Source organism: Phyllostomus discolor, chromosome 12, assembly GCF_004126475.2.
Source record: "Phyllostomus discolor isolate MPI-MPIP mPhyDis1 chromosome 12, mPhyDis1.pri.v3, whole genome shotgun sequence".
Lineage (NCBI taxonomy): Eukaryota > Metazoa > Chordata > Mammalia > Chiroptera > Phyllostomidae > Phyllostomus > Phyllostomus discolor.
This window is the reverse complement of record NC_040914.2, coordinates 22697991-22764455: the sequence shown is the minus strand read 5'-3', so window position 1 is coordinate 22764455 and position 66465 is coordinate 22697991. Positions and strand designations below refer to the sequence as shown.

General features: G+C 39.3%; 2 protein-coding genes and 1 non-coding gene across 8 annotated transcripts; 1 reads left to right on the top strand and 2 right to left on the bottom strand.

The window, feature by feature from the left end:
- Positions 1 to 8674: 8674 nt before the first annotated feature.
- On the bottom strand, positions 8675 to 27024 carry ZNF613 (zinc finger protein 613). Of its 3 annotated transcripts, none has more exons than XM_028529771.2 (5): positions 26941 to 27024; positions 20725 to 20925; positions 18427 to 18553; positions 18072 to 18164; positions 8675 to 12342 (listed from the first exon to the last, which is right to left on the bottom strand). In XM_028529771.2, the coding sequence occupies exons 2-5, from the start codon at positions 20737 to 20739 to the stop codon at positions 10610 to 10612; spliced, it is 1968 nt and encodes a 655-aa protein (XP_028385572.1). In that variant the 5' UTR covers positions 20740 to 20925; positions 26941 to 27024; the 3' UTR covers positions 8675 to 10609. The 3 variants fall into 3 exon arrangements, with proteins under 3 accessions (XP_028385572.1, XP_035869123.1, XP_028385573.1); XM_036013230.1 differs by lacking the exon at positions 26941 to 27024 and having other exon boundaries at positions 8675 to 11148; positions 11233 to 12342; positions 20725 to 20932; XM_028529772.2 differs by lacking the exon at positions 26941 to 27024 and having other exon boundaries at positions 20725 to 20932.
- A 5371-nt stretch (positions 27025 to 32395) lies between these two features.
- LOC114511768 lies at positions 32396 to 32497 on the bottom strand. The gene has a single exon (XR_003685737.1). It is a non-coding gene; the product is annotated as a U6 spliceosomal RNA (small nuclear RNA).
- Positions 32498 to 32979: 482 nt separating this feature from the next.
- On the top strand, positions 32980 to 55774 carry LOC114511121 (zinc finger protein 577-like). 4 transcript variants are annotated; one of them, XM_036013237.1, is made up of 6 exons: positions 32980 to 33351; positions 34352 to 34411; positions 37845 to 38030; positions 39684 to 39810; positions 40286 to 40381; positions 45849 to 49094. In XM_036013237.1, exons 2-6 carry the CDS (start codon positions 34352 to 34354, stop codon positions 47198 to 47200), a joined length of 1821 nt encoding a protein of 606 aa, XP_035869130.1. In that variant the 5' UTR covers positions 32980 to 33351; the 3' UTR covers positions 47201 to 49094. The 4 variants fall into 4 exon arrangements, with proteins under 4 accessions (XP_035869130.1, XP_028385591.1, XP_035869131.1 ...); XM_028529790.2 differs by lacking the exon at positions 34352 to 34411; XM_036013238.1 differs by lacking the exons at positions 32980 to 33351; positions 45849 to 49094 and adding an exon at positions 53259 to 55774 and having other exon boundaries at positions 34013 to 34411.
- The last annotated feature ends 10691 nt before the right edge of the window (positions 55775 to 66465 follow it).

The following is a 66465-nucleotide window of genomic DNA, read 5'->3' as shown; positions in this document are numbered from 1 at the left end:
TCTCTGGAGACTTCAGTCACTAGTCTAATTGAGAAGAGATTAAGTGACCGTATACAAACTTAAGCACGCTTGAAAAAGAAAGCGGGCGGGCAATACAAAAATAGTGTTTGCTTCACGGGCGCGGCCATTTTGGGGGAAGCCCGGAGTCTGTACCGAAGAAATGGTCTCTGGGGAGCTCAGCGCACACCCGGCAGGTGGCAGTGCAGGTGGAGCAGCTGCAAGGTTTGGAAAAGTGAGATGGTATGGGGGATGCAGTGATCGGTGAGCGGAAACGATGGATGTTATGAGCTGCTTTACGGACTCATTCTAACAAGCCCAAGCATAAAACATGCTAGGCAGACACTGAACTGCCTTGTCATTATAAACTGGCCTGCATTTTATGAATACACTCTTACTGTATGTACTCTCTACCTGGCTTCTTTCATACCAAGTAATAGTTTTGTAGCATCAGTAAGTTCGTTCCTTTTGTTGCTCAGTATTCCACTGTACGGGTATTCCAAACTGTGTTTAATCATTCATCAGTTGGTGGACCTTTGGGGTGTTTCCAGTTTTCTTTGGATATTGCAAATGAAATGTTTATGAACATTCAAAAAATAAAACGATCTCAAAGATTTGGATTTCCCATAGTCGTGTGCATCTATTATTAGCTCACCAAGAAGTCTTTGCCAGCCACTTGCAGGCCTACTACCCATTTCCAACCCTGCTCCATCTCCCATTCATAGTGGCCCAAGCCCCAAACTGGAACCAGAGATCTTGAGAACGTGGGCTGTGACACAGGCGTCAAGTTCATTTATTTGCTCACATTATGTTCAACCCCATAAGCCTTTATAATTCTCAGAATGTACCTGATAAAATCATGTTGCCACAGGTCAAACCTGTAAATCAGTTTCATCTTCTGACTCCTCCATCAGTATTCTGCTAGCTTAGTCTCGGAAGTGAGATACTAGAACTGTTCCTGCTTACACCCTTGGCCTATAGTACCTCACCTTTACAAGGTGAGCCTTGTAAAATACAAATCAATCATGAAATTTTGCTGTTGTCAATTATCTAATGATTGCATTACAGAATCAAGTAAGTATTCAACTCTGGCCAGGGGTTCAGTTGGAGCGTCACTCTGTACACAGAGGATTGGGGGGGTTCAATCCCTAGTTGTAGTGGTTATGGGAGGCAATGAATTGATGCTTCTCTCACACTGGTGGTTCTCTCCTTCCCCACCTCTCTCTAAAAGCAATAAAAACATATCCTCATTTGAGGATTTAAAACAAATTTTTAAAATAAGTATTGAGATGGCTACATTTAGCTGATAAAAAAATATATTGACCCTGGCTGGTGTGGGTCAGTGGATTGAGTGCCAGCCTGTGAACCAAAGGGTCGCCAGTTTGATTCCCTGTCTAGGGCACATGCCTGGGTTGCAGGACTTAGGTTTTTTGTTTTTAAGCAGGATGTCTTTATTGGATCAAGAGAATGGATAGAAGAAATATGACAAAGACCCCAGTGATAACAGTAAAAAGGTATGAAAAAAATAGGAAAATCACATGTCCAATGAAGCACATCACAGAGAAGATTGGATCTTTGAAATGATGGCAATTTTTAAAAATGATAGGCCTGTAAACAAATACAAATAAGGGTTCTCCAATATATCTCAAGGGGATTTTACTTTTCATTTACTATGCTTTCTCTCATCTTGGACCACAGTGCTCATGCTTTATAATTTACTTATCCTGGGAATCCTATTCCTTTTCTGTTCTTCTATATTCAGGCACTTTTGAGTCTCTCAACACACATACACACAGTGTATGAATGGGAAGAAAACACTAAATCTTCATATACTTGTCCCTGAGTTCATGTCTTCATGAAATGGCAACTGTCAATAATGTTTATGATTATATCTTCCTTGAAATACATTTTTGTTTTACTTCTGGGGAATCAGCCTTTCTTGGGTCTTCCAACCTCATCACCTATTTGTAAACTACCTCACCACTGCTCACTCCTTCTTTCTTTCTCTCTCTTTCTCCCTTCCTTCCTTCCTTTCTTTCTTTTTTTCTTTCAAGTTGGTATTGTAACATTTATTACAATAATGCTATAAGTTAATAGAAATAGCAAAGAACCAAAAAACGTGCAAGCTATGTAAAATCTCAACTAAAAAACAAAAGTATCTAATGTATTCATACATTAGCTAACTAAAAAAGCCCAAGAAAGACAAGACACCCAATATAATAAAGTACTACAAAACAATCGGTAATTTTCAGTTATCAAAATTGTAGATTTTTCATTTTGCACCTTTTTCTTAATTGGGAAAAAAGTTCTTTTTGAATGTTATATATATTATAAACTTACAACAATGCTGTAAATACAATTTCTTACATGTTTCTCATAGGCAATAAGTTGGTTATGGTACATGCATAGCATGAAACTACTAAGATAATAAAGAACAGACAAAAATACATGGTAGCTCTACCACTGCTCTTTCTTAACCTACTTTATTAGAAGTAGGTTAGAAGACCCTACTGTTAGAAGACCCTAAACTTAAAAAAAAAGGAAGGTGGAAGATACTTTCTTGTAGGGAAGATGATTTAAGTTCTTTGAACAAAAAGTCTGAATTCATTCAGGAGCTCCTGTGCAGAAAAAAAAAATATGGCACAAGTATGCAAATCAGAAAATGCTAAGATGTGAATTTAGGAATGTGAGCTTATTATATAGAATGGAAGAAAGATTTAAAGATTATGAGAACAGGGCAAGAAATGGGAAACAGAACCTTTGGACAATATCAGAGAGGGGCAAAGACAATTGTCTTAGTCTGTCTATTATAACCCAAAACAACAAAAATTTATTTCTCATATTTCTGGAGGCTGAGAAGTCCAAGATCAAGGCACCAGCAGATTCAGTTCTAGTGACAGCACTCAAGACCTAATCACCTCTCAATCTAAAATCATCACTTTGGGGGTTAGGATTTCAACATAAGAATTTTCAGGAGACACAAACATTTAGTCTATAGCAAGATGCTAAGAAACCATATAAACACAGAGGTCATGTTAGGGTGTGGGCAAAGGATTCAACGTGGGGTTGAATGTTAGGAAGGGAAATCACTATTTCCCAATGCAGCAAGGAGATGCTGTAGTTAAAGACTATGCTGAATTCTAAGACCTCTGTTTGGAACAAGGCCTGGAGGGTAGAATTTCAAGCAATGGAGGTGGAAGAAATAGAAGCACTGTGGCAATGGACAAAAAAGGAGATGATCTGACAAACCTAGAAAGATGAGAACTTGGCAAACAACCAAAAAATCAAGACATACATAAAACAAACAGGATCAGCTGGAATCAGATCTCAGAAGAGGAAAGAGGTATATTTTCCTCTAAACTCCTACAAAAAGCAAAGTCTCAGATGGGAAGAAGGACACAAGGAGTTGCTGTTTAGATTTCCACAGACACTCTCACACTGTGACACCTTCTCTGACCAGAATATGCCTTCCCTGGTGGCCTACTTTGCTGTTTCTCAACTGAACAGGTTGGACTATGGGTTTTGTCTTCTATTGTCCAGGGTTCTTCCCTCCATTCCTTCATTCACTTGAAGAATGTATCTGGTTTGCTGGCTTGATACCCTGTTCATAGTAAATGACAGAAGACTTTGACACATGAAATTGGGTTAGGACATCATGATGGGAAAATGCTACATTTTAAGGATTCTACAGTTTTCACATCTGCAAAGCAGAGGCTTTTCTCTCAGGAAAGGGAACATTGTATACTCTTGTCTGGAGCCAAAGAGGAAGCTGAGAGTCTGCCACTTGAGAACACTACAGAGACTCTGAAGCATTAAGCGGCTAAAAGGAAAGACCACTTACTGGACACCCTCTGAGTGACACCGGGAAGCTGTCCTCACTCACTGATACTGGGTTGCTGTATTTCTCCAACATCATATCCCTGTAAGGTCCTTCTTGTCTGGGTTCAGGAGCTGCCATTCCTCCCAGGTGAAGTCCATGGCTGCATCCTGCAACGTCACTGATTCCTGTAATAACGTGGTCATCTTTAATAGGAACTGTTTTCCTTTTATTGATATATAATAGGAATGTATAGGAAGCTATTTTGCTTATTCTCATCATACAGGCTGTATCAATAGAACTAGTTTAAAAAAACATTTTGTAATAGAAGGAAAGTACTACTGGAATATTCTGCTGTTATAATCCAGTCTTCAACAAATTAGACATTTGTATAATGCACAGCCACTGAATCCTCTAGCTAACCAAGAATCATATATATGTATATGTGCACCTATTGCCCAACCACTATACATATGTGGGTGATATCAAGATTAATAAAACATAGTACTATACTTCATCAAGGGCCTTCCCAGCTTTGGTGGATAAGAATGGTGGCAGAGAAAACAGATACCACAATTAAGATACGACATGTTGCCCTGACCAGTATGGCTCCAGTATGGCTCAGCTGATTCGGCATCATCCTGCAAAGCAAAAGGTTGCTGGTTTGATTCCCAACCAGGTCACATTCCTAGTTGGGTTTCCGGTCAAGGTGCCTACAAGAGGCAACCAATCAATGTTTCTCTCTGATGTTGACATTTCTCTCCCTTTCTTTCTCCCTCCTTTCCCCTCTCTCAAATAAATAAATAAATGATATGACATGTTTAATAAGTGTGTTTAAAATGTAAGGAATAAAGAATTTTAATATGCCTAAAGAAAAGGGAACTAAAAAAGAAAATTAGGCACACACACATACATATATGTTAAAAGCAAATTAGAGGCATAGAAAGGGATAATCAGTGAACTAGAAATTACCAAATTAGGGTTCATTATGATTAAAAGCTAGAGATTAACATCAGCCTAGAGAAGAGGCACAAAGGGCAGAGTCCAGGAAAGTTCCAAGCACAGAGCTTCTAGTTGTCCTCCCTAAGGGAATCCTGGGCAGTATTCTTTTCTCAGCATAAGCATGTGACAGTATGTGGGGAGTTCTGCCAACCAGGGAAGCCCAGCTGGGCCTGATGTCCAGTCATTACTGGGGCTCCATCATGTCAGCCTAGTAGGACACCATGTGCCTGATCTCAGTCCCCGGCACCCCCAGATTTCCAGTTGACACCATGTGATCCATAGCCCCCATCCTAAATCACATTTTAGGTGTGGCTTTGACCTTAAGCTTTGATTTCAATCTCTTTCCTTTCTGTAACAAATATAACTTGAGGAAAACAAGTGTTCTGAGTTGTGTGAGTCCTCTTAGCAAATTATAAAACCTGAGGGAATCTGCAACACAAAAGGGAACTTCCTTCTTTGGTAATTATATACATAATATATAGATATTAAATATATGCATATATGTTACCGAATGAACCTGTTGTGGGGGCCCAGATACTGTTACTGAAACAAGCACTCTCCCCCAGGGCCTGTCACTGTGGGTTCTTTGCCCACCCCCAGGTGTTAGGAATTGTGGATCTTAATGCCAGAGCTTGGAAAAAATGAAAGGAACTATTTATTCAAAAGTTATACAGGTTTAGAATAATGGCAGAATGCAACCGTTAAAATCCCAAAGTCCCTTAAAATACCAACAAACACACACAGTCCTTCCTTCTCCCATTTGCCCAACCAGGCCAGTTGGGGTACTGTATCCCAGGAGACTCCCAGTTTCTCCCAGTAATCCGTGCTCAACTGGGCAGGTCTCCCACAGTCCCCAGCCATGTCGCTGTGATCTCCAGTTCTTAATACAAAACCATGTGATACCTTCTCATGGCCCACCAGCAAGAATCCTTTCACCCTTTTTCTTCCTGCACGGTTTTGCCTTGTCCTCTCTGTATTGTTTCCCATTGTCTCTCATTGTCTGTGCCTAGTCCTACACCATCTCTCTGCAGTCTTTCAAACTGCTAAGAGAGAGCTCTGCATGGATACTACATCTTGCTTTCCTGCTTCCTAAGCCAGTGGTCAAGGGAACTGCCTCTCCACTACCAAAACCACGTGGTTAAGAAACAGCATGGCTGCTGCACAGCACACGGGTTTAAATCCCAGAGCGAGTCTTCCTCTGCAACCCCATTTCTGACTCCTCCCACAATTGGCTACACCTGTTAGCAATCCTGTATTCTTACCCTTTCTTGGCTGACATAGTCCGGGCAGGTGTGGCCCAGTAACCAGAGGTAGCTGCCTCCTGGTTACATCTTGGGTCAAAGTTATGCATACCTTCTGGCTCCACTCAGGATGGAAGACTAGTCTGCTGTTACTGACATAAAAAATAGCTATTAACTGAAAGGTTGGTGGTGGTATGAAGCTGGCTTGTTATTAGTGATATGCAAAATAACTCTCAATGGCCCTGCTCCATATGTCCCTTCCTCAGCCAGACTTGTGTGGAGGAGAATATCTTATATCCTGGGACACCCCAAAGTCTGGACCCTGTTACAAATCCCCTCTTTGGGGGGGGGCCTGGCTGCACCCCGTTACATATATGTCTTTACTTTTAAAAAATGACCTACTTGACTCATGGATACATTTTAAAGATGAGATTCTGATGATATATACCTATATATCATATATGTTGATGAGATATATATATATATATAATTGGAATCTCATCCATATATCTATATATCATATAAATGAATCATTGATTATTAACTAAATCTCTAGGCCCTCTTCCTTCCCTAGAGTATGGAGACGAAGTTGAAAGTTCTAAAATTCTAATCAGGGCTTAGCCTTTCTGGTAACCAGCCTCTGTCAAGAAGCCCAACTGCAGTCACTTTATTAGAATTAAAAAAGCTCCTATCACCACCATCATTCAGGCAATAAAAGTATACATAATATATAGTATTATATATGTAAATATATATGTATATAAAACTGGCCCTTGAAGAACTTAGACTTACTTGAAAGACTGAAGGTAATGTAATGTTCATCACTTCTGTCCCAGCAGCATAAGGGTCCTGGGTCTCAAAAGCTTCATTCTCTCAACACAGACACACATGGGTCTCCCCAGACACAGGCCACATGACCCTATAGTCAAACCTGGAAAAGATACCACCATTTACTGATGACATGTGAGCTCCATTAGGTGGCCCAATATGCTTAGCTTCCAAACTTGAATGGCATTTGTTGACAAATAATCATTGATAAATATGGGCTAAATTGTTTTCCCCAAAATCCATGTGTTCAAGTCATAACCTCCAGGACCTCAAGATGTGACTGTATTTGGAGATCGGGTCTTTAAAGAGGTAACTAAGCTAAAATAAAATCATTAGGATGGGAACTGATCCAATCTGACTGGTGTCCTCATAAGGTGGCATTAGGGCACAGGTACATATTGAGGGACAACCATGGGAAAACACAGAAAGCAGAGGCCATCTACAAGCCAAGGAGAGAGGCCTTAGAAGAAACCAATCCCAACTGACACCTTGATCCTGGATTTCAGCCTTCAGAACTGTGAGAAACAAGTTTCTGTTGTTTAAGCCCCCCAGTCTGTGGAGCTTTGTTATAACAGCTCTAGCCCACTACTACAGCCACCCCCAGCTCCAGTTCTCTATCACTGAGCCATAAAAGGCAGAGTGACCCACTAAGACTCTAAACCCTGACCTTTGTACTCTCAGCTGTTGGCCACATATGACTGTATACAATACAGTAGATGGTTACATGTACTAAGGAGAAAGGAATGAAGATCACATGTATACAGTAAATCCTCATTGAATGTCATCAATAGGTTGTGCTTTAAGCCAAGCAATATATACTGAAACCAATTTTGCCATAGGAATTGATATTAATAAACAAGAGTTAAGTTCCTATGGCATCTCAACATTATAACAAAAGGATAGTGAACAAAACTTCATGTGAGGGCCTGCTGTACATATGTTTCCCTATAATATATGAAGATGGAAATAAGAGCATTTGGGTACTAAATAACTAAATATGCAGTTAACATTTGGCAAACAGCACACTTAATAAATTATAATTTTTTATAAAAATGGGGTGAAGCAAATGATATAAGTTGCTATGCCCTTCTTAAAAGAGGTCAACCTGAAATTGTCTATCCCATGAACCATTTTTTTAAATCCTCACCTGTGGATATGTTTATTGATTTTAGAGAGGAAAAGAGGGGAGGAGGGAAGGGAGGAGAAAAGCACTGATGTGAGAAACATCGTTTTGTTGCCTCCCATACATACCCCAACTGGGGATCAAACCCACAACCTTTCAGTGTATGGGACAACACTCCAACCAACTAAGCCATACAAGCAGGCCCATGAACATTTTTCATTTACCTGGAATGCCAGCTTCTGAAAGGTGAGTTCAGCATCTGGTTCTCAGGGTTCAGGGCAGTCATGTGAAGCCCATTCCAGGACCCTGACAATTTCAGTGAGAAAAACAGTGACTGCCATGATAGGAAGTGCAGATTTTCAAGACAAGACATGAAGAGGATCCAAAATCTGAGCTGAAGAATCTGCTTCTGATTGTTTACTGAAGAGCACCTGTTCTGAATGCATACTATTAGAGGTCTTTTTTTTTTTTTTTTTTTTGCATCTTTTGTTCACCAGCGTGTCCCATGTCTACAACACTGCCTGGGACAGTGCAGCTCAAAAAGTTTTGTTGCAGCAAATCACTCAAAGACCTGGAGTTTGGAATTCAATCATGAGACAGCCACCTCATGGCAAATTTCTACTTTTTTTTCTCTTATAAGACTGGTTTTTTTGTTGTTGTTGTTTGTTTTTTAAGGTGGATATCTTTATCAGTTCAAGGGAAAGAACCCTGAGTATAGAAGAGATGACAAAGTCCCCATTCCCAGGAGAGGAGTGATAATGATTTGTCTCAATTTATCATGTCGGAGGAGTGGGGAATCTTTTAAATCGTGGCAGCTCTAAAAGGTGATAGACCTGGGGATGAATATGAGGGTTCATCTACAAGACATCCAAAGGGTCTCTTCTTCTGTTCTCAATTTTTAGAGTGATTTTTTTCCATTAATTGGGCTTTTTCTCCAGTCTATTCCTCCTCTGATCTGCCCCTTCTATATTCTGACAGGAGCCTTTTGTTAGGATTTTTAAAAAGTTTCTTAGCATACTGATCCTTATAAAAAATTTAAAAAACAAAAATAATATTTTAAAGGAAAAAAGAGGAAAAAAATATTGATCCTTACAATTTCTTTCCAGTAGCTCTATTCCTTCAGTGATGAAAGTAATTTTGATTGATTAGTGCATTAGCTCATTCATTTGGCTTCATCCATCTTTCAGTTCTACATATAATTCACTTCTCTTTTGCTATGTGCTGGGAAATATACAATTACCTATAAACTATTCAAGGAATTTATAACCTGGGAAGAAGACATGAATCATTTTAAGAAGTATTCATACCCTATTCTATGTATGTAAAATTAAGTGAATCCTTTCCCTCCATTCAAATAACATACCCCTTGAACTGGAAATTATCAGGATATTTTATTTTTACTGTATGTCCCCTTCAACTAACATCTGTATACATCCTCTGATTACATTTGCTGGAGAATAATATTGCTATATGCATAAAATCTACCTTTAAAAAAACTGCTAGCTCAGCTCTGGCTGGTGTAGCTCAGTGGGTTGAGTGTCAACCTGTGAATATGAGAGGCCAGTATCTCACACATCCATGTTTCTCTCCCTCTTTCTCCTTCCCCTCTATCTAAAATTTTTTTAAAAAATTTACTCTTAAAAATTGCTAGCTCAAAGATAGCAAGGACATTTTGTTTTGTTCATCACTGTCATCACCTATAGGTCCTAAACCAGTACCAAGTTAAAGGAAATAGTTGTTAAAGTTTTTTTCTGAGTGGTGTGCATGCAGGATGGGAACTATCATCTTGGGTGAAAGCTTGGCTGACAGGTTATTCATGAGTTTTGAACTCTGTTCCCCAGGTGATATGTATAAAGTTAACATACCCAAACGTGTTGTTACACTATAGAATTAAATATATCCAGTTTCCTTTTGAAGGACTACAGTCACCTAAAATACAATTTGAATACATTTAGAACCAAAGAAATGCAAGAGCTAATCACATAATGTTCCTACATGGGAAAAAAAATTCATGACCCTCAACGGGGGAGTGTGCACTGTGTTGTAACTTTAATCAATGGTGTGCAACACAGACAACCTCCTTTAATGAAGCAGTCTTGACATGTCGACTAGGAGTCTGATTCAATTTAGGAGCAGTATAGTGTCCTAAAATGCTCACTATATCTATTATCTAATGTAGAATTATGTTAAAATTGTGACACAAACCCCTGAAGTCTTCTTCATCCTCACAGGCCTTATTTGCTTTGTGCATTTTCTTATATTTTGCTGAAGATGTTCCATAGTTAAGTGTGTCCAGAGATTTATTTCTAGGGTTTCCTCTGCCAATGGATGAAGCAGAATGTACCACCAACAACCATGCCACAATCAATGCTTTCAATGGGCTAGCAATTTCTCTCCTGTGTGAACTCTCTGCCACCTACTGAAGTCTTATTTCTAGAAAATGATTTTACACAGTCATTATATTTCTATCAACTATGAGCTCACTCATGACATGTAACATGAAACAGCACTAAGAGTCTATCATTCTATGAAAAACTCCCAGTTGCTGTATGCAACCTTGTCTCACTACAAACTTGTTAGCCATATAATGCTAGGTTTTATTCAAGGGTCTCCCATTTTGATTGCATCACAGTGTACTCCTGTGTGCTTTTTGTGATATAAAATATGACATAATTGGTCACCCAAGGTACTACCATATTCACTGCATTCATAAGGTTTCCCTGTGCCAGTTCTGTGTTCTGCTGAGGGTATGTCTCTGGCAGCTGACTGTCCCACAGTGGCCATGTTCCTATTTGCTAGGAACCCATTGATGTGTAAGGACATCTGAGCTGCCACAGGAGGCATGTGCACAGTCACTGTATCAACAGGGGTTTTCTCCTGTATGATTTCACTTGAATGTGATGATCTCTGATTCTTTGAAAAAGGGTCTCCCAACTTGACTGAACCTACGCATTTCTCTCTTGCGTGCAGCATTCCCTTATGATACACAAGACATGACAGGTGGGAGAAGGCTTTCCCACAATCGGAGCACCCATAGGGTCTCTCTCCTGTATGAGTTCTTCGATGTCTATTGAGGCACGACTTATCTCTAAAAGCTTTCCCACAGTCACTGCATGTGTATGGTTTCTCCCCTGTGTGAATTCTCTGATGGTTAATGAGCCCTGACTTGTGTGAACAGGACTTTCCACATTCAGCACACACAAAGGGAGTCTTTCCAGTGTGAAATCTCTGATGGGATATGAGGCAAGTTTTCTGGCTGAAGCCTTTTCCACACTCAGTGCATACATAGGGTTTCTCACCAGTGTGAGTCCGTTGATGTATTAGGAGATTGCCTTTCTGGATGAAGCCTTTGCCACATTCATTGCATATATAGGGTTTCTCCCCAGTGTGAATTCGCCGATGTACAATAAGATTGCCCTTCTGAATGAAGCCTTTTCCACAGTCACTGCATATATATGATTTCTCTCCTGTGTGAGTTTTCTGATGGGCATTGAGCTGTGATTTCCAGCGGAAGGTTTTGTCACATTCTGTGCATTCATAAGGTTTTTCTCCCGTGTGAGTTCTCTGATGTTCAATGAGCCTGGACTTTCTGGAGAAGGCTTTGTCACACAGACTGCATCCATGAGGTTTCTCTCCTGTATGAACTCTCTGATGATTAATGAGCCGAGACTTCTTGATGAAGCCTTTTCCACATTCATCACATACATACGGTTTCTCTCCTGTGTGAGTTTTCTGATGAGCAAGCAGCCGTGACTTCTTGGGGAAGACTTTGTCACATTCAGTGCATTTATAGCGTTTCTCTCCTATATGAGTTTTCTGATGTTCAGTGAGCCTGGACTTCCTAGAGAAGGCTTTCCCACATATACCACACCCATGAGGCTTCTCTCCTGTATGAACTCTCTGGTGATCAATGAGGCGAGACTTCTTGATAAAATCTTTCCCACATTCACTGCATATATGGGGTTTATTGATCTTTTGAGGCCTTTGATGCTTAATGAATTGTGAGTTGGTGTTTATAAAATTTCCATGTTCAGAGAATTTTATTTCGGTATAACATTGCTCATCTTTTGCACAGAGGAAGGATTTTGCATCTCCATTATTCTCAACTGGGTTCTTCACTTCACAGTTTCCATTCTGGTTGGTCAAACTTACATTTGATTTCAATGCCTTCCCATGTAAGTGAAATATATCATGATTTTGCCTTAAAGGAAAATTATTTTTACTCCAATGAACAATGTGTCTGAATGTATTATGTTCACAGCACTGTTCTGTTCTCTTTAGACATCTTTGATTTTGGAAGTGCCCCTGTAAGTGGCCATCATTTTTCTTGATTTCTAGGAAAGAAGAGAAAAATTAATCCTTCCAGGAGCTTAGTATAAAATAAAACTATTTCACCAACAGCTCAGTGTGGTCTAACACTTCATTGATAACACTGTGATCTCAGAGCAAAGAAACTCCAAGTAAATATGCTTGTTATCACTTAGACAAGGGTAAAACACAGTAATATAAACAAAGAAAATAAAAGGTGAAAACAGTCATTTTTTAAAAGATTTTATTTATTTATTTTTAGAAAGGGAAGGGAGGGAGATAGAGAGAGAGAGACAGAGAAACTTCAATGTGCGATTGCTGGGGTTATGGCCTGCAACCCAAGCATGTACCCTGGCTGGGAATCGAACCTGGGTCACTTTGGTTCCCAGCCCGAGCTCAATCCACTGAGCTACGCCAGCCAGGGCTGAAAACAGTCATTGTATAGACAAGGTTAGTTCATTCAAAATGAGTACATACACATTTGGTTGCTTTCGAAATGTGACCTCATAAAGCATGCTGAGATAGTAAAATAAAGTCAAGTTCTTATTAGCACTCAAGCACAGAAGATAGATATTTGTTTCAAAATGATGTGGGATGCAGTCATACATCCATAAATCCTTATTAAATGATGACTATGTACCATGCCTTGTGCTGGACATGAGCATATAGAAACTTTCCTTATTTTCACTGAGCATACATTCTGGTCAGGAAAAACTGAACAAGAAAGCAATGATAAAGAAGGCAGGCACAAATTGTGGAAAGTGGTTTGAAGGAGCAATGGAGAGCAAGGTGGAAGAAAATGGGATATAATCTAGAGACAGGAAAAAAGATGAGGCTCTCTCATGGCTTCAATATGGGGTAGTCAATAAGCATGAGAAATCAGGTATTATTGCTAATTATTTGACTTGGGCCACTGAACAGGTAGGTAGCGTGTTTTCATGAGAAAGGGAATATTATGGAAGTTCTCAATGTGGGGAAATCAAGTGTGCATTTCAAAGCATATTGACCTTCAAGTGGCTTTTAGATATCCAATACAGACATAAGAAACTCAACTGGATTTAGAAATCTTGAGGAAGATTTTAACTGGAAATAGCAATATGGAAACCATTAGTATATAAATATTATGCAAGAGAGAAGACTGGATGAGATCATGTTTGAAAAAATGTGCAGACTGAAAGATGAAAGCATGGGATCAAGTTTACAGTTAGTGTAACATTAAGAGTTTGGGTATTAAAAAGTCCATGGAGGAGCACTAAATACTGTCTATACTGTTAAGGGAAATAAGCATTTCCACACTTGGGAAACTATTAGGGTTTTGTGCCAGGAACCAAATATATATTTCTTTTATCACAATATCACACTAGGTAACTCACCTTTTCTGGTCACACTTTGCAATTCTTCACATGCAATATTTAAACTGTTTCCATTTCAATGTAATGATCCCTAAATCTGTATCTGATGTCATGATCCCCAAACCCACCATCTTGTCGCTAACTGCATCTTCTTTCAAATTCCACAAACATCTGGGTTTCCATCATTTAAGGGGTCCTAAAGGATCACACTTCTGTCTGAACCAAGACCCTTGGAAGTTTAACCTTCCATTTTTTTCCTTTTCTAGAACTACTGAGTGTACTTTCTTACCATTACACTGTTGTCACTGAGGTAAAAATTAGGACTATGTATCTAATGATAACATAAATCAAACTCCCAAACCTGGCCATTCTATATCAATCACTAACAAAATCCACAATAGTTAGTCTGGAAATAAAAGTTACATTACCAAAAATTACCCCATTTATCTATGTTCACACTGTTTCTCCTAAAATACCTCTAAAACTGGACTTTACACAGCAGGCTTTGGGGCAGTCTTTTGACAGTGCACATTTCCAACTTAATAGCTTCGTTCTTGAACCTTCATCTTTGTCTGAGTCCCAGAAATACCTCCTGTATATCATACCATCATTCCCCTGTTCTATGTCACTATACACCATTTCCCCTAAATTTCTAAATATTCCTTATCTTTATTGTTCATACTGACAACTAACTTCACACAGCCCTCAATTGTAGCAAAAGCTGAATGTCTATTACAAGCAGAGGTCTCCTCTATTTGTTACTAAAATCTTACTCCCAAAATGTCCTGCTTTATTTCTCACTCAATTAAATCTCTTCTAGCATATATTATGGATGTGGTTCCCCAACTAGGCTCAAGAGGGCCCACTTTCAGCATTATATATACACTAGCCCAGGCTGTCATCCCCAAGCTAACAAAACACTCTCAAAAGAAGAGGTCCTGGGACATGAATTAAGAAACTATGCATTCAACAAATATTCTTTCTGATGGCTACCTGCCCAAGATTCTGCTTACTCTGTACTCACACCATAGGAGACTTCATTCAGTCTGTATTTCTACCTCTGGTGCTAAACTCTCCCTGAACTCAGATATATCCAAATGTAGCATAGTGCTCCACCTGGATGTGAACAAGCATATCTAAATTACAATGTCCAACCCACATCTCCTCTACACATTTCATCTACATCTTGAGCATGGCAACTCCACTCCTCCTGGGACTCATGTCCAAAACCTTAGCATCATCCTTCATTGGTATTTTTTTTCTCACTTCTACCCTTCTTTTATTTATTTATTTATTTATTTATTTATTTATTTATTGAGAGAGAAGGGAGAAAAACATTGATTTGTTGTTCCTCTCATTTATGCAATTCATTCACTGATTACATGTGCCCGACCAGGGACTGAACCTGCAACCTTGATGTATCTGAACAGTGCTCTAACTGAGTTGCCAGGCCAAGGCTCTGCTCTCCTTTTAAATATATTCAGATGCTGACCACATCTCACCCTTTGTGCCCAGGCTGAGACAAGTGTTCTGTCTTGTACTATAGCAAACAGGCTCCCAACTGGATTTCAGGCTCAACCTGTGCCTGCAACTATCTACAAAGTAGCCACAGGGATCATTTAAAATATAAATTACATAGTATAACCTCTCTACTGAGATCTCTCAATGTTTTCTCATCTCATTATTTTAAAAAAATCAACTTCCTGAAATGTCCTTGGAAGGTTCTACATGGCCTGTCTACTCTAAAACCTAGCTACCACCACATCGCCCTTATCTCCATATTCTCTCCATCCACTGTCCCTCTAACTCACCCCACTGTACTCATACAGGCTTCCTTGAGGTTCTTCTCAGGCCTTTGAAACTGCTATTTTGTCTACTCTGGGACATAATTCACCTAAGGGACCTAATCACACCCCTCATAGAGCTGCTTAAAGGCATTTTACCAAAGACCCATTACCTTTCTTAGATGACCAAAGATTGAAAAGCTTAAGATAGATTCCCGGCTGCTCCTAGCCCTCTCACACACTATTTCCTTTTGCAGTTTGATTAGTCTTCTCAGCAGTTTTTACCACAAGGAATCATATTTATATAGACATATTCTGATGAATTTTGTGTCACCTCCTTTTAGAATATAATCTCAAAGCATGTGTAGTAGGCACCCAACAACATTTAAGACCATCAAAAAATATTTAAAGCAATGGACCAAGAAAAGGTTCTCATGTATGGAAAATATTGCAGAGTTTCTTTTAAATACAGTTGACCCTGAATTTGGAGAGTCAGGGGAGAAGCAAGCTGTATAAGCAAGACGATACCATATTATGGAGGCTGTTGACAGAAGAGAAATCTCTACCTTACATGAGTGATAGAACTAGGATTAATTGGGACTTAATGTCATGAGACTCTCATAAGAAAAACGAAAGCTTTAAGAAAATGAATACAGCAACATTGTTTAAGATAAACTAAAAGGATAGTCAGAGTTAACAATTACACAAAGAAATTAAAGCAACACAGCCATGAGGGTTAGTAATGTGGTTTGGGTTGGAAGCAGACAATAAGAAATTTTAAGAAATCAACAGGAATGGCAAAGACTTTGAATAAGGGAGCTGAGGAAATAAGGAAGTGTGTATATAGAAACACACCTTCCTGGCACAGATCTCCTAAAACCCTCCAAGTGATAAAAGAGCATCTTTTGTTCTAATATTTGGTTTTAGATCTGGTTCCTGACAGGGTTCTTAAATCCCCTGGAGTTTCCCAGGTAATAACAGCGTCTTTCATTCTAATTAGTTGACTCTGGGTGGTCTCCTGGATGGTGGCTGGTCACCAGAAAGACTAAACCACGATTAAAAGTTTGGAACTTTCAGCCCCACCACCCATTTTCTGGAGAGGGGCTGGAACTGGAAAGGAAGTTCATTAGGATCTTGCCTGAGTGAGGAAACCTCCATAAAATCCCAAAGATACGGGGTTTGGGGAACTTCCAGGTTGGTGAACAAGGCAGGTGCTGGAACAGTGGCACTTGGAGAGGCCATGGAAGCTCCACACCTCTTCCCACATATCCTACCTTCTGCATCTCTCCCATCTGTCTGTTCCTGAGTCATATCCTTTTGTAATAAACTGGTGATCTAGGAAGAAAAATGTTTCCCTGACTTCTGTGAGCCACTGTAGCAAATTGATGGAACCCAAGGAGGAGGTCACTGGAACCTCCGATCTATAGATAGTGGTGAGAAACACAGGTGACAACCTAGACTTGTAATTAGCATTTGAAGTGAAGGTGGGGACAATCCTGCAGAACTGAGCCCTTAATATGTAGGATCTGATGCTATCTAGTGTCAGAATTGATTTAAATTGGCCCTGGCTGGTGTTGCTCAGTGGATAGAGGGCTGGCTTGCAAACCAAAGGGTTGCTGGTTTGACTCCCAATCAGGGCACATGCCTGGGCTACGGGCTGGGTCCCCAGTAGGGAGTATGTGAGGCAACCATACCCTGATGTCTCTCTCCCTCTCTTACCTTCTCTTAAAAAACACATTAAAAAAAAAAGAATTGAGTTAAACTGTAGGATACCCCCTGGTGAATTCCAGAGAATTACTTGTTTTAGGGAGAAGTGTTACGAGTGTGCCAGTGTGTGAGAGTAAAGGAAAAACACAAGAGGAGGACTGAGCTTTTCCCAACACCACCAGGATATATATAAATAATAGCGGGTACTGTAGGCTGAATGTTTATGTCACTCCCACAGTTACATGGTAAAATCTTAACCCCCAATCAAAGATGGGGTGAGTGTTAGGAAGGGGAAATAACCTTATCCAAAGGGGCAAGAAAGTGCTGTAGTCAGAAGACAGTACTAATGTCACACATCTCTCCTTGGATAGAGGCATGGAAGGTGTTATCTCAGAGTAAGAAAAGCACAAAGGCCCTGGCTTGTATGGCTCAATGGATTGAGCACTGGCCTATGGACTGAAAATTCACCAGACCAATCAGGGCACATGCCTGGGTTGTGGGTCAGGCCCCCAGCTGGGGGTGTGCAAGAGGCAACTGATTGGTGTTTCTCTCGCTGTCTTTCTCCCTCCCTTCCCCTGTCTTTAAAAATAAATAAATAAAATTAAGAAAAAAAAAAGAAAGAAAAGTAGAAGGAAGAGGTACTGATACAAAGGTGGAGGAAAAAGGATGGTAAGATTGAGAATTTTAAGAAGAAACCTAAAGGAAAAAAATTGAAACCTTGATGAAATAAATATGGATCAAATCTAAGAAGAGATATATTCTTATTAACACATAAAAGAAAAAGAGCTCTTTTATGGGAGATCTATGGAGGTTCTGTCTACATGTCCTCAGATATCCTCACAGCTGTGACACCTCTGAATGACTAGAATAGGACTTCCGCAGCCACTTCCTTGCTGGTTCTCTCTCACTCACCTGAACAGATTCCACTGTGGAATTCATCTTCTATAGTCCATAGTTCCCCTTGCTCCAATCTGGACAGAGTGTCTGGCTTGCTGGCTGGATACCCTGTTCACGGAAAGTGACAGAAGAGATAAGCTCTTTGAATTGGGCTTTGGTCTGCCAATAAAGAAGCTTATATTTTAGGAAGGTTTTCGCAGGTCAGGAAAGGCTATTCTCTGAAGAAGGGCACATTATACCTTCTAAGCTGGGACCAGAGAGGAGACTGAGACTTAACTACCACTTCAGAGCATCACAGATAGTCTAGGCCTTTCAGAGCTAAGAAAAGCCACTAATAGAGCACTGAGTGACACAGGGGAGCTGTCCTCACCCACTGATACCAGGTTTCTGTAGTTCTCCAACATCACATCCCTGTACAGGTCCTTCTGGTCAGGGTCCAAGAGCTGCCACTCCTCCCAGGTAAAGTCCACAGCCACATCCTCCAACTTCAGCAATTCCTGTAATAACACAGTCCTGTTTAATAGGATTGTTTCTTTAGTTATTAAAATAGAAGAAATGTAAAGAAAGTTGTTCTGCTCATTTTTACCATATAGCCTGTATCTATATATTGTACTTCAGTGTTTTGATTTTTTTAATCTACAATGTTACAGAAGTAAAAATCTATCCATCTTCAAAAGCAATCTCTAGTAAAATATTCTGCAATCGTTCAGTCAATCATCATTCTACAAATCATATATTTAGGTAATAAATAAGTAGTCATTAAATCCTCTTGCTAAACTAGGAATATTAATATACATATTTGTGTACCTACAAATATGTATATATATATCTATAAATATACACAAATATGTATATTGTATACAAATATTGTATACATACCATATACATATTTGAAACATTTGCCATATAAAATATACACACATATATGGCATTTGCTACACATACACACATATTTCTTAAAAGGTACATATTTGCCAGACATTAAACATATACTAGTAATATCAGAGTGAATAAAACATATCCCATTCCTATATTCACTGTCCATCTTGATAGCCGTTATCAGAATCAACCACAAGAAAATTCAGACACTATCATTACAAGACACTACATATTAAATAAGTATATTTTATGCACTAGGAGGAATAAAGCATCTTTCTAGAACATGTCCAAAGAACAAAAGACTATTAAAGTTTGTTAAGCAGCCTAACAAAAGAAATAGCAGCCTTCATAAAATACAAATATAGTCACGCGCCACATAACATTTTGGTCAACGACGGACCACATATATGATGGTGGTATACCATACAGACCTTGGTGTGTCTAAATGTCTTTATGATGTTTATACAATGAAGTTGCTTGACAATACATTTCCCAGAATGTATACCCATGGTTAAGTGGCATATAACTGTACACATATGTATATATTATTTATATTCATATAACCAGGCAGGTTCACAGCACATCAAATACACTGAAAAGATAATGAATTGGAAGGTAGCTAACAGAAAGAAATTATTCAAAATGCAGTAAAAGGGCACAGTAGTGAAATACATAAAAGACAGAATAATAAATATAGAGGCCAGAGTGAGGTCCACCATATACCAATCCAGTTTATGAAAGAGTAAATGCATTAGTGGGAAGGCACTATCGAAGGATCTAAGGGCTGAGACAGATGCATCTTTCCATACCTATATGGACATAGATGTAAATACAGGTATAATGACAAGCAGTACACATTAGTACCCACTTATTAAACTGCATTAGGGGATGAGGGAAGAAGCGTAAGAGAAATCTTACTTTTTCACTGTATGTACTTTGTAATCACTAAAGTTTTAAAAATGTACCCATGCACAGTTGTATGATGGAATTTTTAAAGATAATAAAAGATGAGGCAGTAGGAAGTGGCTTTGAACACAGAGCAGAGCATACAATCTTAGAGAAGAGGGTGTAGTAAAGGAAACCCTCTGGGACCCCAACAACCTTAGCAGACAATAGTACTTTCCTCTGCCTACTGCCAAACCTGAACTCAAACACCACTTCAACCATGTGGTCACACAGGACCTTTGAATGTCATGCAGTCCTATTTTCTTAGGTCATCTTGGTTTTATTCCTAGATTAACCCTGACCCTGCAAGGATGGGTCCATGGGTCACCCTGTTATGGTTCCATGAACTGTACCCACTGAGTTCTTGTCGTCTGTTCTTGAAGGAGCCCTGCTTTTGCATATATGAGAAAGCTGAAGTTAAGAAGACACTGCCTACCATATCAGCTCTAAGAAGAACCATAAAAAAAGTGTTCTTAGATCTAAGTGTCTGAAATACAAGGTAATGACATCCTCTGTGGACCTGGCCTGCTTTCTTCTCCACCTCAGGGCACAGCCTGTCTTCATCATGATTGTCTCGTGAGGCCTATCAGAGATATCTGACAAAAGGTGACAGTTAATGTAACCTACAGGATGCTCTTGTCACATGATGTTGCAACATTAGTCATTTAGTGTGAATCCCAGGAACAATATATTCCTGATCCTACTTGCCTTGATGTTCAAGTTAGAGGCTAAATTTATTTCTACTTTACTAATTTATACTCTGCCATTTAATTCAATTGTGTTTTCACATCCTCCAGAAAACAATCACAGAACAAAGGAAGGAATAAAGCAAACCAAAAGTCACCTGGTCCTTAATCATTTTCTTCTGTTACTTGGAAATGGCCAGCAATGAGGATGTTGTGTCGTTAGTCTCTTCTTGAACTGAAATTTCTGGTTAGAAATCTTAGTCTCTGGTCAGTGGTATCCCCACAAATGATGAAATCCAGGTCCTGAAACTTCCTCCCTCCTCAGGTCATGTGATGGACCTTGTTTCTCAAGTCAGGACCTGTGTGTTAAAAAGTAAATTCACTTTGTTTACTGATTTTAGAGAGAGAAAGGAAGGGAGGAGGGAGAGAGAGAAACATCGATTTGTTTTTCCACTTATTGATGCACTCACTGGTTGAGTCTGGTATGTGTCCTGCCTGGGGATCGAACCATGGTGTGTGGGGCACTAACCAACTGAGCTACCCAGCCAGGGTTGAAAATAGATTCACTTTGAGTGTACATTTCCTCTGGGTCCAGATGTTGTCACTGCCACTGTCACTTACCTGATTTCAAGGCCATCTGTTCCTTTATTTGAAGCTCCAGAGGCTACTACACTCTGGAGCAATAAAGTCTAAGATTCTGAAGGTGTGGGCAGTATGCCTTTCTTCTGTGAAGTCAAAGTAGGGTGATTATGAAAGGGGAAGTGAGAAAGGAGAACCAGCACAATGCAATGCTCTTGCAGCAGGAACTTCTCACACAGATCAATTTTTGGACAGAGACATAGAAAAGGCAAGGATGTGGACATCTGTTTCTTTAAAACTCTGTGTTCATTTACCTGTTCATAAGTCTCAGTACAACTCATGTGTAACCACACCTCAGTGTGAAGACAAAAGTACTAAGCCAAAAATTACCTAAAAGAGCATTTTCACTAATCTATAGGGAACTAATCAGCATGGCAGTGGCAAATGTAGCCCAGTATTGATCCAGAAAACTGATCAATGCGAGGCGGCACACAGGAGCCAGGTGTGCAGATAGGCTTTCCCATGGGGAATCAGGCCTGCATTGTACCTAGGCTCCTATGAGACTTGCTTTTGCTAAAACTCCCTCACCCTGAGTTAAGACTATAGATGTTTAATGTATATCTCTGAAGCAACTCCCTAAGTCTGTGCTAAGATGTCCCAAGGACGAAATGTAACCAAATCAATCATTTTTATCATTCCCTTGCATTTGTAACTTTTTCTTTCTTTTTTGGTTATCTGTAAGAAGTAATCACTTAATGTAAATCTGAAGATAATGAATGAGAACCTTCTTTGATGTAATACAACTGAAAAGCAATAAAAGCCTGTCCAGGCAAGGGTCAAGGCACTGACCTGTTGAGAGAGTGGCCAAGGTGCTCCAAGGCGCTCTCCCCTTGAGAGAGTGGCTATGCCGTACCCTTTTCTCCACAGGACTCAGTAGTTCATGTGAATTTGTTTACCTCATCCACAACACACAGACTCCAATGGGCTGGAGTCTGCATCATTATGTGAGCCAAAGGAAAACAAATAGAAAAAAATTAAGCCTAAACTTAATTTTTTATATAAGCTAAGTGAATATATATACACACTTAGTAACAATACTAAAACTTTCATGTTGAAAACAAGTTCAAGAGCCCTGGCTGGTGTGGCTCAGTGGATTGAGCACCAGCCTGTGAACCAAAGAGTCACTGTTTCGATTCCCAGTCAGGGCACATGCCTGGGTTGCAGGCCAGGTCCCCAGTAAGGGGTGCAGGGGCGCATAAGAGGTAACCACACATTGATGGTTCTCTCCTTCTTTTTCTCCCTCCCTTCACCTCTGTCTAAAAAATAAATAAATAAAATCTTAAACAAAAACAAGTTCAAGAAAGGGAACTTTATGATGGAAAATCCCACTGAATGGAAATGGCAGAGGAGGCAGCTCCAAGGGCCCATCCTGCCACAGCAACATCAAAACATCAGGTGAGAAATGTCAGCATCAAAAACAAAATGAAACCTGTCAGAATTCCGAAAAACACTCAAAGATTTACAGCCACTGTGAACACTGAATCAATAAAAAGGCAACTTAAAAATGGTAGCAAAGCTTGGTGCTATTTTTGTTTGCCCTTGCTTCACCCCCTCCCTAGTCTGCGGGGGTTGAGATGGCAGCCAGCATGCCCAGTGCGGGACCCTCGTTCCTGGCCTGGAAGGAACAAAGCAAACCTTATTGGAAATGAATTAAGTTTGTGTGTTGGAACCTATCTGGGGTCGACCTGAAGGGCTGACTCAGTGTGCTCCTCTCTGCTCCTAATTCAGAGCTCAGCAAGGAAAAGCAGCAGGAGTGTCTTAAAAACACTGTACAGAGGACGAACAATCTGCAGCTGCCTAGAGAAAAGATTACAGTTGAGACACAGCTGAAATGTTGAAAGGAGAGCTGGAAAGGGAGTTTCTTTTCATTCAAAAGCACCAGTGTAACCTGGGGAATTTATAAAGGCATCTACATGCACAATACAGGATGCCTGCTCAGGAGAGACCTGGGAAGACCCCGGGCTTTCCTCTGGCTGACCTCCACACTCCATGCAAGCTGGAAATGAAGGCTAAGGCAGCCTGGCTAAGCACCAAAGGAACACCTCAGGGCACAATCCACAACCATGAGTACATTTTACTAAGTGAAAGAAGGCAGGCACAGAAGATTGCATCCTGTATGATTCCACTAATATGAAATGCCTAGGATAGGTACATCCATAGAGCCGGAAAGCAGAGTGAGGGCTACCAGGGTCTGAGGATAAGGAGAATGTGGAGTGACTGCTTAATGGTCATGGGATTTCCTTCTGGGGTGATAAAAATGATCTGGGACTAGACAGAAGTTGTGGTTGCACAACAATGTAAATGTACTAAAAGCCACTGAATTGTTGACTCTAAAATGTTTAATTTTATGTTTCGTGGATTTCACCTCAATAAAAAAATCAAATGTATCCATGTCCAGTGAAACAATAGAAGTACTTTCTCTAAAGCCAAGAGTAAGGCGCGGATGAGAAGTATCACCACTCTCATCTATTACTATTCCAGAAATGTGACCCCACTAATTTCATAAAGAACTGAGTAAGAATAATCAACAATAAAGAAGATAAAGCAAATTATAAGAAGTTCCTTAACACGACTAGAAGTCAGTTTCAGAGATTTGAGTGAACATATGTCAAAAATAAGTTTTTAGTCAGATGGCTGATTACTAAATTTATATCTAAAAATTAGTGACATTCCAAAACACATACTTCTTATAGCAGTGTTACATGACCAAATACTTTGGGGAAATAGTTACACTCTACTGAATACTTTCAATAGAGATATTACTAGAATACAAAAATACACTTCTAGAAATTTTTGGAAAACAAATAGTAACAAACGCATGCAAAACTGATGTAAAAGTATTAATCAGGTCTGTTAGCTTATTCAGGTTTAATTGAATAAGTAAAAGTACACACACCTAATGAAATACTGTGCAGTTACTAAGAATGCTAACAATTTGTCCTGACTTGCAGATTGTCAGCATTCTAACAATCTAATGTCAGACTGAGGCTCGGTTGGTTGCATGTGGCTTGGCTGGTTGGGGGTTATCCCGTAAAGTGAAAGGTCACTGGTTCGATTATAGGCAGAGCATATGCCTGGGTTGCAGGTTCAGTCCTCTGATGGGGTATGTGAGGGAGGCAACCATCAATGATTTTCTCTCACTTTCATGTTTCTCTCCCTCCCTTCCTCTCTCTCTAAAAATAAAATCTTTTCTTAAAATGCTCACAATCTATATTTAGTTAAAAGAAATGTACCTCAATGGATAGCACAGGCACATGAAAACAAGTTGAACATTGTTGGCCTTCTCAGAAATGGAAATCAAAACCACTACTGACATACTGCTTCGCACCGCCTAGAATGGCTATAACAAAACCCTGAAAATAGCAGTTGGTGAGAACGTGGAGGAACTGGAACCCTCATGCATTTCTGGTGGGAATATAAAATGGCACAGCTACTTTGGAAAACGAAGTTCCTACTATGATTAAACATATTCAGTGTCCACCTCATGGAACTCTTATGAGCTCCTCTGTTCCCCAAGATTTTTCCATGAAAAGTTTCAAATGTATAGCATAAAGTTTAAAGAATTTTACATTTGAGTGCCTGTATGTCTATCACACAGATTTTACCATGACTTTGTTTCCTTTATTACATATTTACCTATTTGCCATTCCTCTACTCATCATTAATACATCTTTAGTCTTTAAGGTGGGAGGAAATATGCCTGTTCTCATGACTCCGAAATTTTACTTCAGACTTACACCCAAGAGAAGTAAAAACATGTCCACACAAAAGCTTGTACACAGATGTTTATAGCACCATTATTTATAATAGCCCAAATGTGGAAACATCCTAAATACCCTCTAGCTGATGAAGGGATAAACAAAATGAGCTGTATCCACACAATGGAACAGTATTCAGGTATAAAAACAAATGAAGTACACATACATGCTACCACATGCACAAACCTCCAAAACATGATGCTAAGTGAAAGGAGCCAGTCACAAAAGAACATCTATTGTATGATTGCATTTGTATAAAATGTTCAAAATAAGCAACTCTAGAAAGACAGGAAGTGGTTGCTTAGAAATAGGAGGAATGGAAGGATTGGGGGTGGTAACTGCATGCACAGGGTTTCTTTCTCAGGTGATGAAATCTTCTAAAATTGACTGTGCTGACAGACGGACATAACTGTGACCACAATAAGAACCAATGAATTGTATACCTTAAATGGATGAACTGTATGATACATGACTAGTAAAGTTGTTATTTAAAAAAAGGTATGTGTAGAACTCTAATTATATGCTTACTGAAATATTTAAGGGGAAATGTATAAAAGTTTACAACTTACTTTGAAATGTGGATAGATATGTAATAAAGGAAACACAATAAATCATGATAAAACCTAGGTGGTAGGCATACAGATATTCAAATATAAAATTCTTTAAACTTTGCTGTGTGTTTGAAACTTTTCATAATAAAATCATGGGGAACAGGGGAGCTCATAATAATAGTTCAGTGAGGTGAGCAGAAACGAAATTAAAAATTTTAATGTAATTGCTCTTCTGTGTAAAAGTAAATTGAAAGAACAAAAAGGTCGAAAGTAAAAAAACACCATTTGCAAAAGCAAAAAATTTAAAAATTAAGGTGGACATGAGGAACAGGGAACTGTGGTAAATGTTTCCTTAATCACACCCTTAAGTAAATGTAAAATCATAACCTGTTCTTAAAAGTGACAACTGAATATTTCAGTATTTAAATTCTACCTAAATGAATACACACGTTGAGTGATTCTAGTCATAATGGCATGGGTTTGTCTCTCACTATACTGTTAACAGAATTTTTTTTAAAATAAGAAGAAAACAATGTATGTGTTTGTTATATGAACGTTTAGGAAGTCAAATAATGAGGCAAATTATACCAATGTTTCATCGATTTATTGAAATTGTGAAAATCAAGCATAAAAAATGAAGACTAAAGAGAAAATGAAAAATTTAACAAACGATAGCACTGGGGAACAAAATTGGGGCAATCACGGTGTTATTTTACTTGTGTTAGAATGATGCTGAAAGGAAAAATCTACCAATATGTGTATGTGGCACATATAGCAGACTTGCAGGAAGGGAAAAATCCACGTTTTGATAGAAACCTGACCATTTCAGAAGTGCTTAGTCCTCCATCTCCAACAAGATGTTACGACGAAATGAAAGGGATATGTGGGAAATCTAAGATTTGCAAGGAAGGTACCGTTTGAAACCCCCCCCCCCCCCCCAACCAGCTTCAGCTCCACAAACCTCTCAAAGACTGACACACTTGGACCTCCCCAAACACTTGTCCCGGTCCAGCACAATCGCGAGATCTGGACCAGTTGCAGGGTTCGCAGATCATAACCCTGGCTCCTGTCATTGAGCCAGATCTTAAATCCCGAATTCAAACAGACACTGCTTTCACTGTCAAAAAACAGTCCCCACCGTGGTCCCAGGTCACGGACTGACACCAAACCCCGACAACGTACTTTCAGTCGTTTATCTTGACAGGCCTTTCATCACTTACCACCAGAATCCCTCAGATCTGATCCTAGAAACACCCCAACCACAGACAGCCCAGCCACCGACTTCCGCTTGCTGCCTTTCCCACTACGGACAGCACGGCTCCCCCACCCGGACACCCAAAAACATCTCTATGCTCTCATCCTGTTCCTCCGAGAGCCCCCCCCCCCCAACACACACACACACACACACGGTTTCCTCGTGCCCTACCGCAACCTTCTACAAGCGGCACTTCCGTGAATTCTTTTTCTGGGCGCCCTCGCTCCGTCTCGGCGCCGGTCTACGGCGGCCCACGAGGTTGTGAAAAACACGGCCATCTGGGTTTCCGGTTTCCAGGGAGGAAATATGTCCGCGTCCACATCGCCACGGATCCTGGGAACGGCCATCTTTCAACATTTGACGTACAGTAGGCCTAAGAGCCGGTTTGGCCGGAGTCGCCCGAGAAGGTTGGAACGACGAAAAGCCACCAAAAGACCTCATTTCTCGCCACCGTAAAACCCTGAGAACTGCATTAATTTTCACAAGACAAACATGGGGTGGGCTACGTCCACCTCAGCGCGCTGCGGCGAAAAAGCTATCCACTTTGTATAAAGATTTAGAAATGACACAGTGGGTGCAGCCATCTTATTAGAAGTTAGGTGTCCGTACAAAATATAACGATTTTTCAACGGAGGAAAAAGAGCAAATGTACAGGCCGAAAGGCAAATACCCCGAAAACGTTTCTGACAGAAGATTTGGTACTCATTGGGAATAAGCGATAAGACCATCAAGGGAAGTCAAAATGAGCCAGTGGAAAGAGAGAAGAAACCTAACCTGTCTTTGGGACCAGGCAAGGTTTCCAGCCAATGGGAAGGACTCCAGTGACTAGGAGGGGAGGTCTCCCCCGCCCCCCCCCCCCCCCCCATTAGGGGTTTCTTCCTGCAAGGCGGGTCGCCAGTATCTAGGGTGGAGCTTTGAGAATCAAAGGCCAGAGTTTCTTGAAGGCATAAGTAAGATAACTCCAGAATGAATAAAAAGTTGAGCAAGAAAGGAAAAGTTGCTCTGTCTGGTGAAGCTCACTGGATTGAACAAGGGCTGCAAACTAAAGGGTCGCCGGTTTGATTCCCAGTCAGGGCACATTCCTGGGTTGGGGGCCAGGTCCCCAGTAGGGTGCACAAGAGAGCAACCCCACATTGATGTTTCTCTCCCTCTCTTCATCCTTCCTTTCCCTCTCTAAAAATAAATAAATAAAATTTTAAAAAAGAGACATGATCTTAAGTTTAGCCTCATTTTACCCAAAAACATTCATACAGAGGAAAAACCTTAGGGATGCAGTGATTGTGGGGAAGCCTTCCTCAGAGATCTGAGCTCACTAGACATCAGAGAATTCACACAGGAGAGAAACCTTATAATTGCAGGAAATATGGAAGAGGCTTCAGTGTGAGGTCACTCCTCAGTACTCACTGGAGAACTCATACAGGAAAGAAACCGTATGGATGCAGCAAATGTGGAAAGACATTCTGCATCAAGTTTAGTTTCATCCTACATCAAAGAACTCACACAGGTGAGAAACCTTATGAATACAGTCAGTGTCGGAAGCTTTCACCCAAAAGTCACACCTCACTATTCATCAGAGGTCTCACACTGGAGAGCAGCCTTACAAATGCAGTGAATGGCACAAATCCTTCAGCCACAAGTCCTAGCTCCTTATTCATCAGAGAATTCACTTGGAGAAACCTTATGAATGCCTGAAATGTGAAAAAAACTCTCACTCACAAGTTTATTTTTAATTTAATTTTATTGTTTATTTTATTACAGTTGTCACAATTTTTCCTCCCCCTTGCCCCCCTTATTCACAAGTTTAGTCTCATTATTCATCACAGAATCCGTATAGGAGAGAAACTCTACAGATACAGTGAATGTGGGAAGACTTCTGCTATCAAATTCAGCCTCATTTTACATCAGAAAACACACACAGGAGAGAAACCCCATGAATGTAGCAAATGACAGAAACCTTTTGCCCAGAAGTCCCATCTGATTATACATCAAAGGATTCATATAGGTGAGAAACCTTATGGACGTGGTGAATGTTGGAAAACTTTCACAAATTCACCTCATTTTACACAAGAAAACTCATAGAGGAGAGAGATCATGAATGAAGCAAATATCCAAAAGTTGTTAATGAGAGTGAATAGATTATACACCACAGAGTTTACAGAGGAGGGAAACCTTAAGACTGAAGTAGATGCAGACACAGTTTCTTTTCAAACTCACACCACGCAACTGATCAGAGAATAGTACTGGGTAGAACACCAGATAGAAAATACCTTGCCCAATAAATGTTAATGGATTGCAGCCAAGGAGAAACAAATAGGAAGCTACATCTTTGTACATATTGATCATGGGGATGTTGGCATGAAATTCAGTGACATTGGTATCAGAGAACTGACATTGAGGGAAAAATTCTATGCAGAATCTGGGGAATCATGCTATTTTATGAGGACACAATAAGCAGCATTATAGAAAGTATTAAGTATTAAACAAGTACACTTGCCAGGAAACAAAGCAAAAATTACATCAGAACTAAGTGAGAATATGTTTTGTACCCATTTTATTATAAAAATGATTGTTCACATTTTTGAACTGCATGTATTAACATAACAATGGTGACTTCCTAGTACATGTCCTTAAACATACATAAACTTTCCTATAGAGTATCTGCATTGACTTGTATCATTTTAATGCTACATAAGTTGTAATTGAACTACATGACTCATTATTTAATAAGAAATCTCTTGTTATAGATTTTTTTTTATATTTAGAGAGAGGGGAAGGAAGGGAGAAGGAGAAGGTGAGAAACATCTATGTGAGAGAAACATCAATCATTACCTTTTTTATATACCCGGACAGGAGACAAAACCCACAAGTGAGGCATGTGTCCTGACCAAGAATCAAAATGTCAACATTTCACCTTGTGAGGTGACATTCAACAAACTGAGCGACACTGGTCAGTGCTAATAAGAAATCTTAATAAAATACTGAATATTCCCTCTCCCCACCCTGCTATTTACTAGTAGTATAAAGTGGGCCTGGCAGATTTTGAGCCTCTCTTGAGTTACTTTTTTTTTTTCATTGATTCTGAGTTGAAATGTTTCTCTACATCATCAACACTGTTGAAGTTGAAATGCATCATATACAGTTGGTGGCTTGACATATTTAAATGGAGAACTTGGCACATAAAATAGTGGTACATCATAGAACCAAAGGTATCTTAGCTTGGATGAAATACAGAAGTCATCATCTTTGTAAATGATTTGTTTCTTTTAAACCAGCCAGATATTTGTGGTTTGAATATAATGACTATTCTCAGATCATATACCCATTTGAATTCTAAACAGTTTGAGAGAAAGTCCCCAATATCAGAAAATGGAAATTAAATGTTAGCTTTAGTCCTGGTATTTATTGTGGCTTTTATGAACAAATAAAGTAGGCTTTGACTTTTTCCATACTGCACATATCATGCTTCCCTTTGAAAGATCATCAGCCAAACTTTAGAGATAGTTTTATTAATCTCTCTCTAGAATGTAGCTGGGAAGTTTCATAAATTGTTTACTTCAATGGAGATTAAACTGTAAAATACAATGAGCTTGCTTTTTTTTAAGTGAGCTAAAATTTTTATTCATTGATTGACTTTTAGAGGGAAAGGAAAGGAGAGAGAGAGTAACATCGATTTGTTGTTCCACTTACTTATGGATTCATCAGCTGATTCTTGTATGTGCCTTGACTGGAGATCGAAACCACAACTTTGGCATATTAGGACAACACTCTAACCAACTGAGCTACCCAGCAAGGGCACAATGAGCTTAATTTTACTTTTACAAAAGTAGATTTCCTTTTCAAGCACAATGTTTCACATTAAAATGGGGAAATGGCAACTATGGCAGTTACCCTGTTTAAGGTGAGTGGACTCACAAGAACCTGAAAGTTATATTAAGCTAGAACTCCAATAAGGATAAAAACCACAATATAGCACAAAGAAAAAATGTTACAGATAAATATCAAGCTGTTCTGCAACATATAGGCACAGATTCCAGTGATGTTTTTCAGTCACATTGAACACTATTCATCTCCAAATCACAAGCCATCAAAATATATATGAAGTCTCTTCATTTCATGGGAACCAAGGCATAAGTTTACTGAAAGATCTTTCATACTCCCTAGCCACATAGGCAAAACCTACAGAGGTCTAAATCATCCACATCCATCTTTTCAATAAGCAATGTAGACAAGCTAGTATGCATCCTAAACAATACAGTATAGCATGAGAAAATATGAATCGCTCACATTAATCCCAGGGACACTAACATCCTTTCTATTTCAAACTCCGGTTTCAACAAGTCTTCTACATGGAGAGGGTTTGAGAATCTTGGGGGTGTGATGGGAGATGATGATAACTCAAGTACAAGATGTCACCTTGGTTAGCAAAACAAGTACTGTCTGCATTTTCCAAAAGATTTGCTGAGGATTGACTGGGAGCTGTCCATTGTCCTGAGTGTAAAGGCTGGGAAGTTGACTAAGGCACTTTTGTTTGTTTTGCTCTAGTTTGTAAGACAAAGATTCGTTTTTTTGATGTTGTAAACAATCTTTATTAGTATCATCCATTAATTGCACGGACAGGTATTAAGCTCCTGAATGTTCAGGCACTACGGATCAGCAGTGAACAAGATGAAAAAATCTCTCAGCTCTTCAGAAACTTATGTTCTAGTTTATTCTAATTGTTTATTGACGTTTACTACCTCATCCTCAGGTCTCTTTATGCTCCTACTTTTCCTAAGAGGGTTTCTGGCTCCTTATCATTTTACAATTAAGTGAATTAAAGTTAGTTTGGAAGAAAAAGATCCTTAACTGTGAACAGCAAAATCATTTAGTGAGTTGGGAGTCCTCATACAGCTTGTCCCCCACCAGCTCCCACCCCAAATCACTTTCCAACAAGAAAGTTACTGTACCTACAGTCAGGTAGGTACTTCCTAACTATTCCTGGATATGTTCAAAATACTAAAAGGGGTCTCTGTAGAGGAAGAATCTTTTCGTTATAAAGGCAGAAGATATCTGACTCATCTTCCCTCATGTTTGCTCACTCTTAGTCTTTAACATTCACCCTCAAGCCCTATTTCCAGGAACATAACTGCTACTAGGTAGCAACCAAGAGCTGGTAAGGCCTACTTGCCTCCAGGTTAAATTTCAATTTTAAACCTAAACTTTAACATTTCATATGGTCAAAATACCTACTTGATCTTGTGAGGGTAAAGATGAGGTAAACTACCTCTTTCTTGGCAAGCTCATTGGCCTTATGTCATGTATGATTCATTCCTGTTTCATTATGATATTGAACTGGTAGCTAATCAGATTGGCCACAATATTGAACAAAACCGCTTTCCTTTCTCAGGTTTCAATTTTTTAAAATTTATTTTATAATTACAGTTGATATACAATAATATATTACTTCCAGGTATATAACAGTGATTATGTTTATATACTTTGCAGAATGATCACCCGCTAAGTCTACTACTGATCTGTCACCATAGGCATGTATTGCAATATTTTTGACGATATTACCCTATGCTGTACTTTACATCCCAGTGACTGTTTTTGTAATTGACAATCTGTACTTCCTAATCCCTTCCACAGAAATATGGAACACTCCAAGGAATGTGTGTCATCCTTGCGCTGGGGCCATGCTAATCTCTGCATGGGTCCAATTTTAGTATATGCACGGGAGGAAAGGTGCACTCTTGGAGCTTTTGCTTCACCGTCCCCCAACCCCCACCCCAAGGGAGAGCCAAACTTCTCCATTGGCACTACCCCTTTGGCCGGCCCCTGAACAACAGTGTTCCGTTTTCCTTCACCCTAAGCATATCAAGAACTTTATATTCCTGCCGTTTTACTCGATCTCTGATCAACGCTATAGGTTCAGCGGTTCTCTAAATCCTAGAATGGCCTTCAAATACCACTTTGTCCACAAAGCGCCCTTCATCCTCTCAGGACAACAGCCGGTTCCGCTCCATTTGTTCGGGTTCTGCTCCGGTCCCCTTCCGTGGAACTTACTCTAAGATGAGCACATCCACTTAGCTTTCTTTCAGCCTGAGGCTCAAAGGCTTCAACGTCGAGACCATCTCCGCGCATCAAGAGGGGAGACCCGGGCTGGCTTGAGCTGCTGAGCAGCTAAGCAGTTGGTGGAGCCGCCCCGGCCAAGGTTGCACAGTTGGGGCTCAGAGGCTCAAGTGGCTTGGAAATGGGGTGATGCAGGTCATTTTTAGTAGTTTCTCACTACTTTAAGCTTCCCGGACAAATAGGAGAAAAGGATATATATTACGCCTATGCTAAAGCGATAGGTGGGTCAACAGCTGCTCCGGCTAAAAATAGCCTCCAACTGGGCGGGTCAAATTTTACTTCACAGTGAGTTCACAGAGGGAGGACCCAGAGCCAGACGTTGAGACTCCGGAACGGCGCGGGTTGACCCTCGTCGGCCGCCGTCCACTCCGCTTCTGAGGGTCCCGGGGGCTACGGAGGTGTCGTCGCGGACCGTTAGGCTAAGTGTTTGGAGAAAAGGTTTCGTGCCTTGTCTCCAGCGGCAAGTGGGAGGTCAGTGTCGGGTTTCCGGACTCGTTGGGGTTTTGTTGTTGTTCCAGAGCGGGCAGCAATTGGTGTCGGGGAAGCTGGTGGGAGCCCTTGTGAGGGGGCGGGGTTGCCTGTCGGATCAATTGGGAGGCCGGTGTAGAGGTGTTTTCGGTGGGGCTCCGTGTTGGGACAGTCGCTTGGCCTGTCTTTGTAGGAGAGTCGCGTTTGGGGTGTGCATGCTGGGGACCGGCGTTGGGGGAATTCCGTGTTGATTGCTAATCGCACGCTTGACGTTAGACACTAGGTTTCTGGTCCTCCTGCATCCCTGTCTACTGTATAGTCCTTAGAAAATTTGTTTTCGCGTTCTATTCCGACCCAAATAGTGGCACCCCATCCTCTTAAACACCCTTCCAGAAAATAACTTAAAGTTTAGTATATTTTATTTTTAGTGTTGGGATCAGGTGTATGGGTACTGATAACACTCAATACATGTTTAATCTAACATCATATTATAAGCATTTCCACATTACAAACTCCCTAGAAGTTTTCTTCTTGAAAACTGCTGCAGTTTTGTTGCATCAGGTGGGTGCCTTAATTTTGGTAGAGGTGACAGAGATTTAGATATAACACTTTTAGGCACTTGTGATGGATTTCCTTTAATCCAAGTCATTTGTTTCTTTGACCAGCTCTGATGTTTTTCCGTGTGTGTCTTGAACATATTTATCGTAAATGGTTTTGACGTTTGTTGTAACTGTAAATGGTGTCTTTTCCCACCATATGACCCTGTCTCCTCTTTTTGTTGCTTCTAACTTTACATAAAATGACATGATTCACAAAAGGAAAAAATGAAATTACATAATTACATAATTTTGTGAATCACATAAGTCACAAAAGCAAAACATAAAAAGATACACCTACTTTGTCACCTCATTCTGCTCATGTTATTACTAATAGCTTCTAATTTGATTCCTTGATGTTTCCTGGTTTGAGTAGTTTTGTGGTCTGTGAATATCATTCTGGCCAGATGGCAGATGGATGCTATGGTCTGGGGTATAAGAAGAACCTGAGTCTGCTTCTGACTTGGGTAGGGTAATCTCTGAGTTAGCCTTCTTCATTTTGGGGGGGAAAAGATGTCACAAATAATAATAATAATTCCTGTTTCATAGAGTTGATATGAAGATTAAATGAGCTAATGTACAAAATACAGTGTCTGGCACAAAGTACCATTTGGAGACAACAATAAAAAATGGTAATTGCAACTTACCAAGGTTTTATTCCTCTTTCTCAAAAGGTTTCCACTGTGTGCACCTCCCCCCTGGCCAATGCTTTATTGAAGCATAACTGACATAAACATTCTGTAAGTTTCAGGTGTAGAATTGATTTGGTACACTTATATATTACCAAATTATTACCACCATAGTGTTAGCTAACACCTGCATCATATCACATAATTATCCATTTCCAAATGGATAAAAAATTATCCATTTTTTGTAGTGAGAACATTTAAGATCTACTCTTTTAGTGACTTTTAGGTATATAATACAGCTATGCTAACTGTAATCACCATGCTGTACATTAGATTTCCCTCAAAGGCTTTTTAACTTTAAAATTATTTTCATTTTAAATTTCTTTCTTTAAAATTTTCTTTGATTTCGGTGGCTAGTTTTCATATACTTGTATATATATGTATACACATATATATATTTTAATCCTTATCCGAGGATATGTTTTTTACTGAACTTAGAGAGAGAGGAAGAGAGAGAGAGAGAGGAAGGAGATATCGAGGTGAGAGACAAACATTGATCGGTTGCCTCCTGTATGGCTGTCACCTGGGGTTGAACCTGCAGCTGAGGTATGTGCCCTGATTAAGAATTGAACCTGCAACCTTCTGGTATATGGAATGACGCTCCAACCAACTGAGCCACCTGGACATACCTAGATTCCCAATATATTTATATATTTGTCCATAATGATTTCTTCTTTTAATGTGGGCCTGGATTCTGTTTGCAATAGTTTATGTTATATTTTTACATGTAGAAATGAAAATATGTCTTAGGTTTGCTTCAAAATAATCCAATGGTTAAGGAGGAGTGAGTTGTGGTGTAGGTAAAATAAAGTTAGGTTTACATTAATGGATATATAGAGTTTGATTATACCACTCTTTTTTTGTACATGGGGTTTAATTATGCTGTTCTTTTTTCCTTAAATATTTTCATAATAAAACATTAAAAATTTATGCTTCTGCATATGTAAGTGAAACTGATCTGTATTCTTTAAAAGTTTTTTTCAAATATAACACTAAAAATAAAAAAATACAATGGCACCCCAGAAGTCCCCACTTCATCATATTCCCCCCCAGAAGTAATTATTATCCCAAAAATATCATATTAAATTTGCTTTATTGCTAGCTTTATATAAATGGAATCATACAGTAATGCTCTTTGGTGTTTGCTTCTTTTGCTCAATACTTTGTGGTGAAATTCACCTAAATTGTCACATATGGCAGCAGTTCATTCTTTTCATTGTTTGTAGTATTCCATGCTGTGCTGTACATTTTGCTATTTATAGATGTTTATTTATCCATTTTGCTATTTATAGATGTTTAGGTAGTTATTGGCCTGTGTCTATTATGAATGATGCCAGACAAACATTTTTGTACATACATTTAGGTGTGTGGAAGTTCCATTGGGCATATACTTAGTAGAATTTCTGAAGTGTGGGCATGCTACATACAAGGAGAAGTGTCAAATGTCCAGTCATAATGGGAGATTCTTAACATACCACTCTCAGTAACAGAACAAGGAGACAAAAGTCTCGAAGCCTATAGATTAACAAGGATCAGCAAGCTTTTTTCTGTAAAGGGGCAGAAGTAAATATTTTAGGCTCTGTTGGTTCAGATGGTCTGTCCGCACCTATTCAACTCTGCCATTGTAATTGGAAAGTAGCCACAAAATATATCAACAAATGTGTGTGGCTGTGTTTCAATAAAACATTATTTCCAAAAACAAGGCACCAGCCTGCTACAGTGCCAAGCCCTAAAAGATTATTATAATATAATTAACAAACTCAACCAGTATAAAACACTCCACCCCAAAACTGTTTTCAAATGCATATAGAACACTTACAATGGTGGGCCCTAAAGCCAGTCTGAACAAATTTCAAGACTGAAATCACACAGACCGTCTTCTCTAACTACAGTGAAATTAGACAGCAAAGCAATATCAAAATATTAAATAGAAGATTCCCATTTGTTTGGCAAGTATGCCGTGCATGACTAAATAATCATGAATCAAAAAATATTACAATGGAAGTGTGTTGAACTGCATTTTAATAATAATGCTACATGTCAAATCTTGTTGAATTCAACTAAAGCAGTCCGTGGAGGGAATGTATAGCTGTAAATGTGTGTTACAAATGAAGGAAGGGTGAAATCAATGAATAAGCATTTATGTTTGTAGTTCTCTTTTCTTCTAATCTGTTGATTAGTATTTTGAAATGCTGGCTTCATACAACTGGTACAGTAACTCTTTTTCTGTTGACATAATACTGGAATCGTGTACTGTAAAGATTAAGTAGAACTCAGGCCCTGCTAACTTCTTATTTTTCACTTTATCCCTATGGAAACTCAGAGGATAGAGAGAATAGTATAATAATATGTGCCTGTCACTTAGCTTTCAACAATTGTCAACTCAGGACCCATCATGTTCATCTGTGTCTCCCCCGCTTTAGCTTTTCTCTGCAGAATTTCATTGCAAATTCAAGGTTTCATGTCCTTAAACTTATAAATATTCCAGTATGTATCTCTAGATGGCAAGGTCATTTAAAAAATTTATAATTAGCAGGTCACTTTCAAATGTATATCAAAATTAATAACTATTCTTTTATCTCATCCATTACCCAGTCCATACTAATTTTTTTCTGATCACCTCAAAGTAATCTTTTAACATTGAATCATGATCCAAATAGTTTGTGTGCATTGCATTTATTTGTTATGTCTCTTAGGCCTCATTCTATAATAGTTCCTCTTCTATTTTTTTCTTTTGTCTTTATGCCTCTTAAGATGTTGCAGTAAGCAGTATACAACACCATTAATGAAGGACTCTTGCTTAGTTAGTTAAATATGGAATCATTGCCCCAGTGTGATGACCAAAATATTAGGAATATGTGGGCACTGCTAGGCTTCCAGAGCTACCACTTCTATACATTACCTTTCCTAAAATTGATCTATGTGAGAACTTGGCAGTGGACAAGACCGTGAATTGGATTTTGTTTCCCATCGTTTCTTTCACATTTGCTCTATTCTACCTTTACCAAAAAAACAGGGGGAGGAGGGCATCCCTCTTGTGCGTTTCATATCTCCCCTAGGAGCATGGGCCCCATGATGTAAAAACAGCCAGGGTGTTAAAGATGCTGATGCATTATCAGAACCCTATGTTAGAATGAGTCCACGTGGTAAGAGAGGGCTGTGGTCCCAGGTGCGTGTCTTCTCAGAACTGAATTTGCTTTTGAATCCACAGGTTCTGGTCTATAGGAACAAGACATTTTCAGTGCTAGAAGGAAGAAGTGCCAGGTTTGGGAGATCATCAGTTCCTGACCTGAGATATCTGACTACAGCTTCCTGGGAGGCCCAGAGACACAGGAGAAAGCACATCCCAGAGCTTCCAGTCTTTGCTTCAGAACTTGAGAAAATGACCAAGGCCCAGGTGAGGTTTGTTTTATCTACTTTTTATCCTTTGTTTCCCAGCGAACGTATGGAAGCTTCTAATGTCTGATAACATGGTACAGTGTATGTTAATAAAAATCAGATTTGTCCAAAAATAAGTTTAGGTTATAATCTTAACATCAGAACAAATTAGGCAGTGTGAGATATGTAGGTCATAGGGTCCATATAAAGTTCTTAAGGTTGGAACATAGGTAAGTGACTGTGTAAGACCCTGTGGGTTGTCTTAGCTTTGAACTTGTGTCTACTTTTCTTGGCAGCTGTAGTAACAAAAAGACATGACATGAAAAGTTACATGATTTGCAGCATCTGTAAGGAGAAGGCAAACTAGTTCCTCAGGGGAAGTAAACATTTCATTGCTCTTAGATCTTCAGAGATTTCTTTCTCTAGGTCTTTGGAGAGGTTTTGTAGTAGACAGTGTCCTCACTATCAGTGGTGTAATAAAAGACATAAGGTGACTTCTTTGGCTTTTTCTTATTGTCTTCCTTGGAGTAAGCTAAGGGGCTGATGCCAAAGCAGAACTTGATTGGACAAAATTCTTTAAAAGCAGTGTGCCTTGACAATAGAGCCTTCTGGAAATCTGTACCCAGGAATAAAGCTTGGATTGTGTAATAGAATGAATGAGCTGCTTTGAGTGGTTTCATGAAGTTTCTCAACCAGATTTTTGTGACTGATTTGGCTGCTCCCTTTATACCTTCTTTATCTCAGGTTCAAAACTGAAGTCAGAGACAATTGTTTCAGTCTTTGTATTTTCAATGTGTTTTTTTTTTTTTTTAGAGATTGGAGAAGGGAGGGAGAGAAACATCGATATGCAAGAGAAACATCAATAGGTTGCCTTTCCAACACCCCCAACTGGGGACTGGGCCCACAACCCAGGCATGTGCCCTGACTGGAAATTGAATCAGCAACCTTTTGGTTCACAGGCCAGTGCTCAGTCTAGTGAACCACACCAGCCAGGGCACATGTGGAAATCTTTTTTTTAATATATTTTTTAAAGATTTTATTTATTTATTTTTAGAGAGGGAAGGGAGGGAGATAGAGAGAGAGAGAGAAACATCAATGTGCGGTTGCTGGGGGTTATGGCCTGCAACTCAGGCATGTACCCTGGCTGGGAATTGAACCTGTGACACTTTGGTTCGCAGCCCGCGCTCAATCCACTGAGCTTCGCCAGCCAGGGCTATACGTTGAAATCTTAACCCCCAAGGATGATGGTATTAGGAAGTGGGGCCTTGGGAAGAGATGTAGGTCTTGAGAGTGAAGCCTTCATGAGTGGGATCTGTGTTCTTCTAAAAGAGACCCTGCAGACTGTCCTCACCCTTCAACCATGTGAAGACACAGTGGGAAGAGGCCCACTGTGAACCAGGAAGTGGGCTCTTGCCAGAATACAACCATGCTGGCTCCTTGATCTTGGACTTTCCAGATTCTACAACCATGAGAAATAAATTTCTGCTTTTATCAGCTACCCAGTCTGGGGCATTTTGTTACAGTAGCCTGAGTGGACTAGGACACATGGCCCTATGGTATGTGAAATAATCACCGTGTGCACAACATCATGAGGAAAGTGATCAGGACGTGTTCCTGTCCCTCTTTTCCACATCATCTCTTCCACCTGATTGCCTGAAATTTGTCTTTACAGGCATTGTTATCATTTGAAGACGTGGCTGTGGGCTTTACCTGGGAGGAGTGGCGGCTGTTGGATCCGGCTCAGAAGGATCTGTACCGGGATGTGATGTTGGAGAACTACAGCAACCTGCTGTCAGTGGGTGAGGCCAGCATCACATCAGTTGCCTTTTCCTTCTCATTCAGTGAAATCTGTAGGGTTTCTGAGATTTTTAAAAAGGTTTTATTTATTTATGTTTAGAGAAAAGGAGGGAGAAAACTTCAATGTGTGGTTGCCTCTCACGCGCCCCCAACTTGGGGACTTGGCTCACAACCCAGGCACTTGCTCTGACTGGGAATCAAACCAGCCACCCTTTGGTTCACTAGCCAGTGCTCAGTCCACTGAGTCACACCAACTAGGGTTGAGATATTTTATGGTTTGGACAAAAGCACTGTGGGAGATAGACTTTTATTCTCCTGTTTGGTCCTGGAGTTTGTGTTCTGCCTCTCCAAGTCAAAGACCTTTACTTTACCAAAGTGCAAATGATGTGGTCCTTGAAATACAGCTTTCTTCAGCTGTCATAGAGTCCTCAAGCTTAAATACTTGGTGCCAAGTGTTCACTGATTTCCCTTTCACAGGATATCAATCTTCTAACTCAGATTCACTCTTCTGGCTGGAGCAAGGAGGACCACGGTGGATAGCAGAGGAAGCAGCCCATAGTCCAGCCTGTCCAGGTGAGTGAGTAAAAACCAAGGAAGTGGGGAAATATGGCGCTAAATTTCCTGTCAGTCAGTAAACAGTTGACACTTTTGAAATGTTGTTTAAAGAACTTTTCTTACCCCAGTTGGTGACCTTTCCACATCTCTGTTCTTTATAAGGGATGATTTATGTCTTCTTTTTCCAATTTTCTGATTGTAGTCTCTCTCATCTAGGGCCTTGGTTTCTTACCTGGTTGTATTCTTCCCAACATGCTCACATCTTCCCTGTATTTTTTCTGCAGCATGCTCACTTCCCATTCTCCCCAATACTTGCTATGAAATTCCTCTTACTACCCATACACCTCGCTTTGCACTTAGCACTGCTTTCTACCTGCAGGGAGGGCCAGTATCCATCCCTGACAAACCACCTCACCTTAGTCATTTGAAAATCACACACACCTCATCTTTCAGGGCATTACCCTCTGCTTCCATAGCTTCCAGTTGTTGTCTTTTAGAAATCTTCTGCTTGGTTCTCATATTAAAAGTTTAATTTGTTCTCAAGGCCTAAGCTCTCTGCTCTGTGCTGGAGAGCCTCAGATTGACTTCTGCTGCTACTATCCAATCTGTGCTCTAATTGTTTGTGCTGTTGGCCACACCACTGAGGCAGCTGCCCTGTGAGGTCCCACTTCCTGTATGTGAAACCAGAATCTTTCTTTCTCCCAGATAATGTCTGCATCATCATTGAGGTTATTTCTGTATAATGAAGATTGAAGCTCTCAGTACTCCCACAGATGTTCCTGAGTTGTCCATCTCTCTAGACACTAATCTGCCCTCTAATTCTACATTTTGCCTGCACCTCACATAATTATCCAGGGAGCTTCGTTTTCCTTTAGCTTCAGTGTCAGAACCTGAGGTCTTTTCATTCTGGTGAGTCCTTTTACTTTTTGTGCGTTTTATTTAGGTTCTGCTGTACTGCTCTACTCCCTTGAGCCTGGTCACTTTTGTATTGCCTTGAGTTATCCCTATTTGCTCTATTATTTCTGAAGGTCTCTGCCGTCCCTATTAACTTTTGTTGTTTCAAAAAGGCCTTTGGAAACTTCCAGTCTCAATTCCCACCTCAAAGTGGGCCACTGTCATTTAGACTTGCATTGTTCATTGCTACATACACCTGCTGATTTCAGTTTTCTCTTAGTTCCTGCTGATGTTCTGGCTGCAGTCCTCTAAGGGTGGGTAGGGCATTAAAGGAGTGGAACTCGAGAAAACACGAGTGAATGTTGGTTAAAAATACAAGAGATCCACATATACAGGGATTGGCAAAAATAGGTTCACAGTTGTAATACAAATAAATAATACACTAATTAATAAATAATAATACAAAAATAGACTCTGTGTTTCAATTACTCACAGCTGTAAACCTGCTCTTGCTGACCCCTTTGCTTAGAGCTTGAGAAATTAAGAGCCCAGCCAAGTAGAATGGGAAGTATGTGGGGACCTGGTTGGTAGCTCAGTTGTTCAGAGCATCATCCTGATACACCAAGGTTGTGGGTTTGATCCCCGGTCAGGGGACATATAAGAATAAACCAGTGAAGAGATAAATAAATGGAACAGCAAATCAATGTCTCTGTCTCTCTCTCAAATCAATGAAAAAAAAAGAAGTATGCAGGTTCTGGTAGAAGGAGGGTCAGAAGATGATGTCACAGAAACAAGTGACAGACTTATTCTAAGGAGGAGGAAGTGAAGTATTTTATTGATTATAAAATAACTTGAGGAACTGGCATCTCCACACTTGATTATGTTGCATTTTTATATCCTACCTTCTTTCACCTGGAGCTCTTTTTCTCTCCATAACGTTTCCAAGTGCACTTGGAATTTCCTTTTTCCTGATTTCCTGTCTACTTTGTATCTGCACCGCACTAACTCACCCATGATGATCTTTTATGGTATTATTTTACCGGTGGGTATGAGGCTTGGAGAGAAGGGTCTGCACTTAGTATAGACAACATTACTTGCACTCATTCATCACATCATTTTTGAAAGCAGTTTTTTTTCTTTTCACTTTTGGTTTAATTTTGTTTTTTAATTAGGGATGTGTGTAAACTATATGGGACATTTTCAAACTATGGGATTTGTCTCTGGAGATCTGGTGTCTGATTTGTTAGATATGGAGAGTGATCTGAGCATATGAAGTTCAAAAGGCTTGCCAGGAAATTCTGCCTTGATTCCTGTAGTTGAAGAAGCACCATATTCCCCTGGCCAGGTAGCTCAGTTGGTTAGAGCATCATCCTGATACACTAAGGTTGTAGGTTTGATCCTGGATCAGGGCACATATAAGAAACAACCAATGAATGCAAATTGATGTTTCTCTCTCTCTCAATAAATAAATAAAAATTAAAATAACAACAACAACAAAAACCCCAGAAGCACCATGCTCATATGATTCAGGAGAGATTCACATGTAATAAGAGACAGAAATACCTTCCTAATTTTTAAAGTCCCACTCAGAATGGGCTGACACATAGGTGCATAAAATTTAAAATTTTTTAGCATTTGATTATGAGGCACAGTTGGAGAGGGACTCCTTTACAAAATCAGAGAAAATAGAGCTCCGATAAAATGTTACAAAAAGAATAAAGTGCTTTTTTAGGGAAGCATGATAAAATTATTTCTGCAAGGAGGGTTTTGGAAGTAAATGACAATGGAAGGCCTTGTGTGTCAGTAATATAAAAAGATGACTCTAGAAATGGAAATAAGGAAAGTGATGTGTGAAATTCTTATGTATTGGCAACTATGTTTATAGTAGGAGATTGTGTGAAAGAAAACGGCTTATTAGTTTGGATTTTATGTTAGTTAATGGCTTACAAACCATAAATTAGATTTTATCATTTTTTTGCTAGTTTTTTGAAGAGTCTTGCTTGATAGCTGGATTGTAGCAATAGAAAGACATAGCTTGGAATTTTAGGATAAAGGGAAGATAAGGCAGTAGAATATTTTTTTTTCCTGGAGGGAGAATGGTTCTTCAGAATCTCTTAATTGAGGTGATCTAAGAACTGAGATTAAAGGAGAATGTAGTATTGGTTGAACATAGAAAATTTGGAGATGACTATGTGAAGGAGATTATAATGATGACTTTAGGATGTGAGGGTCTGTACCTATGCTGTCTAGTGTACTGGCCACTGGCCACCTGTGGCTGTTTAAATTTAATTCATGTTAGGTAAAATTACTGATTTAGTGCTGCCATCACTCTAACAATATTCAAGTACTCAATAACCATACATGGCCAGCAGGTACCACATTGGAAAACACAGATATAGAACATTTCCGTCATTGCAGGAGGTTTTACTGGACAACACTGTATAAGTTACATTATGGTTAAACTCATTGGAGAAGGTGATATTTCCACCAGTCAGTACAACTGTAACTCTTCTCTGGGACACAGGCAGATGGCCCAAACACCTGTTTTCAATTTCAAATGGACATATATGTGTCTGGATTTATTGGACCTTGTAAGGTTGTATCATAACAAGTTCAGGATTGACTGTATACAGTATTACTCTAAATAGGTGATTGGTGTTTTTAGGAAAGTTTAATTTTGGTGTGCAGTTGGGTTGAGAGGGGAAAGATTTAGTAACAAGGTGATTATTGAATATTTTACTACAGTAAACTTGGAATGAGATGTTGTGGATCCTGCATTCTTTTTTTTTTTTTAAAGATTTTATTTATTTATTTTTAGAGAGAAGGGGAGAGAGAGGGAGAGAAACATTGATGTGAGAGAGAAACATCGATTGGTTGCTTCTTACAACATGCCCCAACTGGAAACTTGGCCCACAACTCATGCATGTGCACTGACCAAGTATTGAACTGCATTCAGCCGGTGATCTTTTGCTTTGCAGGATGACACCCAATCCACTGGGCCACACCAGTCAGGGCAGATCCTGCATTCTGATGTCCAATCCATATTGCTTATTTGTCCGATCAGCACAGATAGGGTTTGATTGTCTCTGAGTGAGCTTGTCATATTCTCAGTGCATATCCTTCTCCCAGAATTCTAAAACTTGGAGTGCGTGAAACTCTTATCTTGGACCTTCCTCTTTCTCTATCCATTCTTCCAAACTGTCCCATCTGATCCTCTGCAGACCAAATATTTAAATAATGTTTATATGCTCATGACTTAAAATTGTTATCTTAAGTCTAACTCTTTCTCCACACTCATAGATCTAACCAGGTACTTCATAGTCTGTCTTGAGTGTGTATTAGTAATCTCAGGTCTGGTGTGTATCTCAAATGGAATGCTTGGTTTTTCTCCAAATGTCAAACCTATCTCTGTAATCTTCCTCATTTTATTAAGTGGCACCAACACCTACATAAATGCATAGGCCACATATTGAAGAACTGTCCTTAATTCTTCCCTCTTCTACCTTCAACATTTTTTCTGACAGTGAGTCTTATCTTTTCCTCATCTGCACTGTGTCCTTTGTGGGGTTTTTTGTACATTTCTCCTTCTCCATGATAGTTACTCATACAGAAGATACTGTTAACGTCTTGCCCGAACTCCATTATCGTCTCCTCTGCATTCTCTCAACAATTTCATCTCCAACTTATTCTCATACAACAGTCATGTGACCTTTTGGAAATATCAATTCAGAACATTACATTCCTGCAAAAAAATGTTTGGTGACTTGCTGCCATAAGTCTTCCTACATGATCTATATGTTCTCGATTGTACCTGCCTTTCCAGACTTGTCCATTGCTACCTCACTTAAGCTTGGGATAGACCAGGTACATCAGCCTCTCTTATGTTTCTTTATCCTGCCTAAGTTTTTCTACTTCAGGTTTTTTTGCGATGGCTACTCCCTCTTCTAGGAATGTTCTTCATGTAGTTATTTGCATAATATTACTCATTCTTACCCTGTGATGTCAGTTTAACTTTTCTTGTAGATGACTACTTGATGTAAGACTGACCTACCACTGCTCTACCAGCTCTTTCCTATCATTTTTCACAGTCTTTAACTTTTTTTTTTGCTTACCTGTTGATTCTCTTTCTCTTTTGTTACTAGAATGACTGCTTCATGGAGGGAGAATACATTAGTCTCTTTAAAAGTCACACTAAAGTGACTAATGTATTCTAATATAATATTCAAATGTATTCCCAAACACCAGCCCATTTGATGTTTGTTAGATGAATGGATCCAGTCTCTTAATTCTTTTTTGTTCTGTTTCAGTCAGAGTATGGTTTTCTTTCTTCTCTCCCCACTTTTCAAGATCCTATTTGGAAACAAGCCCAAGCAATACTTACTCAGTATAAACTATCTATGTTGTTTCTACAGTAGTTATTTTTCCTTTTGCTGTTTTATAATACTATCTTTCATAGAGCATAGGATACATTTCCATAAGGCACATTTCTCTTAGACTGAGATCTTACAAGAGCTAGACCAAGCCATGGCATTTTTGTATCAAATTTTCCCCTCACAATTATCATGGATGTTTTTATTATTCTTTTTCCTAGAAGAAGTATGGGAGAGTGATCATACACAGCGGCACCCAGAAAACCAAAGCGAGATTAAAACTTTGGAAAGATGTCAACAAAGTTATGCACTTGGAAATAATTTCAATTTATACAAAAGTCTTGTTTCTTTAACGGCAAGACACATTAAGTTTGGCTCACATTATAAAAATTTAAAGTCACGTTTAGGTTTTGTTAACCAGAAGAGAACATATGCAAGAAAGGATTCTGATGAGTTTATTGGCTATGGGAAACCATCTCTCTACATCCCGCATGATAAAACTTGTACTGAAATTAAATACTATGGATGTGTTAAACCCAGTAGCACTAAATCACAGCTTAGCGACCATCAAAAAACTTACCCAGGAGAGAAACCACATGAATGCATTGAGTGTGGGAAAGTCTTCACCAGGAAGGCACAACTCATTAGACATCAGAAAACAGAAAGAGGAGAGAAACCTCATGGATGCAGTGAATGTGGGAAAACATTCATGAGGAAGATTCAGCTCATTGAACATCAGAGAACTCACACAGGAGAGAGACCTCATGAATGTAAGGAGTGTGGAAAAGCCTTTGCCAGAAAGTCACAGCTTATGGTACATCAGAGAACTCATACAGGAGAGAAACCCTATGTGTGCAGTGAATGTGGGAAAGCCTTTAGCCGGAAGTGCCTGGTCAGTAGACATCAGCGATCTCATACTGGAGAGAAACTCTATGGATGTAGTGTGTGTAGGAAAGCCTTTTCCCAGAAGGCATACCTCATCGCACACCAGAGACTTCACACAGGAGAGAAACCTTATAAATGCAGTGAATGTGAAAGAACTTTTTTTTTTAAGTCAGACCTGACCAAGCACCAGAGAATTCACACAGGAGAGAAACCTTATGAATGCAGTCAGTGTGAAAAAGCCTTCAGAAGCAAGTCAAAGCTCATTCAGCACCAGCGAACTCACAGTGGAGAGAGACCATATGCATGCACTGAATGTGGCAAAGCCTTTGCCCACATGTCAGTCCTCATTAAACATAAGAAGACTCATACAAGAGAGAAAGCTGCAAATTCACTGATGGTGGAGAAAGCTTCCTCAGGGAGTCATAGCTCTTTATACATGAGTGAACTCTTACAAGAGCAGAACTCTATGAACACAGTGCCTGTGGAAATGTCTTCAGCAACTCAGACCTTATTAAGCATTGGTGAACTTATAGGGAATAGAAATGTGATTGTGAAACAGCCTTTTCCAAGAAGTCAAGCTTTAGTAGATAATCAGGAATTTGCACAGGGAACAAGCCTTGCAAATGCAGTGAGTGTGACCACACCTTCAGTAATAAATTATGTCTTTTGTGTTACAGACATCGTGTAGGAAAAAGTCCTCTGGTACCAGAAATGTGGAAAAGCCTCTAGCAAGAATCCTGCACATGTTCTGTGTCAGAGCTCACTTAGGACAGGAATGATACAGATGTAGTGGTTGTGGAGGACACTTCTGTGAGAAGGTAGATTTACCCAGTGTCAGTGAAATCATTTTGGGCAGAAATGCAGTGATTGTGGGGAAGCCTTTGCCTGGAGGTGATAATAACAATTCATCTCAGTGAATTCTCACAGGTCCAAAACCGTAGGAAAGAATGTGATGGTTTTCAGTGATAAATTGTACCTCATCACGTGTCAGAGAATCATAGAAAGAGAACTCCAGAGATGTTGGATGTGGAAAACATTTTTAGTAAGACGCGGAAGAACTCAGGGGAAAAAATCCTGAAAGCAATAAAAGGTGGAAATTCTAACACCAAAGTAACACATATATCACAATTTTATACATTAGGACTCTGGGAAAGGCTTCTCTATTAAATGAAGTCTCGGACATAGGAATTGCATTATGTAGTGAAAAATCTATGAATATAATAAAAGTAGAAGTATAACTATATTAGTTTCTTATGACTGCTGTCACAAATTACCACAAATTTGGTGGCTAAGAACAATACAGATTGATTATCTTACAGTGCTGGATGTCTACAGTCCAAAATGCATCTCACTAAGCTAAAAGCAAAGTATTGGCAGGGTTGCATTTCATTTTGGAGACTAGGAACAAAATAATGTTTTTTGTTCCTCCAGCTCCTAAGAGCTGCCAAATTCCTTGGCTTGTGACCACCTTCCATCCTCAAAGCCAGCAATGACTGGTCAATTCTTTTATGACTCTAATACTGATTCTTCTGCTTTCCTTTTCCTAGTTTAAGGACCCTTGTGATCACATTGGGTCCACCCAGGTAATCCAGGATAATGTCCCCACTTTATGATCAGTTAATTAGCAAATCTGCTACCTTGATTTTTCTTCACCTTACAACTTAACATATTCACCAGTTTTGGAGATCAGGATGTAGACCCTCTGGCTTCCAGTGATTTGTGTCCATCCCACACGCAAGATATATCCACCCTTTCCCAACATCTCCAAATGTCTTAATCCATCACAGCACCAACTCACCAGAATCTCAACCAAATCTTAGCAGCTCAAAAGGGCCAAATCTCATCATGTAAATCAGTATCCACAAAGGCTCCGGGCACAACCCATGCTGAGGCATAATTTTCTGTGAACCTGTGAAATTCAAGAAACAATTGTATGGTCCCAAAATACGTTATTTCATGTCCTACTTCCATTCTCCTTTGTTACTAAATGCAGTATATTTGCCCTGACCAGTGTGCTTGGTTGGGTGTTGTCTGGCAGACTAGAATGTTGTGGTTGGATTCCTGGTTGGGGCACATGCGTGGGTTGCGAACCAGGTCCTTGGCTGGGGGCGTGCAAAAGGCAGCCCATCGATGTTTGTCTCACACATTGAAGTTTCCCTCTCTCCCTCCCTCCTTTTCCCTTTCTCTAAAATAAATAATCTTTTAAAAATATTAAAAGTAAATGTAACATATTTACAGGTTCTGGGAATTAGGGCATGCACATCTTTGGGAGGTCATTCTGCTTACCACAAAAATATTAGATTTCATAGAATTCACACTGCAATAAATTCCTGCCCAGCCATTAAATTGGGAAAAACATGTTCCCAGAGAAGCAATTACCTGTAGTAATTATGATCTAAATACATTAACATATTTCTATAGTATGAGGATTTTACACTGTGATTGTTAGATAGGGTTACATGGAATGCTCTTGAAATGTATAAATCAAATTATCAGTGCCAGAAAAGAACTCTTAAATATCCTAAAGGAACATGAGATTTATGCTGCTGGGAATGTTGCCAAACATATGAGGGAGGACCCAAAAAACAATCTCAGAATTTACTTAGAAAAAATTGTGTATTTTCACATTTAAACTTCAGTCACCTTCAAAATATTCTCTATTTGATGGAATATTCATATCAAGATGTTTTCTACATTGCTCAAAACAGTTTTTGAACGTGTTGGTTTTGATGCCTTTTAGTGCTGCTGCCATTTTTTGTTTCACCTCTTCTACACTGGCAAACCATTTCCCTTTGAGGACTTTTTTCATCTGAGGAAACAAAAGTTGCTTGGGGTGAGATCGGGTGAATAGGGAGGGTGGGGCATGGAAGTCATGCCATTTTTGGTGAAAACTGTTGAACACTCAGCGTGGTGTGGGCATGTGTGCTTGTAAATCACTCATCATGAAATGGGCAATGCATTGAAAGAGTCTTCAAATTAAAAAAAAAAAAAACAACTTTGAAGCCAAACGCAGCCTCTCACAACACTGCCATCTGGTACACTGATACTGATGGGTTCCTAGAACACTCACTTAGTGGGGGAAGCATGTACTACAAGGGGCCTGCTCTCCAGAAGATAATTCCTTTTTGTGGGGAGTGAGGGGTCCCCTCTTGTATGTTTGCATCTACTATGAAATTCTATAAATTAACATTCTATTCTGAACATGGAATGCCTATACCATAATGAATCTACATACTGGCCAGTATTTTTTTACAGCCAAGTCCAACTACTTCAACAGTAAGTTTCAGGTATATACCCTTCACCCTTTTTTTTAGATTAAAAAAAAGTACACATAATATATTAATAGACTATTTTCAGGCATTAGGTAATAAGGAGCCCAGGACAGCTGTCACCAAGAGAAAGGGAGTAACAGTGAGCCTTTTCATTGTCCCAGCTTACTGCCTGGAAAGAGATTTCATTCTGTAGCATAGGGAGGAGAAACCCAAACAGATCCCATCAGTCTCCCTGAATTGAGATGGAGCTTAGTGTACAGAAAATGTAAGGTGGCTCAAATTCATGGGGCTCATTACAGCAGAATAGAGAATGCACCCGGAGCATGAGAGCCTGAGCTCTGCAGGGTTCCCCAAATTTTTACATGGCAGTCAGCACATGTATATGAGGAAGCTCCCTAGGCTGGAGAAAGAACTGCCAGAATGAACAGCCAGAACCATTCTTGGAGCCTACACAAAGTTGAGAATAATTTGTGTTTTCACCAGGTGGAACTGAAACACCTAGCATTTGGAGAGTCACAGTGGGACATCTGAAGAGGATTGCCTCAGTGGGTGGTTCTAATTAGATCTTTTCTAAAGGCTGCCTATAAACCCTCTTAACAAAGCATAAATGCAAGCCACTAAAGGACTCATATCCACATAATATAACTGCTTCCAAGAACAAAGCCAATAGTATTTAAAGGAAGCATCCATGGTGTAAATTTAAGGTATACAACATGTTGATCTGACAGATGTATATATTATAGTATAGCAAGATAGGTTTAATGACATTTCACTTATTCCCGTAATGAATAATGAAAACTACACAGAGATGTGGTCTTTTGTGACTTATGATGAAAACATATACCTACAGGTCTTTTCACATCAGTAGTAATCACAAGTTGAAAAAAACGTCATTACAGGGATTAATGTCATTTGAGGATTTGTCTGTGGTCTTTAGCTGGGATAAGTAGTGGGCTACAAGAACCTATATTAGGAGGTGATGTTGGAGAATTATAGCAACCTGTGATCCTGATTAAAGATGATTGCCCTGTGTCATTCTGAGTGTGCACAGCCAATAAATAGTCTTTCCTTCTTCAATTGCTTTGGCTTCCAAGGAGCTCCTAGGTACTGGGCTTGAGTTTATAGGCAACAGATAGTCCGTCTTCTGTTCTGAGAACTCAATGTCCTCTCACCTTGGATAGGTCTTTAATCTGCCAAGGTGAAGTGTATCAGTTTCTGAAACATCTTATGTTCTTCCAGGACACCCCCCCACCAAGTCCAATGATAGTGTCCAAGTCTTTGTCATATCCCATGAACAGGCTTATCAAGCTACCAAAGCAGATATGATCCTTAACTTAGAGAATGGAGAAGAGCTGTGGAGAGACAATAAAGTGCAGTGTTAGTGCTTTTCAGGGGAGTGAGCAACTGAGAACAAGCAAGACGTGAGACCCTTTAAAGTAAATCAGTTGGCCACAGAGGAGTGACCCCTTCTAAACGTGTTTAACAAGGCTAAAACTTAGAAGGTCATTAGAAATGCCTAAGTTATCGATGAGACTCTCTCTGTTTTTGGGTGGATCCAGTGTTCAGTAGAATGCTGTCTTTGCAGCATCCAGACTTCCTCTTATTTTCACTCCTTTCACCTAATTAAATAACAACTGTTCCTGATAATGAATTCTGGGATATTTGGCCCACTGTCCACATGGACTTCTGTGGGCTATGTGAGGTTGTATCAAAGCAAGTTAAAAGGTGGGATTGACCACAGGGGTGGTCTCTACATAGGATAGTTGAGCCTTGAGAAGGGTCAGTGTCTGTTGCATGCAGAATTAGAGAAGGAAGTAAGAGAGGGTAACTTATCTTTAAGTGAGAAGCTGAGGATCCTTCATTCTAATCAGCTTCCCCAGATATTTGTTCAAGACTTAAGTTAGTGTCTTTCCTTGGCAGTGATTGTTTGAGCCTAATGGATAGACCTTCTCTGGGCATCTTCTAAAATCAGACAGCATGAAGCTTCATCCTTGCCTATTCCTATCATTTGTTCCCAGTGTGATGCCATTCATTTTCATGGCCTTAGCAATACTGATTATATGCTGATGATTCCTAAGTTCTGTCTACAGGCCAGACCTTCCCCTTATCCCCACATGTTCATCTGGCTATTTCACTTCTGCACATGGAGATCTAATTACTACCTCAAATTTTACCTCACTCTTGGTTCTTTTCACACCACAAATCTAATTTACTAGCGAGTCTGGTATTTGCTTTCTTTTTCTTATATCCTAAGGCCCTGCACTCCTTTCTGTAAGATTGTTTTCACTCGATCCTTAATGTCCATGATCTCTTGCCAATATTATTTTCTTGAAAATGCTCTTACTTTTTTACACTTGATTCTCTATTCTCTATATAATAGCTATATTTTTGTTTTACTTTACTATTTTTATTATTAAAAGGAAGTAACAGAAGTCAGTGTTTCCATTCCCCTCACCTGGAAAATTTGTAAACATAAAAGTAAACTTCAAAAACACCTGGATTTTTGAAGACATCGGATTTTGACAGTTACCTGGGTAGGAAAAAGGGGTATAGAGGAGAAAAGGGGTATATGGACATGCTTTGTTTATATAGAATGAACAATCATCTGAGTTGGAGGATGGAAGGAAAGATCTAAAGTATAATCTAAGAAAAATGCTATATGACATGGCAAATTTTTACCAATTTTCACAACCACAATCCACAAACCTACAGAAAGTATGTCACAATATTTAAGACCTTGCCAGTGGGATAACTTATGCAGATACACACAGAATGACATTTTAAAAATGAAAGTCAGGTTGTATCACTCTCTTCCACTATTGCCTCCAATGGCGTGCCTTTACTATTAACATACTAAAGAAATTTCTTTCAAGATCCTCATGTGTGAGCATTTCTGGCCTCCTGCCTCAATTTTTATTTATATAAAAAATTTTGAGGTATTCCATACACTCAGAAAAATACACTAATGAAGGGCACAGCTCAATTTTTGTAATGAGCACATTGTGTAACTAGCACCTAAATCAAGAGTACCAGAGTACTGTGCAGAATGCTACTATATAACTATAAAGTGATTTATCCATTCTACGTTTAGACCATTATGATATAATGTAATGTTCTTCCCTTATTTTTTATTTTTCTCCTTTTGAAAATATTTATTTCTAAATCATTTAGCACTTAGAAATCTCAAAATTATACACAAACTTCTTACATTCTTTTTGCAAATTTTCCTGAGTACATACCTTTTATCATATTCTATCATCATACAACACACACACACGTGTTGTTTTTTAACTCTTTACCTTTAAATACTTAAGTGTGTATTTCCTAGAAACAAGGTCATTTTTTTTACATAACTAAAATACACTTATCAAAATGAGAATATTAACACTGATACAGAGTTACTCAAATGTTACTGATTGTCTCACTAATGTTTCTTATATTAAAGTTGTTTCTGGACCTGTTCTTGTTTTCTAGACCATTCTGTTGTGGGTACACTGGCTTTCATCCAGAAGTCAGAGCTCACTGTTTATGACTTGGCTCCACTATGGAAGAAGCTATATGAATGTGCAATGAATGTTTGTAAGCCACTTATGACCATGCCTCAGAGAACTCACACAGGAAAGAAATCTGACAAATGCTGTGATTGTAGGAGAGCCTGTTCCAGCAAGTTGAAGCTAATTACTCATCAACATACTCATTCAAGGGAGAGACCATATGCATGTGGTCAATGTCAAAAAGCCTGCATTACAAAGTCAGAGCTCATCTATCATCAGAAAACTCATCATAGAGAAGGGAAGTCCTGTGCATGCAGTAAATGTGGGAAAGCTTGTCCTTGGAAGTCAAAACTCACTTTACATCAGAGAATTCATTCAGGAGAGAGACCTTTCAAATGCAGAGTATGTGATAAAGCCTTCATGGTTCAGACACATCTCATGGTACATCAGAGAACTCACACAGGAGAGAAGCCTTATGAGTGCTCAGACTGTGAGAAAGCCTTTTCAAAAAAGGCTCAGCTCATGGTCCATCAGCGAGTTCACACAGGACAGAGACCATATGGATGCAGTGAATGTCAACAAGCTTTCATCCAGAAGTCAGATCTCATTAACCATAGGAAGACTCATCATGCAGTAGGGAAATCCCATGAATGCAGTGAGTGTGGGAAGGTTTTGTCCTCTAAGTCAACTCTCATTGTACATCAGAGAACCCATACAGGTGAGAAACCCTTCAAATGCAACATGTGTGACAAAGCCTTCACATCAAAGGCACATCTCATTGTATATCAGAGAATTCATATAGGAGAGAAACCATATGAATTCCTGAGTTGCAAGAAGGCCTTCTCTACCAAGGCCCATCTCATGATTCATCAGCGAGTTCACACAGGAGAGAGACCTTATGGATGCAATCAGTGTCAACAAGCTTTCATCCAGAAGTCAGGTCTCACTAACCATCTGCAAAACTGTCATGCAAAAGTGAAATCTTATGGATGCAGTGAATGTGGGAAGGTTTTATCCTGTAAGTCAACTCTCATCATACATCAGAGAACCCATACAGGTGAGAAACCCTTCAAATGTAATGTGTGTGATAAAGCCTTCACGGCTAAATCCTATCTTACTGTGCACCAGAGGATTCATACAGGAGAATAACCATATGTGTGCTGCGATTGTAAGAGAGCATTTGCTACTTTGTCAACTCTCATTAGTCACTGGAGAACTCACACAGGAGAGAGGCCCTACGGATGCAGAGAATGTCAAAAAGCTTTCTTTCGGAAGGCAGCTCTTACTAATCATCAGTAGACTCAGCATAGAGGAAAATCCTCTATGCAATGACTATGGGAATGTGAGAAAGCTTGAGATTCATGTAGAATAGAAATGCCATGAATACTGTGTTTATAAGAGACCCTGCTGGAACTCCTGTAGGAAAGAAACCTTATAGATGAAATGAAAGTTGTAAATCTTCCATTAAAAAACATCCCCTCATTATACTCTAGGGATTTCACCAAAAGAGAAATATTATAAATGCAGTGATTGTCAAAAGGTTTCATTTGAAAGTCAGAGGCTATGCATTTGGAGCCAACACCTATGGATGCAGTGAAAGTTGGGGAATCCTTTTTCCAAGCATATTTGTTATACATTAGGGTATTCATTCAGGAGAGGGACCCTACAGTTGTGGCAAATGCAGGAAGTCTAAGAAAAAAATCACATTAAATTGTACACAAAAGTAAAAATTTCAGGAATGTGATAATGACAGCATTCCCTAGAAAGTCAAAACTTGAACACATTATACAAGAGAGACCTTATAGATGTACTGAATGTGGTAAAGTCTTCCTAATTAATGCATATCTTCCTTATATAAAGCCTTCATCTAGAGGTCAGAGCTCACTAACCATTGGCAAACTCATATAATACATCAATCCTATTGAAATGGTATGTGGAAAGCTTTTGAAAGGGAGATTTTATACACCAGATACTCAATTCAGGAGAGAACCCAGTGGGTACAGTTAAAGTCTGCCTTTGACCACAAATTGCATTGCACAGCAAAAATGAAATAGCATGAATTGCAGTGATGGTCTAAAATTCTTTATTTACACATCAGAGTTCTTTAGTTGCTCACTAGCTCACACAGCATAGAAACCCTCTTTCCAGACAAAGTAATTTCTAGATTCCATGAATGTATTAAATCCTTAAGGAATCCCATTTCAATTGTACTCTATCAAGTGCATTACTGAAATACTGTGGTCACTGAAAATGCTTTGTGTGGAGGACTGGCTATCATTAAGCATGATAAGCTCTTAAAAACAGAAACAGGACTTGCTCTGTGCAGAGGTTTTAAGAATGCAATGAATGAGGCAAAAGCATTAGTGATAAACCACATTTTATTTTTGTGTTTTGAGGATTTATTTCTGCACATCTAACTATATCTTAAATTATGATGCATGTTATAGTTGATGGAATGCCATTATTTAATTATCAGGGCTTTTCTGTGTTTGATGAGATTTTTTTAAAAAATATTTTTTTAATTTATTTTTAGAGAGGGAAGGGACGGAAAAAGAGAGAGAGAGAGAGAAACATCAATGTGCAGTTGCTGGGGGTCATGGCCTGCAACCCAGGCCTGTACCCTGATTGGGAATTGAAGTTTGATGAGATTTTAGATTTAAGTAATTAAACTTGGATGTTATAGAATGAAAATAATTTCATAAGGGTTTAACATAATTGTAGAAAGGATTCCAGAATATTCTACAAATATTAAACATTTTCAATGTGCAAATACGATACCATTTGAATGGTATTGAAAAAATACCATTTTATATGAAAAAAAAGAACATAATAAGAACCATTTGAATAGCGGTAAAGATTTATAGGGGTTAATGTTATGGTTTCTACCACCTGAGATGGACTTTTATGTATTTAACTTTATTATTTTTGAATTACATGAAAGAGCATAATGTTCAGGGTTTACTTATTCTTGAACATTGAGTAATATATTCTAGTATAAATAGCAGTATCCTACTTTCTTATAAGTCAAAATATCTTACAACAAGTAATTTGAGTAATTAATAAGAAGCCTTAAGGAATTTGTACCACAAAAGTTTGCTCCCTTTGTTTTTACTATCATTTGTAATATTTCTGCCAACTATGATGCTCCATCATGACTTGAAGCCTATATTTTTCTAGAGCTTTAGTTCATAAATGTCCAAAGGTAACAGACTTTTACATGAAATGCTAAAAACAAGGAGTTGAAGGTGGGGGAAAGACTTGGGGTTACATGTGCAGAATTTATGGGTATGTATTTCAAGTGCTGTGTCACACAGGAACTTTGTATTTGTTATGATGATGTACTTGTGGGCACTACAAACATTTCCTCTCAGCAGGTCCAAAAATGCCTGGTATTAGGAATAACATTGCAGAAATTGGGACTCTTGAGCATTGCTGGAATGTAAAGTGGTCCAGATGTGTGGAAAACAATTTTGGCAGTTCTTCTAAAGTTAAACAGGAATTCCACTTCTAGGTATACACCCAACAAAATTGAAACCAGGTTCTTAAATACTTGTACATGAATGTTCATGCCACTATTCACAGTAGCCAATATGTGGAAACAATCTAAATTCCCATTGATGGAGAAACAGTTAAACAAAATGTGGTATCTGTACATATCTACATACATGTATATGTGCACACATACATAATGGAATATTAATAAACTATATAAGTGAATTATTGATAGATATTATAACATGAATAAGCCTCAACAATATGATAAGTGAAAGAAGACAGGAACAAAAGACCACATATTATATATTTATTTATAGGAAATGTGTAGACTATATAAATTTATAGAGACATAAAGCAAGTGGGAGGTGGCCAGAGTCCAGGGGGAAGGAAGAATGGAGACTGGTGGATTCATGGGCATATGGTTTTCTTTTAGAATGATGAAAATGTTTTGGATCTAGGTAGAGGTAATATTTGCATAACATTGTGAATGTGGTAGATATCACTGAATTGTATATGTTGAAATGGCTAATTTTATGTGAATTTTTACACCAATAAAATTATTTTATTATTTTTAAAATTTTATTTATTTTTAACGAGAGCAAAAGGGAGGGATAAAGAGAGGGAAAGAAATATCGATTGGTTGCTTAACACCCCCAACTGGGGACCTGGCCCACAACCCAGGCATGTGCCATGACCATAAATCAAATCAGTGACCTTTCAGTTCACAGACTGATGCTTAATCCACTGAGCCATGCCAGCCAGGGTCAATAAACATATTTCAAAAAGAATAACATTGCAAGAACCCTGGCACTCAAAATGCATATAAACATCAACAACTATTTATTTAAAAAACTGCTTAACAAAACAGGTGTAAATATATTTTCTTTGACTAAATAGATATTAGTTGCCAAAATGTTACAGCTGACATCATATTTAATGATGAAATTTTAAAGAGGTTTGGCAATAGGATACACACGTCTGCTGCCACTACTGCTGCTAAATACTCTGTTGGGGGTCTTAACCAGTACAGATTGACAATAATAAAAACTAAAGGATTTAAAAATTGGAAACAAAGAAACAAAATTGTCAGTGATTGCTAAAGTGGAAAAACAAGAATTCACAGACAATCACATAGAATAGGAGAGTCTAGTAGGATTGCTGGATACTTGGTCCATATGTAACTTCAGCTGAGTGCTAGGCACCAACAATAGAGCATTTCAAAATTATGAAAGAATTTGAAAAATTTCTACCACTTTATTGAAAGAACTTTAAGATGACAAAATAAAGATGTAGATTGGTTATTAAATGTGAAGGTTCAGTATCACAAAGATAACTTTCATATCCGATAACTGTCTTTTAAGTACCAAGAGACAGACAAACATTGTTGAACATGCAAGAACTTGTATAGTTCCTATGACCTTAACAAAATTATTGAAACATGAATTTTACCTGTAAGATATGAACAATAAATAATGGCAAAAGAACTGAGTGTAAATACTGAATTCATTTAACCATAGATAAGAGGCCTTTAGTAGATTCATTATGATAACTTCTGCCTGGGAATTTTAGTCACAGAGCCTAAGCTAAGTGCCAAGAAAAGACAATATTGAAATTATATAACTAAAAAAATTGGGAGAAAAATGGGAGAAAGAAGGTTAAAGGAAATATAAACATTGACAATATTTTAGTCTATGGAAGGAGGTAAATATCATCTAAACTGACTTTTCAAAAAAAAATAAGTACACATAAAGTATACAGAGAAACATCTAGAAAAACCTATAGTTAACCCTGGGCAATGGAATGAAAGAGAAGGCAATGGAACTAAATGAAGAGAATTAGGGTAGCAGAACCTTCGGAAACAGTAAATGGAGTCCCTTTTGTTGCCCAAGCTGCCTTGGCCCCAGGGCAGTTCAGAAGACAAACTTGGGAGTGGCCTGAGAGGTGGGTGGGACTGGCAGCAATGCCCAGGCTCCTGCAAGAATGTGAGAAGAATTTTGTGGCAGAAGTTTCCCAGTATCTTGAGGACTGCATGCCCCAAGCAGAAGTCATGCTCTTAACAATGAAACACCGGAACTTGGAGCCAGGCGTGAACATGACAGATCTTATCACTGTGCCCGAGTGGGAGCAGGACTTGGAGATGAGGTCCATGTTGCAGACCCTGGTGGGACCATCCAGGCACAGCGCTGAGAATGTCCTGTCTATCCCACACCTTCTGAGACACAGAGTTCCCTGCAGGGGAAAAGTTTTTCAGGAAAGTTTTTCTCTCAGCTGCACCAGCTGTTAATTAGTTCATGTCTTAATAATCCCCAGAACTGCTGATGCTGATTTGCCTGGGGACTGACATTTATAGCTCCTCGGTGGGTACACCACTGTCCCTTTGCAGAAGGTGTCAGTGCCTCACAGGGGACAGGGTACTTGTAGCTCCGGTGGGAGATGAACCCAGGGAAAATCAGGGCACATAACTGCTTTGGCTCTCCACAGCACGTATATACTGGTGGCCACAGTCCTGTGGCCAGTTCCAGTGACAGAGACCAGCCCTGGAAGAGTTTCACTGTGGCTCAGATTCCAATAAGGTTTGGGAGAGTGCCCTAAGAGGAGAGGGCAGGTGAGGAACTGGCCAGGACAGATGGGACAGAGGTTTTCTCATGGGCCTCAGGACAGCTGTGCCTCACAGTCTGGACCTGTTTCAGAGTTTATAGTGTTGGGAGAGTGTCATAGTGGAGACCCCACGGCAGGCAGGGGGTGGACACTGCTGAGGCTGAGGCCAGCCTGCGGGAAAAGGTTGTTGTTCTCTTTAAGAGTGGAGGTAGTAAAGGGTAAAGGTGGGGGTCAAATATATGGCGACAGAAGATTGATGTTGGGTGGTAGGCACAAAATACAATATACACATGATTAGTATCATAGAATTGTACACTTGAAACCTACCTAATTTTATTAACCAGTGTCACTCCAATAAATTTAGTTAAAAATAATAATAAATGAATGAAAGGAAAAAAAAAAGAGTGGGGATGAAGTTTCTCTTTGGTCCAAACCACTAAGAACTAGACTCAGAGCCTTTGATCAATATGATGCCTTTAGCTGTCCCTGTTCTCTGCGCATACGTGTGCACGAAGACTCACACTGCTCCAGGACTGTCTTCACGGGCAGATTTCAGAATTTGGATGGAGCTGGAGACATGGATGGGTGTGGATCCTAGTGGGCTTATCATGTTGTATCCTTTTCTTTTCCATTCAAAGGTACCATTCAAAAGCAACACTTAGCAACAGCCCAGCCTTTGGAGACAGGAATAGCTTTTTTCAATTCTTAACTCTGCCTCCTACAGGCTGAGGTGGTGGTGGTGGTTGTGGTGGGATCTCCCGACAGTGTGTCTCAGCTTCCCCACCTGTGAGCCAAGAATAGGAACAGAGTGTCACTCTGAATAGCAAACAGAGTGAATATTAAAGAGGGTGACACTGCCAGCACACAGCAAGGCTCTAGCATGTGGTAGTCATGACAATTTCTCTTGCATGATTCTGGACAACTTGGGACTTTGCAGCAATTGACATCCAATTTGCCTCATCTTGATGTGACTGTTGATTTCCCAGCTTCATCTTGGGTTGTTTTAGAAGTTTTGTGGAATGGATCTGGATTATTCTTCAGTGTGTGTGTGTGTGTGACAGAGAAAGAGAGAGGGCGGGGGGAGGGAGGGAGAGAGAAAGAGGCACAAAGATAGGCTGTATTTAGATTGCATCCACCTTTACCAGTATAGCAGTGAAGTAATTCTCTCCGAGATATTTATGTCTGAATAATGAGATAGTTCACATCCTATGTGAGATTACACTTAGCCTGCCATCTGCTGGAACTGAGTGACCTTGAATAAATTTAAAAGTGCTCTCTGCCTCGATTCCTATCCCTGTGAAATAGGTATGAACATTCTTTGACATGACCATTCAGTATTAACTTACAAGAAGGTCCTGGCACCTAGCACGAAGGCGGCACATACAAGACGTCATCAGTCTATTGTAACTGGTGTTTTCTCTGAAAGGACTCTTATGGGGAAATGGGTTAGAAATACAGAATTGGTAGCTTTCTTCTAATCTCACCCTTTCTTTATCTGCATTTCTATTTTCCTAATCACTTTTGCCTCTCTTATCTCTTATTATGTTTCCCTCCTTATGTGGATAGATTCTTCCAATTCCATTCTTCTTCCTCTATTATTGACTTTAAGTGAACCCCCTTGAAGGAGTTATTTCCAGTACTCTCGAAGCCAGGAGCTTTCTCAAAAATCACTGCCCTGGCTCCAAGCAGCAAGTCCTATCGTGCCTCAGTCACCAGCCCTTGACCTATTCTTCACATTTTCTTCATTTTTCATATTTATTTTTAACTGATACTTGTCTCTATGGCACTTGCAATATTTAAGTTTTTTCCCCCTCTTGTCTCTGCTGTTAGTTCAAATTTTTTTCATAAGAAGAAACCTATGAAACACCACACTCCTGGGTGCAAAGTAAACCAACAGACATCATGGGTTCTGCTGTAGAATATTTTACTCTGTAGCAAAATAAAGTAGATGAGGAAGGATCCCTAGAATGTGGGTTGCAGGGGTCAACACCCACATGTATCACTAGTTGTATAACTTTGGGCAGGACCCTGGAACTCTCTGAGTTCCGCTGTTACCATTGGCCAAATGGGAATAATTATTACTGCATTCAGTTTGTTGGGTTATTTGGGGGTTCGGTGAATCACTATATTTAAAACCACATCAAATTTTAAATGTCATCAAATTTTCACTGTATCTTTATTTTCTTGGTCTCACAAAGCACAGGTTATAGTCCACATTCCCTTGTGACCATGGGTTGTACTGCCTGTTTCATTATGAGCCTGGAGCAGGGCTGGACTCGGGTGGGATGTAAGGTGGCAGAACCATGTGTTGCCTTCCCAGAAGGAAACGCTAACCTACCTAGCCCTGGTTTGATCCATGATCAGACTGTTATTTTCTCTCATGTTCTAGAGTCTCTGACCCTGGCAGGTCCCTTGGCGCTGTGGAAAAGGAAGGCAATAATGTTGAATAAGGTCAGTATGAGAGGGGTTTTGTTTTGTTTTTTTGCAGGAGCTCAGCAATGCTGTCTTTAGGTCTCACTACTGTTTCTGGAGTCAACATTGTTACCCTACAGAAAAGTTTCCTCCAGACAAGCAAATGGGTCTTGTTACAATTTGTGCTGAATGGGAAACATGAGAAGGAAGATATATAGATCACAAAATGTAGAGATATAGGAGGTAATAAAACTGATTTGCGGGTGGATCAAACTAATCCCTGACTTGAACCAGATCTCTGACTCCAGATCTTTGACTTTTATTCTTCAGGCTCAGCTGCTTTCTTTACCTTTGGGGGCAATTTCTATTTAGTATATCCAGTCTCCCGTGATATTCCAACAATACTACCTCCATTATATATTGATATAAGGTCTTATTCTTATATATGACTTTCTTTGTTCCCTAGTATATTGTATTCACATTAAAATGGAAAAGGCAGAATCTTGAAGGTGCTTGCTAATTAGCAACTGGTTTTGAAGATGGTATTAAATTCACCTCCAGGGTTATTTTAAGCCCTTATTGTGTGTGTGTTTTACCCAGAAAAAAATCAATGTAAAAAAACCCAATCATATACATATCTTGCCTCCTATGGGGCCACATATAACTGAGGTGCCTCCAGAAATGTGATTGACAGCCATGTGGGAAGATGGTTTGACAAATGTGCAGATGAAATTCTGTCAGTTACAATCATTTCAGAAATATTTGCCCACCATGTCCTGTGGGCCAGCTACTCTGCTGAGTGTTGGGTGGCCAGAGACAGAAGAACAAAAATGCCTCCTGCTAATATGAAATTTGAGCTCAAGGAGTGAAACGCAAATTAACTACAAAATCTTATATAAATAGCAGAAGAAGACCTGAGGGAAAGCTAAAAAAATTCCTGCCCCCAAAGAAAATAACTGGTACTACCTAACTTAGGATGAAGCTTTAGAGATGGCCTTTTCAGACGGACTGGCATTAACTGAGACCAAAATGACTAGAGCAATCTGGTACATAGATTGCAGAAAATGTTGCAGCTAAGAGGATGTTAGATGCCCTTAAAATAGGAACAAACTTGAAAACTCAAGTTACCAAAAGAAAAACTCTGCACCTGGAGTGTATTGGGTGAGGAGAGAAGTAGATGACGAAACGGGGACTTTGTCTTTTATCCTAAATACAATAGGAAACCATTGAAATCTTTTTTGTTTCTCAAAAGTTTGTTCCTAAAATAGTGTAACTTTTGCTTGGTTTTGTAAATAGGATTTTCTTTTCCTATTTCCCTGATTATATAACATTATTTGTGTGCATGTATTTTGTATATTAATTATGTAGCTTTCTATCTTCATAAATTATTTCATTAATTGACTTACTTTTAACACTGTTTCTCTAGGGTTTCTTGGTTTATTATTTGCAAATACTTTTACTTCTTATGCTATTTGTTTTCTAAAATTACACTGACTATTTACAGTACAATATTATTATTTAAATAATGGATCTCCTTGCTTTGTTCCTGCAGCATTCCCCCTTAAGCAAATTGTTAGCATATAAATACATAATCATACTAAGGAAGTATTCACAAAGTCCTATATCCTTGAGTGATTGTTGATTTTTCTTAAAGGCTTTTATAGCATCAATGGAGATATTCATATGAATTTTCTTTGTAGCTATTATCAAGTCAATGTTAATTATCAAGATATAAATGGTTCTTAATAAAAGTGCTCTCCTTGCACGCCTGGTATATATCTCACATGGCTGATCAGGTGTATTCTTTTCTTTTTCTTTTTAAGATTTTGTTTTATTTTTTAGAGAGGGGAAGAGACAGAAAGAGTGGAAGAGAAACATGGATGTGTAGATGCCTCTCATGTGCCCCCTACTGGGGACCTGGCCCACAACCCAGGCATGTGCCCTAGATTGGAAATCGATCCAGTGACCCTTTGATTTGCAGGCTGGCACTCAACCACTGAGCCACACCAGCCAGGGCCAGGTATATTATTCTCCTAATGCCATGTTTCCAGTATGATTTTATCCTTGGCCCATGTTTTATGAGGAAGGATGCTTTAAATTTCTAAACAAAAGCAGCATGCTTAATCTTGTATTTATTACTCATTGCTAAAACAATCCTATAGTTATTACTGACATGTGCATTTTGGTAAAGATAGAATATGGTGGATGATAGCACAGCTGATATGCATGGTTATCTCAGGGAAAAGAGGAGTGAGACTGACTAGAAATGAAAGGCAGGGGATACAGAGGAACTTTTTTCCTATAGATTGTTGTATTATTTTATTCCTTGTATCTATTCCTAGATTTTATATATGTATCTCTCACAATGGGCTCTGTGCCCTTAGGAACAAGTATCCAGGTCAATTAATCTGTGTACATCTGAGGACTGACAACCCATTCCAGCATACAGCGAATGTTTAATAACACCTTTTGAAATGAAAGATAAAGCTGTATCTTGCAGGCTATGTCCTGAATGTGTACACCAAAAGATTTGGGAAACAGACTAAGTAATGAACCATTTTCTATGGCTATGTGAGCATCAGTGGAAACATGGCTTGATGACTGAGTAGTAATTTTAAGTTCAATGGTGTGGAGTCCCCTTCCCAGAGAAGTAATTTTTTTCTCAGAAAGGGGAGGTCTGAGGGCCTAAGGGTCCCTATCAAAATTGGGAACATTGCAGCAAATCCGTGACTAGTCCTGTCACACTGAATTCAAACTTCATGATCTTCAGGCTCTTTTTTAAATCTTTTTTTTTTTTTTCCTGTAATCCTCTAAGAATGACTTTTGGTGACTTAGTCCTGAGGTTGCTTTTCCTGGTCCATACTGGGATTGGGGAGTATGTTTCTTCTTTCAACCTATGCTTCTACATCCTGCACTGGCGACACACTCAGACCCATACACTTGATTTTCACCAACATGGCTATGGCCAACTTTTTGGTTCTTCTCTTCAAGGGGATTCCCCACATGATATTTATGTGGGGAATGACACACATCCTGGACAACACTGGTATAAACTTGTCTATTATATCCATAGGGTGGCCCAAGGCCTTTCTCTCTGCGCCACTTGCCTGTTGAGCAATGTTCAGGCAATAACTATAAGCCTCAGAACCACTAGGTGGATGCGGCTCAAAGACAGAGCTTAGAAGAACATCGGTTCTTTCTGCTTTCTATATTGGTTCCAACCTGCTGATAAACATCTTTATTCCTTAAAATTAGAGGCTCATCAATACACTCACAATTATACCAAGATACGGGATTATGGATTGTGCTTTTCTAAAAATTCTACATCTATTGCTGCTGCAAAATACACATTTCTTTATGTGTATGTTGTGACTTTATGACTTTATGACTTTATGAGATGTTGTCTTCATGGGACTCATGACTGGGGCCAGTGCTTACATGGTACTTCTCCACAGACATCATCAGAGGGTGAAGCATATTCACACCCTCAGAAATGCCCGTAGATTTCCTGAGTCAAAAGACACTTAAAATGTCCTGCTTCCAGCAAGCACCTTCATTTTGTTTTACTTCACCAATTCTATCCTCACAATTTATAATGTTGCTTTTTTCAAATCTCACATCTGGATTCAGTATACCCCCCTCTTTCTGACAGCATATTACCCTACCCTGAGCCCCCTGATAATGTTGCTTTGAGATCCCCGAACACCAAGATTCTGCTCTTGAATGATAATGAAAAGCATCCTGAATTACTCGTGGTCCCATTCACAAGTGTCTCTTTTCTTCAAAGAATCTGGTTATTCATTGATCAAGCAAGGACAGACCTAGAACACAACAGACATACAGCCAACATACTGATGATGAAAAGACTTGTATGACATTGACTTAAACGTGTAGAGTGTTTCAGCTTCATTCAGAAGGCAGTCAATCAAATAAACACAATTCTGCATGCATTAGCATTGTCTTGATGCTTTGTGAAGTTCTTTGAAATATTTGATGGAAGCACAGAAATGGAGTAGGACAGAAGTAATTTTGTGATACATCAGAATTTTTAATGGTTTATTAGGGTGATTATTAAATTTGATACAGTGTTTTGTATAGATAAAGAGCAATGGCTTTGTGTGCCAACAACTGTAACCAATGGGGAGCAGCTTAATCATCACTGACATGTAGAATCAACAGATTGTACTCTATTAAACTATTGTGCAAAAATAAATGAGGATGAGGTCAGACTTCCAAAATAGCACATTGATGGCTTTGTAAATCCACTCTTCCATAAAAGCAACAAAAACACTAGCAAAATTATCAAAGACAACTTTTCTATAACTCCAGTATGTAAACAAAAGCTTACAACAGCCTGAAGAACATTTAGTCAAGAAAAAAGTTTGGGCCCTGTCTGGTATGACTCAATGGGTTGAATGCTGGTCTGTAAACTGAAAGGTTGCCCATTAGATTCCCAGTCAGGGCACATGGCAGGGTTGTGGACCAGGTTTTTGGTTGGGGGAGTGTGAGAGGCAACCTATTAATATTTCTCTCACACATCAATATTTCTCTCCCTCTCCTCCCCCCTCCCTTCTTCTCTCTGTAAAAAAAATAAATAAAATCTTTAAAAAAAACTGGCCCTGGCCAGTGTGGCTCAGTTGGTTGGAGTACATTCCTGTACACTGAAGGGTTGTGGGTTCTAT

Coding starts and splice junctions, on each gene's coding strand:
- LOC114511121 (XM_036013236.1), top strand. CDS start 34,301: ATGTTTCCTGGTTTGAGTAGTTTTGTGGTCTGTGAATATCATTCTGGC. Junction 39,811..40,285: donor CAGCAACCTGCTGTCAGTGG/GTGAGGCCAGCA, acceptor TCCCTTTCACAG/GATATCAATCTTCTAACTCA. Junction 40,382..45,848: donor CCATAGTCCAGCCTGTCCAG/GTGAGTGAGTAA, acceptor TCTTTTTCCTAG/AAGAAGTATGGGAGAGTGAT.
- ZNF613 (XM_028529771.2), bottom strand. Junction 18,165..18,426: donor CAGAAACCTGGTATCAGTGG/GTGAGGACAGCT, acceptor TTCCGTGAACAG/GGTATCCAGCCAGCAAGCCA. Junction 12,343..18,071: donor CCACAGTGGAATCTGTTCAG/GTGAGTGAGAGA, acceptor CTTCTTTCCTAG/AAATCAAGAAAAATGATGGC.